Source organism: Oratosquilla oratoria, unplaced genomic scaffold (assembly GCF_046742065.1).
Source record: "Oratosquilla oratoria isolate Oo_2021 unplaced genomic scaffold, ASM4674206v1 SCAFFOLD175, whole genome shotgun sequence".
Classification (NCBI taxonomy): domain Eukaryota; kingdom Metazoa; phylum Arthropoda; class Malacostraca; order Stomatopoda; family Squillidae; genus Oratosquilla; species Oratosquilla oratoria.
This window is the reverse complement of record NW_027467528.1, coordinates 149,786-209,393: the sequence shown is the minus strand read 5'-3', so window position 1 is coordinate 209,393 and position 59,608 is coordinate 149,786. Positions and strand designations below refer to the sequence as shown.

General features: G+C 39.5%; 4 protein-coding genes across 7 annotated transcripts; 3 read left to right on the top strand and 1 right to left on the bottom strand.

Annotated features, from left to right (window-relative positions):
• Positions 1-3,900: 3,900 nt before the first annotated feature.
• LOC143022783 (uncharacterized) lies at positions 3,901-7,369 on the bottom strand. The gene is made up of 4 exons (XM_076181145.1): positions 7,351-7,369; positions 7,070-7,218; positions 5,311-5,343; positions 3,901-4,684 (listed from the first exon to the last, which is right to left on the bottom strand). Exons 1-4 carry the CDS (start codon positions 7,367-7,369, stop codon positions 4,034-4,036), a joined length of 852 nt encoding a protein of 283 aa, XP_076037260.1. The 3' UTR covers positions 3,901-4,033.
• Positions 7,370-7,586: 217 nt separating this feature from the next.
• Positions 7,587-26,397, top strand: LOC143022786 (uncharacterized). 4 transcript variants are annotated; one of them, XM_076181149.1, is made up of 4 exons: positions 7,587-7,703; positions 8,048-8,126; positions 8,252-9,033; positions 24,976-26,397. In XM_076181149.1, exon 4 carries the CDS (start codon positions 25,123-25,125, stop codon positions 26,395-26,397), a length of 1,275 nt encoding a protein of 424 aa, XP_076037264.1. In that variant the 5' UTR covers positions 7,587-7,703; positions 8,048-8,126; positions 8,252-9,033; positions 24,976-25,122. The 4 variants fall into 4 exon arrangements, 3 of the variants coding, with proteins under 3 accessions (XP_076037264.1, XP_076037266.1, XP_076037263.1); XM_076181151.1 differs by having other exon boundaries at positions 8,048-8,135; XR_012966129.1 differs by lacking the exon at positions 24,976-26,397 and adding an exon at positions 21,979-22,143 and having other exon boundaries at positions 8,048-9,033.
• A 2,486-nt stretch (positions 26,398-28,883) lies between these two features.
• On the top strand, positions 28,884-50,779 carry LOC143022789 (uncharacterized). Its single transcript, XM_076181154.1, has 4 exons — positions 28,884-29,214; positions 48,170-48,383; positions 48,561-48,886; positions 49,101-50,779. Exons 2-4 carry the CDS (start codon positions 48,186-48,188, stop codon positions 49,441-49,443), a joined length of 867 nt encoding a protein of 288 aa, XP_076037269.1. The 5' UTR covers positions 28,884-29,214; positions 48,170-48,185; the 3' UTR covers positions 49,444-50,779.
• Positions 29,381-46,782, top strand: LOC143022788 (uncharacterized). Its single transcript, XM_076181153.1, has 2 exons — positions 29,381-29,803; positions 43,936-46,782. Exon 2 carries the CDS (start codon positions 44,071-44,073, stop codon positions 45,034-45,036), a length of 966 nt encoding a protein of 321 aa, XP_076037268.1. The 5' UTR covers positions 29,381-29,803; positions 43,936-44,070; the 3' UTR covers positions 45,037-46,782.
• Positions 50,780-59,608: the final 8,829 nt, after the last annotated feature.

Sequence of the window (59,608 nt, the reverse complement as noted above, 5' to 3'; positions counted from 1 at the left end):
TATTTTTCATGAAAAACTACTCAAATGTCACAAGATGATCCATACATGGTTAAGGCTGTTACACTGTGTCCTGTGGGATGAAGCTTTCTGATATAATAAGAATGATTTGAAATAGCACGTGATCACCCATTCCGCAAAAAGGCCCTTCCAACAGCTTGAAGGAGCAGTATCTAACAACATATGATAATTAATGAGCGCAGGCGAGAAGACTTTCTTGTATTCTTTCTTGTACGATACAGCTTTCTCTCGAGATGCTTTCAAATGCCACAGGTGATAATTCGTTCCCATACCAACGGAATCACCCTGTTAATTCACCCCTACCACATCCTCCAGGTTTTAGCGGGAAAGGATGGCGCGTCCCCAGCTTGGTTATCTACTCTTCAGTGAAGACAAAGTTTTATACTGGTGAGTGACCAAAAATGTCAGCATTTTTAAGGGAGAAACTGGGAGAGTTTGAATAATCCCATAACGCCGGAAATATAATTAGGAATATCCGTCTGGGCTGCACGTTATTGTGATAAAGTAGCATGCAGTTGATACTCTAGGGTCTATGTGGGGTGCCCCTATGGACCAGAGCCACACATCATATTGTCTGTTATAGAGGAGGAATCTTTTCCCAGAGATATGATGACACTTTTATTATACTGTGACTGTCCCTCCGTTATGCTCTCCCCCAACCCCTTGTTACTGTTATGTTCCACTTCTCTGAATGTTCATTTCCTTGTTTTCGCCTACCCTGTGGTGGGGGGACAGAATGCTGCCGCCAAGTATTCCCACTTGGATCGTAAGAGACGGGGATTGGGACAATTAGGATGTGTGACGACATACGAGGGACGGACGAAGCCGTTGTCAAGGTTGAGAAATGGGATGGCGATCAGTTATAGCTTGGAGGAAGCAGTATACAGCTGGAGTAGTATGCATGAAAATATAGATGTAAGTGCTACCACCGTTGCCGCCCTTGTAATCCTCACTTTGTGGATATGGCGACTCACTTCTGTTAGTTATAATCTGTTGTCCAGAAGAATGAAAAATGTAGGAATCCCCCAGGAGGACATATACAAGGCATAGCTCGAGTGTTGTGCCCCCCCCCCCTCCCATTTGGGAGCGAGCGCCGCGGGGGTAGGGCGAGGCGCGACTGACGTGAGCGCTATTTGCAATAGCTTCACAGACTTGTACATCGGTTATCATGCTTTCGCGGCTCTTTTATATGTCGAACTAAGTATTTGTCAGCGAGAAAATCCATCAAGCGACTACCTATATGGCCGTGTAGGGTCATCCAATCAATGTCAGAACAATTGAAATCACCCATTATGAATAAAGTCCCGGTTTGAGAAACAACAGCTTGTCGTCTGCTGATGACAATGTCTTTGGCCTATATATTGCTCCTATATTCATTTTTGTTTATTTGTTTGGATTAGTTCAATCCACAAACTACCATATGCATCCTGTTTCACTTTAGAACAGAAGCATGGACATTGCTCTTAACGTACAACAGAACACCCCACCTTTCTTGTGACTTATTTCTTGATGAAAGTGTTGAAATCCCACAATATTAAATTCAGCTTTAAACTGTCCACCATTTAACCATGTCTCGGCTATTCCTATTATAGCGAGATTTTTGCTTTTGACATATACACATGCATTTCTTGTATGTACTATATAAAATAAAAAAAAGTGTGATGGTTTGTATGTGTTATATAAAAAAGTCATATTAAAACATTTCAAAAATGTGAATTTTTTTGTACTTTTCCATTAAGCTCTTTGGTGAAATTATCGCGGGAAGCATCAGCTGCCTGATGCACAATGATGCATCACCATACTCGCGTTATACAGCAGTATTGCTCGTTCTCTTCCACTCTGAATATTATAACCACAGAAAATATGATCAGCAGGCCAATTCACAGAGTTTTGGAGTCACTCGGCCACAACTACAAAATAAATATGACCATGACGCAGATGCCGGCATCCTCATACAAGTATAGGGACAGTTTCCCCACATTTTCCGCCAAAGTCACTATATCGCATGCAAGAGGACACCTTCCAACGTTTTGTTAATTTCATAATAACTATTAATGTGCGCTAAGGATAGTGTGACTTATTGATATCACAATTTATAATCAGAAATCAACATATTAAAAGAAAAATATTAATGAAATTGAAATGCCCATTATTATTGAGTCATAAATCAATATATGAAAATATAAATATTTCGGTGATTTATGATTATATTCAACAAGGGCTGCAGTCTGATAACAGTTACTCAGTCATGAAGGCGACTGCTAATTACCGTCATACCTTTTCACGCAGCTCCCGACACCAACCACGAAGAATAGTAGAGTTAGACGAAAGCCTTTATTGGCTTCACTATTGTAACTAAGATAGAACTTTGTAAATCACATGAGGCGTTTTTACAAGCGCATCAGAATATCAAACACTGTTTGATGTTCTGGCTGGTTTTTGGTAAACACGACTTACTGTGCTGCCAGACGACCCTCGCTCGCACCGTCTCGGAAAAAGTGTCGTACGGATCATAACATAGACAGCAGCCGTGGTGGGACCATCAAGCCAGACTACGAGAATTGAGCCAAGGGACGAGACAATGGACAGCAGCACCGACTCTGATACTTATATGGAAGATGACGAAAACCAGTCTCTTCTATCAGGACCTATGATGCCTCTATTGGCAGTTGCAAGCGTGGCAGAGATGCAGCCAGAGGCAGATATGGGTGCAATGCAGGAAAGGATGTCTTTTTGTGGCCAATTCCTCCTAAAATTTCTGAAATTGCACATGAATTCCAAGAAATGGGAGGAATTCCCGGTGTGGTAGGGGCTCTGGATGGATGCCACATTAACATCAAAGCTCCATCACCCACGCAGGCCGATTATGTTGATAGAACACAAAAACACAGTGTCATTTTACTTACAGTTTGCTTGCCTAATAAAAGTTTTTCCTACATTCAAGTGGGCTTCCCGGGATCTGCACATGACAGCCGAGTGCTAAAGTCAACTTCACTTTATAAGAAAATCCAAAACGGTGACCTAAATTATTTCCCATCACCACAATATCATATTGTAGGAGACTCTGCCTTTGGAGTCCAAAAGCATGTAATGGTACCATTTAAGAACTCTGGAAACTTATCGCAAGCACAAATTCTCTTCAATACTAAACCCTCCAAAGCAAGAGTTACCATTGAAAATGCTTTTGGTTTCTTAAAAGGTAGGTTTCGACGATTGAAGCATGTAGATGCCGATATTCTTCGGATACCTAAAATAATAAAAGCATGCTGTGTTCTTCACAACATATCAATAACTCAGCCTGATGAAATTAACATCCTCGAGAGGGATGGGCTGGTGGATGACGCTGTTGAGTATTTCAGTTCTTCATTGTTGTCTGCCCTGCCACGAGACCAGGCTGGTGTGCTAAAAAGGCAGGCAGTAGTGGCAATGCTACAGTGAGTGACAGGAAAAAGTAAAAGCAACCTGGAATATGACTGTTTAGGGTTTCAATAATTAGCCAAAATATATTGTTTTTTACATTTCTTTATATGTTACAAAAATATACAAAATTCACATATATGTACATGGTTTTTATTGATTGTGCCTCCCAAAATTTTGTAAAAGTGTTTTGACTCACTCTGAAATCCTCTTCAAGTGTGACGTGGCACATATAATTGGATGTACTTTTGCTTGTGTTCATATGGTAGGTTGGAGGGAATGCAGAGGATAATGGAGGCAGGAAGGGTGTCAGAACCGGTAACTGAAGTCTTTCTGACAAGTCAGAGACCACAAGGGTGACTTCAGTTACCGGTTCTGACACCCTTCCTGCCTCCATTGCCCTCTGCATTCTCTCCAACCTACTATTCTACCATTTCAATGCAAGCACCAGTAAATCCAATTATATGTCCCACATCACACCTGAAGAGGACTTCAGAGAGTCAAAACATTGTGTTATAGTCATTTGTCACCATGTAGTTATTTGGTATTATATTTTATTACAAAATCACTCATTGTTTTGTCTGCGCTCTAATTCAATTCATTTTAATCTTAGGATATTCAACCTCTCCCTCTTTATCTCCATGTCCATTTCGTGGCGTTCTCTATCACGTACCGCAATGCAAGACAAAAGTTCTTTTAGTTCTGCCATACTGTTTTGTTGTTTATCACTAGATGTTTTCAGTGTATTTTTCATATATTTCACGCACAATAACAGTTCCTTTCTGTCTGCAGAGGGTCTTAAGCTTCTGGTTCTTGTTCTTCTTGGGGGTGGGACATTCCCTCGGGCTGCAGGTGGCTCCTCACGTGTGGCTGGAGCAGGCTGTGGGGCTTGTGAGGCATGAGCAGGCTGAGGATCTGGTGGTGATGCTTGAGGAGGAGTTGGGGCACATTGCGAGGCTTCACCATGCTGAGGGTCTAGTAATGAGGCTTGTGTGGCTGGGTCTTCTTCCACAGGGTTGTCAACCTCCATTTCTGCCACACTCCTAGTACCCACTTCTGTGCCCTCCAACACACACAGATCTGGCTGGGACAGGGGATGATTCTTCAGAATTGAAGACAGGAGATTGTAAAATCGTGGCTCAGTCTTCTTTCCCCTCCCACTTGCCTTCTTGTAGTCCTCATAATGATGGAATATTGATTTGAGGTTGCGCCACTTGCCCTCAACTTGTCTCAGTTCCACGCCTGTGATCTAATTTGGGGGAAAAGTCAAAGTGGAATTAATATTTTTCAATATTAATTGATACATGCATCTTTTCATCATAAGGATTCCTAAACACACATTTGACAGAGAGAGGTCATTAATTGGGAAGCACATAAAGTAATGGTCTGGTTAACCATTTTTAAACCAAAAATATGTGAAGAATTTTTTTAGGTTCATAGCATACAAAACACAGACATAGAGCAGGGGCACTACAGTCTTGGAATGCAGATCACACTGTGAATTACAGTGTGATGCTTCATGACGATGGTACCTTAACCTTGAGGAGGAAAATGGAATGAAGTAATGATGAAGCACTAAAATTATAATACAGAATCCAGTTACCATACCCATGCTGTCACTTAAAAAGCTATTAGTATTCATACGTGCATGTACAAAATCATGTACGAATCAAGCAGTTGGCAACCAGCTTCCCAATATCAAAGGCAGGTAACACTGAGAGGCTACCCATTATAACATAAGGACCTGACACATAGCATATGCCACATACAGAAAAGCATCATTGGTGGTAGGCAACATCCAGACAGGAACATATTACGTGCACTGCTTACATAATAGACATGCATACATCATAACAGTTTTCATTTAACTAATACCTCAATGTGATGCAGTTGGATGCCTGCTAGTCCCTGAAGGAAAAAAAAATATATTAAATGTGATACTCCAGGAGAGGAACAGAAGGAGTAATTGGTGAGGAACAGTGTGGATTTAGGACGGGTAGAGGTTGTGTAGATCAGATCTTTGTGGTAAGACAGATATGTGAGAAAGCTATAGGAAAGGGGAAGGATGTTTTTTGGGCTTTTATGGATCTGGAAAAGGCTTATGATAGGGTAGACAGAAAGGCACTGTGGGAGGTTATGCAGATTTATGGGATAGGAGGAAAGCTTTTGGGAGCTGTCAAGAGTTTTTATGTGAGTAGTAGAGCATGTTTTAGGATTGGAAATGGAGAGAGTGAGTGGTTTGAGGTAAAGGTGGGACTTCGTCAAGGATGCGTTATGTCGCCCTGGCTGTTCAACTTATACATGGATGGGGTGGTGCGAGAGGTGAATGCTAGGGTAGTGAGTCAGGGATTGGAGATGGTTAAAGAAAATGGAGAAAAGTGGGAGGTGAGGCAGCTGTTGTTTGCGGACGACACTGCGCTTGTGGCAGGGTCAGAGGAGGGATTGAGGAAGCTGGTGGCAGAGTTTGGGAGAGTATGTGATAGAAGAAAGCTAAAGATAAATGTGGGTAAAAGTAAGGTGATGAGATGTACAAGGGGTGAAAGTGGCAGTAGACTGGAAGTGAACATTAAGGGAGAGCGACTGGAGGAAGTGGATAGTTTTAGATACTTGGGTGCAAGTGTAGCAGGAAAAGGTGGAGTGAAGGTGGAGGTAGAATGTAGATTGAGAGAAGCGAGTAAATGCCTTGGTGGTTTAAAGAGTGTAATGAGAAATAGACATTTGGGAATAGATGCGAAGAGGAGACTGTATGAAGGAGTGATTGTGCCAACAGCACTGTATGGGGCAGAAACGTGGAACATAAGAGAAGAAGAGAGAAGGAGTTTGAATGTGTTTGAGATGAGGTGTCTGAGAAGTATGGTGGGGGTTACTAGGCTAGATAGAGTGAGAAATGAGGAGGTGAGGAGGAGAACAGGGGTGAAAAAGGATTTGGGAGAGAGGGTTGATGAAAGAATATTAGGATGGTTTGGACACATGGAAAGAATGAGTGAAGAAAGACTAGTAAAAGAGGTATGGAAGGCAGATGTGGAGGGAGTGAACATGAGGGGACGTCCTAGGATGAGGTGGATGGATGGGGTGAAGGGGGCTTTGGGGAAGAGGGGAATGTCTGTTTAGGAAGGAAGGGAGAGGACGGAAGACAGAGGTGAGTGGAGAATGGTTGTATATGGATGATGTTGTGACTGCATGAGGAGGAATGGGCGGGGGATGGGGGGTGGGGTAGTATGTGTGAGTAAATTTTGACGCAGTCCGAAGGGATTTCTCCCCGTCCTCTCCTTATATGCAAAGGGGGACGGAGAGGGGGGGTCGCCGATTAAATGAAGCGGCCTTGCTGTGGATGTACTGTGTCTTGCGACACTGCTTCTGACCCAGGGCGGTGGGCAGGGTGCAGGGATGACCCGTCATCCAGGAGGTGCTCAGATGAGAGGAAGGGTGGGAGGGGTGTGGAGTGTATTTAGGGATGAAATGGGTGGGAGTGTTTTTATGCCTTTCCCTTTTTGGCTACCTCCCTTGGAAGGGGGAAAAAGCCTTGGTATATGTATGTATGATACTCCAGTTGTAATGAATTGTGGTTACTAGCAGATTATTATGGCGAATATCAATAAGAAAATGAACTCACATGGCCTACATAATAACTTACCAATTCCTGCAACACTCTGGTGATGTCCTTCCACACAACGGCCTTTGTAGTTTTCTTGTCATTTAGGCGCGTGTAGTTTGCCTTGACAAGTTGCAGGAGTGCTTCTGTAGCCTCATAATTCCACAGTTCTTTCACCTTCCCTCCCTTCCCTGAAAAATTGGGCACTCATTATAGTAAGGAAGTCATATCATTTCAAGTGCAAAATTATACAGGATATAAGAAACAGTGAAGAAAAAATACATGTGTGACCTACATGTATATTAAGAAGCACAACACAATACTAAAGACTGACATAGTCATGCCACAAGGGCCTAAACATACAAAAATTAGAGGCTACCCTGTGGTCAAGCTTTACTGTTTGGAAGAAACAATCTGTGGGACTGTTTACATTGAGTTTCATCCAAAGAATTACAGTACTGATGTATGCCCTGGCATACATGATTATTTTGTATTGTAATATTTCAGTATAAGTGTCCAACTAATACCACTAATTTACTTACCCTGTTTTCGGACACCCTCCTCTGTGAGTGATTCACGTGGTGGGTTGTCCACTTCTTCTTCATCCTCTGAAGGGGAACAAAGTACTTATGTAGGAACAAGAAAAAAAAGGTACAGAAAATTCTCCAATATTCTGGTGAGTATAGTAACATGGCAGAGACAGGAATTGATTTGGTAAGATGAATACTGGTTATGAATGTGATGTTGGTGCTAGCAGGTATGTATAAAAAAAAATCAAAATAGTACCAACAATATAAACTGCATGTGCTTTGAAACATGTATGTATTTTGGGCATTGTCAAGGATAAAATTACTAAGTATATAATAACATAAAATCGTTTATCATAATGTATTTATGATGGTATGTTCAAATAACAATGTACAGCCCTACACTAAAATTAAGGTCCTTGAACAGGCTGAAACTATTTACATTAATAATATAAGAGGAGATAACAAAATACTTTTCATTCATTACTCTCAGTTCTCGCTCCATGTTGGTGGAAATTTTGGGGATAAATGGTTGGAATGAAATCTTAGCAGTTACAGCAGTCGTCCATGATGTACGCAATGTTCGTGTTATCTCAGCAGCATTTCAAAACAAATATCATTTCTCCGATATATTTGCTTTAATACGGATGTCAATAGCATACAGCAATAAGGTAATCCTTTAATTCTTATTTTTCAGCAAGTATTATACGGATATATAGCATAAACTACACCAAGTTCACATAACTGGAAGACGAAGTCACAACCACATGAACTGACACGGACGTCCCTCACTAGACATATGTCTGAACAGTGTTGAGGTATCACAAGACAACACAACCATTTATTTCAAGTCTTATGGACAATTCTTTTGAATTCTAATGCCAGGAATAAGTTACTACTTTGATCTTCTTTTCATATAAAGCAATTATCATAATCCTTAGGGCCTCAGAATTGTAATTATTGATTGTGATAGGAATGGCAATACCTTCCAGCCAGTCAGAGTGCGTGTTAGCTATTCCGAGCATATTCGCTGCCGTATCCTCAAACGCCTGTCCCAGTCGTTTGATAAAACCAAGCAAGAACTTCAAACATGTTTGATAGCGTTTGATATTCTGATGCGTTGATGAAAACGCCTCAAGCAAGAACTTCAAACATGTTTGATAGCGTTTGATATTCTGATGCATTGGTAAAAACGCCTATGGTAGAGCGGTCAGTCCCCGTTCCCTCTCTCGCATCCTATGCAATCGTCAGATTCGCAAGACTCGGGTTGGGGTGCAAGTGCTGAGGGAAAGTAATAGGACGGACGGCAGGAAAGAGACTACTGCGGTATGACCAACCCCTCCCTCCTTCACTACCTCGGTCAGAGTGCAATAACACTATCGCCCTGAGAGGAGGAAAACCAATCGACGACGCAGCCCACGAAGACCGGAGGAGACTGCAAGAGGCCATTACTATGAGTACTGCCCTGCTGTCTAAATGGTAATCTTGACCCGTTTGAATATATATTAGATCACGTCGCCCTCTTCGTCTTTCCAGTGCAAGTCAAGGTGCATACACATCTCTACGTAACAGATTGTTATCCAGTTCTTCAATCAGCAGTGTTAAGTATATTGATATAGGCTAGGAACAATATCCAACAAATCCTACATTAGCAATCAAACCCCACATATCTTCACATCATAACCGATGTTCTTAAACAGCTTTAGTATGCCTGTAAGCAAGACTTCTATTTCACACATGCCCAATCCTGGATGAAAAAAACACCAGTACCGCTCTCATCTCGCCACTACAGTCACTACTTCCTACATTGAGCAGAACTTTTAAGTAAACCACAGCTTGTGAACGGTCAGATCGTAAGGAGGTGGATTTCTGGATTATGAAACCAAAGCAGATTAGTTACCCCTTGATAGAGCTTATGATTACAAATATTTTCGTTAAGTAGGGGTAAACTATGTCAAAACATATCTAAAAGTGCCTTTGTACATTTGCAAGAATGTTTGAAATAGTTAAGACATTTGTGTCACGAAAATTGTAAGCAAAGAAGGAAACCACACAGTTAAGGAAACGATTATTGTAGGCGTTTGCCAGACAGACTACATGATTAGTTTGATGCCTGGAAGTTGCAGGCCATTATTATGGCTGTAGCTGTCTAGGTGTTGGATACTTTAGAATGCTGTTGGTTAGTAATGAGATCAAATTAGGTCATGTTCTGTTGAAAGAGAGCCAGCGTTTCAAAAATTGTAGAGGTGGTTGTCAAATAACAATAGCCCCTTAAGAACTAGGAAGTAGTTAACAGTATATGCTGATGTTTTAGAACAATTCCAAGTACTGAATAAGAGTTTTGACTTGGGTGTAGAATTAGGTATATGTACAGATGCATGCTAGTCTTTTCTAATTACTGCTGATGTTACTATTGATTTGTGGTACTCATATCTAGGGTTGAAAATACTCAGAATGATAAAGCTAGTTGTAATACAGGTAAGAATTGCAGACTTGAGATTTAACATAATGTAACCTGACCTAATTGTTGGTAACTGTAAAGATGCTCGTCTGAGTGTTTTGAAAATCATTGCTGATGTTATTATGAATTTATCGTATTTAAACATGGGCTAGCATATGATATAGAGAAGGGTTGCAGACTGGCAAACATATTTGTGAATACTTAGAATTATGTAGAATCATAACTATACATTATTGTAAAAGATAATGAAAATGTTCTTGTATTAACTTATCTCGTATCGAATACTAGAAACAAAATGAACAAATACCATTGAAAAATCTATTTGCCATGAGGGAGAGAGGGACTGGGTAGCTTATATATGGTCAGAGTAGGCGAATACTGTGCTTGATTTGTCGTTTATTTGAACAGTGTTGTCATTTCTTTCATTAATCACTGGCTTTGCATACTTCTCTAAATTGCAATACTTATTTCCCAATGCAGTCCCCAGATGGGGGTGGGGGTTTAGTACAAACAAGTGATTTCCGGTAAAATTTTACTTTCGACCATTGTTGGAATATAGCAATACAAAATTAAATAGCAATTTTGTAAATTAAAATGTATGAACGTAATATGCAATTTTGTGTGCGGAAATGAAAATAAAAAAAGTTGCTAAAACAGATTTCTTAAGTAACGAAGTCGTGTACTATGAATGGTACGCCATGTTTGTTATGGTAGATTCCGACGGAGAAATGAAAAGACGATGAATATGTCTAAACTAAAGTAAACTAACCTAACCTAACCTAACCTAACCGGTAAAATGTTACTTTCGACCATTGGAGGAATATAGCCATACAAAAGCTGAGAGAGTGGTTGAAAAGCCCGCCAACGTCTCTCACGACGACGACGATGAGGACCAGCCGGATGATATCTAATTTGCAGGTAATGATTTATTAAACACAGGTTAGGTTAGTTTAGTTTAGACAAACTTATCGTCCTTTCATTTCTCCGACGTCGGCATCTACCATAACAAACATGGCGTACCATTCATAGTACACGACTTCGTTACTTAAGAAATCTGTTTTAGCAACTTTTTTATTTTCATTTCCGCACACAAAATTGCATATTTCGTTCATACATTTTAATTTATAAAATTACTATTTAATTTTGTATTGCTATATTCCTACAATGGTCGAAAGTAAAATTTTACCTGATTTCCAATTGAAATGGAACATCCAATCTGGTCAAATCAAAAGGAAAACTGTTAAAAAAAGAAATATATGGATCATGTCAAGAACAGTGACCCCAATGATCCTCATCTAAAGAATGGCTATCCCAACATAACCTAACCCAACCCACAGTATTCCCTAATTCAGATAATGTCAAGATTAGTGAACCCGACATATCTTTATCAAAAACAGCAAACCTCTTTGTACTAATGAAAAGAATAATGAACCCAATAATCTTTTAAAGAATAGTGAACCCTGCTGTGATTGTGTCCTCTAATCTTGGGTATGGTCAGAATTGGAGAAAACTGTGCTTGTTTTATCGTTTATTTGAACAATGTTGTCCTTGTTTCTCTCATTAATCACTGGCTTAACACTCCCCTTAAATCCAAAATACTTATTTCCCAATGCAGTCCCCAGACATGACTGGTATGGGGGTTGGGGTTGGTACAAACAAGTGTTTTCTGATTGAAACAGAACACCCGATTTAATGAAGTCAACAGGAAAACTGTTGTAAAAAAAAATAATAAATCAAATTGAATAGCCTGTTGGGTGTTTTGTGGATATTGATATTTACATCCTTAAGTTACTTTGGATAATGTAATACATTGTTTTTTCACCTAATTTTCCTCAAGTTCATTGAATGAAGCTCTTGTAAACCAGTAAGGTGATATTTTCTAAAGTCAGGTATTATTTACAAAATGCCACAAGACAAAGGTAATCCCTGTATAAAAACACAAACAATTGCATATTTTGCACTTCTATTTTATTTCCTAACACAGAAATAGAAAACTGTACATATGAAATTAAAATAAATTAAGCTGATGACGTTAATTGTTGATTTTCCAAATTGATCAGATGTTGAAACTGATACCTACAAAGAATTCCTCATTTGATCTTGGGAGACTTTTTTGAAAGTTCTTTTACTCCCATCTCTGACGTTTCTATGTAGGTTGGCAGGTTGCATCCTGTGCAATTATTGGCCACATTATTGTCTTCCCTTTTTATGGAATTAATTAAGGTGTCCATACAGAGGAGGTATTATTTTCCAACCAAAATAATAATAATGATAATAATAAAATAATAATGATAAAACGAAAAATAGAATAATAGTTGTTCCACTTTTCATACTGTGCATGATGGCTTTATATTACTTTGGTCATACTCTGATTTAAGACTTCATTTCTAATTGGACAATTCTAATGGTTTAATTTTTTTTATTTATTCTTGTTATCATTCTATATCCACTTAATTTTTGTATGTTTTTAATGTATATGTGAAATAGAAGTGCAAAAATATACTTTTTGTGCAATTTTGATAAATGAAATAGAAGTGCAAAATATAATGGTATGATAATAAGCAAGAAAATGTAGGACTGTGGACATTGTCATGTGGCATTTTGTTGCATATCCTCTCCAGATTGTCAGTTTCTGTATTGATGACCATTTCCCTCATGATTCTATAGATGGTCAGTAGGTCACCTATTTTTCTTCTTTGTTCCAGAGTTGGCATTTCCAACTTTAACAATCTCTTTATATGGCAGTTTTGAAAGTGTTGGGGCCATATTTGTAATTGCTGTTTAGAATCTCTCAATTTTCTTTATATTCTTTTTAGTACTGGGTGTCCATAATGTTGCTGCATACTATACTCCAGTTTTGGCCTTATCAGTGTGATTACTAGTTTCTTTACCACTCCTTTGTCCAAGTAGGTAAAGGCCCCCTTTGTTGGTCATAGCAGTTTTTTCTATCTGTTTATCAGGTGCCATGTCCTTTGTGATAATCACTCCAAGGTCTTTTTCAGAACTCACCACTTTCTTTACTTTGTACCGATTTTATATTGTTATGATATTCTGTGAGTAACCTGGTTTACAAATATCCTTTTTGTAGTGACAATTCTGTATTACAGATATTTTCTTAGCTAGTGGAACTTCACAAAATTATTTCAATGCTTCATGGAGCACACAAAAAAAAAAAAAAAAAAAAAAATCAAATAAATCAAATAAAAATACATACATACATATACCAAGGCTTTTTCCCCTTTTCAAGGGAGGTAGCCAAAAAGAAAAAGGCATAAAATCATTCCCACCCATTCCATCCCTAAATACACTCCACTCCCCTCCTCCCTCCCTCTTATCTTAGGACCTCCTGGATGACGGGTAATCCCTGCTCCCTGTCCACTGCCCTGGGTCAGAGGCAGCGTCGCAAGTCACAGCACATCCACAGCAAGGCTGCTTCATTAAAATAAAAATTAAATAAAACCTTGGCACAAGTAGAGAATATTGTTAGGAATCTTAAAATTTTTAAGGTTATCATTAAAGATTGTACTCTCTGTTAAGTTATCTAGAGAAAGGATGTAATTTAGTGGATCAATTACTGGTGTGTCAAGTTCAAAAATTGAATTATTTACTTTCATTGGGAAGGGCACCAGTTTGTACAGGTTTAATCTAAATTCAGAAGCAAAAGGAACCTTTGTTATTATTGAAGAAACACTTAAGTATGCTGTTTCCAAATTTGCTGGTGATACAAAACTGTACGGAGTGGCAAATGTTCACTCAAACCAATTAGATATTCAAGAAGATTTAGATAAATTACAGCAATGGTCTGAAAAGTGGCTAATGACATTTAACACAAGTAAATGCAAGGTAATGCACATAGGTAAAAATAACAGTAAGTACAATTACAAGTTATTTGGAAATTCATTAACAAAAGTGGATAGTGAAAAATATCTCGGCATAATTATCAGTAACGACCTCAAATCATCCAAGCAGTGTGTTTCAGCCTCTGGGAAAGCAAATAAGATTCTAGGACTGATTGCGCTATCTTTTGATTTCAAAAGTCCATCACTCATTAACAAGCTGTATAAATAGTTAGTTTGTCCACATTTGGAATATGCTGTTTCCGTATGGTCACCGAATCTCATTAAAGACATTGACAGACTGGAAAAAGTACAACGGCGAGCCACAAAACTAATTCCAAATATAAAAAATAAAACATACGAAAATTGACTAAAAGATATGAATCTGTTTTCCCTAAAAAAGCGTAGACTTAGAGATGACTTGATACAGGTCTGATTTTCATTTATTATTAGCTATATGTCAATTTATTATTATTTACTATTTACCTGTGTGTTTATTATTTAACTATACCTATGCATTTATTCATGTATTTTATTTCTTATTTACATTGTTATAGTTTTTATTCATTATTTTATTATATGATTTTTTTTCGCATCCGACCTAGATATGGACCAAAAAGTCTCCTGTTGGCATGCTCCACCTTTGTAATCCTTTGTAATAATAGAGTGATAGCTTTACTTCACCAAAGAAAGGTTGGAAATTACAATCTTTCTTAGGTGAGTTAATTATCCTTACAAGTTGGGGATTGGGAGTAGGGAGGACACAACTTTACCAGAATTTGTGACAACAAAATCTTGCACAAAGGATTCCAGGACACACAGGATTCCAATCCACTACTTTGAGGATAATTGACTTGAATAATAATTTTGTTTACCTTAAATAACTTACATAATTCTTCCAAGATTTTGTTGTTAAATTCAGCAGCATTGTCTGAAACTGAGATCTTGGGAGTTGTGAAATTACAGATTACTTGTTCATATATTACTGAAGCAATTGTTTTGGCTCTCTTATTTGTTATTTGGAATGGGTGTGTTGTTGTCAAATACAAAATCTTGACAGGTAACCAATGGCAAGAAACAGATATATCCCTTTTCAGACAACTCAAGTGTATCTAAGTGAAATTTTCCCGAGGGTTATGTGGTATAGGATATGATAGCACAGGAGCAGACTTGGGTGTATTTCCTTTTACCTCCGTACATCTCAAGCAATTGTCAACATGTAAGTGAATATCTCTCTTCATGCCTAGCCTAAAATATTTAACTGTGATTTCACTAAGATCCCTGGCTCAGCCTGACATATTGTCATGCCCTCCTTTTTTCAATGTTGCAAATCCTATCAATAGATCTGGGAAGAAAGATTCATCTACAACTATCACCAGAATGTACAAGTGCTTTTTTTTTTTTTTTTTTTTTTTTTTTTTTTTTTTTTTTTTTTTTTTTTTTAGGTGTTGTTTTGTTTTATAAAAATTTTTTTTTTTTTTTTTTTTTTTTTTTTTTTTTTTTTTTTTTTTTTTTTTTACAGAATAACATAAAAGTCAGTTTTATCTAATGTTTTAACTGACTTTCTATTAGTCCTTGCAATGAGTAATGGATTGGTTCCAAGATTTTTATTCCTAGTTTCAACCTTTTAAGCATTTTACTGGTTATAACTTGGTTATAACCACCCTCTCCCCTTAGTACATGTGCTAAGGGGAGAGGGTGGGGGAATATCAGATCATTTTTTGGTGGAAGGTAAGTTGAGAGTGGAAGATAGATGGAGAAAGAGGAGAGGGACAAAAGGTAGGGAGGTGCTTAGAGTGAACTCTTTAAATGAAAAGGAAAAGGAGAATGAGTACAAGAAGAAGCTGAAGGAGGAGTGGGAGGGAGTGAAGGATAGAGTAGAGCTAGGTGTAGAGGAGGAATGGGGATGGTTCAAGGAGGGAGTCACAAAGCATGCAAGGATGGTGTGTGGACCAAGAAGGACAGGAAGAAATAGAAGGAAGGGTAGTGAATGGTGGAATGAGGAAACAAAGAAGGTTGTAGAAGAGAAGAAGCGAGCTTTCACAGATTGGTTACAAAATAGGATGAGGGAGTCATATGAGAGGTACAAAGAAAAGAAAAGAGAAGTAAAACAAAAGGTAAAGAGGAGAGCAGATGTGAAGTGGGGTAAGAGTATGACAGAAAATTTTGAAAGTAATAAAAAGATGTTTTGGAAAGAAATTAAGAGAGGAAGAGGAGGCGAATCAAGTAGAGAAGAAAAGGTAAAAGGTGAAGATGGAGAGATGATAATGGAAGAGAAGGCAGTAAGGGGAAGATGGGCAGCATATTTTAGGGAGTTGCTAAATGTGAAGGAGGATAGGAAGGGAAAGATAGATGGAGTGGGAAATGCTAAGAAAATGGCCGTGATGAGTGAGGGAAATGGAGGAGAAATAAGGAAGGATGAAGTGAAGGCAGTTGTTAAGATGATGAAAGCAGGTAAGGCACCTGGTCTGGATGGATGCCATGCAGAATGTCTAAAAAAAAAAGGAGGTACAGTGATGGTGGACTGGCTGGTGAGGTTATTTAAAGTTTGCTGGAGAGAGGGTAGAGTGCCAGAGGAATGGGGGTGCCTGTATAGTTCCACTTTACAAGGGAAAAGGGGACAAGTGTGAATGTAGTAGTTTCAGAGGGATTAGCTTGTTAAGTGTAGTTGGGGAGGCTTATGGGAGGATCTTGATTGAGAGGATTAGAAGATGAACAAAGGGAGTAATTGGTTAGGAACAGTGTGGGTTTAGGACGGGTAGAGGTTGTGTAGATCAGATCTCTGTGGTAAGACAAATATGTGAGAAAGCTATAGGAGAAGTTAAGGATGTTTTTTTGGCTTTTATGGATCTGGAAAAGGCTTATGACAGGGTAGACAGAAAGGCACTGTGGGAGGTTATGAAGATATATGGGATAGGAGGAAAGCTTCTAGGAGTTGTCAAGAGATTTTATGAGAGTAGTAGAGCTTGTGTCAGGATTAGAAATGGAGAGAGTGAATGGTTTGAGGTAAAGATGGGACTTCATCAGGGATTTGTTATGTTGCCCTGGCTGTTCAATCTTTACATGGATGGGGTGGTGCGAGAGGTGAATGCAAGGGTAGTGGGTCAAGGGTTGGATATGAGTAAAGAAAATGGAAAAAAGTGGGAGGTGAGCCAGTTTTTGTTTGCTGACGACACTGTGCTTGTAGCAGGATCAGAGGAGGGATTGAGGAAGTTAGTGACAGAGTATGAGAAGGTGTGTGAAAGAAGGAAGCTGAAGATAAATGTCGGCAAAAGTAAGGTGATGAGATATACAAGGGGAGAAAGTGATATCAGGCTGAAAGTGAGCATCAAGGGTGAAAGACTGGAGGAAGTGGATAGTTTTAGATACTTGGGTGCGAATGTGGCAGGAAAGGGAGGAGTGGGGGGTGGAGGTAGAATGTAGATTGAGAGAAGCGAGTAAATGCCTTGGTGGATTAAAAAGTGTAATGAGAAATAGACATCTGAGAATGAATGCTAAGAGGAGGTTATATGAAGGAGCGATTGTGCCAACAGCACTGTATGGGGCAGAAACATGGAACATGAGAGAGGAAGAGAGAAGGAGTTTGAATGCGTTTGAGATGAAATGTCTGAGAACTATGATAGGGGTTACTAGGCTAGATAGAATGAGAAATGAGGAGGTGAGAAGGAGAACAGGGGTGGAAAGGGAGCTGGGAGATAGGGTTGATGAAAGAGTATTAGGATGGTTTGGACATATGGAAAGATGAGTGAAGAAAGATTAGTAAAAGAAGTGTGGAAGGCAGAGGTGGAAGGAGTGAATATGAGGGGGATAAATAGTGATGATAGTAAGTTTGCGGACGACACTAAAATAGGACGCCTAATTAGGTCAGGAGACGACGCAGAGATTTTGCAGGATGATCTTAACAATTTGTTCACATTGTCGGTGAAATGGCAAATGAACTTCAATATCTCTAAGTGTACCGTGTTAAACGTAGGGCTACACAACCCTGAAAATAGATACAGCTTAGATAACACGCTTTTAGAGAAAACTGAGTGCGAGAGGGACTTGGTAGTTTTAGTGAGTCCGGACCTTAAAACCAGGAAACAGCGCATTAGCGCCAAAATCAAGCTAACAGAGCATCAGGTTTCATTGCTAGGACGGTAACGAATAAAAGTGCAGAGGCAATTTAAACTCTATCTAGTGATAGACCCATCCTTGACAATGCGGTACAGTTTTGGTCTCTGTCCTACAGAATGGACATCAATTCACTAGAATCAGTACAGGGAAGAATGACTAAAATGATACATGGACTCAGAAATTTGCCTTACGAGAGGCTTAGGCACCTTAACTTGCACTCTCTGGAAAGACGCAGAGTGCAGGGTGATCTAATAGAGGTGTTCAAGTGGATCAAATGCTTTAACAAAGGTGATGCAAACTAGCTCGTCCTCGTACCAGGATGGGGATTTACGTGCACTATGTGGTCCCGTCTGTTGCTTGGAGTTCGTGAGTAGTTGCTTGTATTTTCTTTGTAAACAAATGATCTTGTTTGGTTCGTCAAAGACGCTGCGTACGATGAGTGTTTGGCTGCACCAATACTTGAGCAAGCACATGTGTCGCACCAAGTTCTTTAGGTGTAGTCTTTGGTTGCGTGCGTTGAGTGCTTCTCTCTGGAGACGTTTTTGTTGCGTGCGTTCTAGTTGGGTGCGTTAAAGGTCCCTCTTCGGAGATGTTTTAGTAGCGTGCGTTGAGTGTTTCTCTTCGGAGATGTCTTATTTGCGTGCGTTCTTTCCCTCGGTGCCGCTACTCGTTGCCACTGCTGCCGCCCTTGGGGTACTCACTTGTGGAAATGGCGACTCGCTTCTTTTAGTTGTAGTCTTTTGTCAAGGAGAAAGAAAATGTAGTAATCTTCTATATCTTATGGTAAATCGAATTGTACACAACGCTCTCTCCTCGAGGTTCTTCAAATGAATCCCCCCAAAACACGTATGCAAGATTCTACGTGAGCTTTGCGGTTACATAATGATTTCCTTAGTCCAATGACCACTTTATATTCAAGATCCTCCCCAAAGGGTGTGGTTTTACATTCGTGAACCAATTAGATTTTCTCCATCCTTTCACCAAGCACGTCTGCAAGATTCTACGTGAGCTTTGCAGTTACATAAGGATTTCCTTAGTCCAATGATGGGCATGATTTTACATTCGTGGACCAATTGAATTTTCTCCATCCTTTCACCAATCAGATTCTTTGTTTCAAGTCTATACAGCAGTATTGTTTACTTGGAATAATCTCGAGACTGCATAATTCTCACTTAGGTTACAAAGGAATGTCGTATCAGCAGCTCGGTCGGGCTATTGTTGATAAATGATCTACCCGTCTTCTGCCCATCTTTCTATCCTTTTTTTTTTTTTTTTTATCCTCCCAGCCTCTTACAATTTGGTCTAACATAGTATTATAGGCGGGCGAAGGCGAGCACATTTTTTTAATGTGTTCTTATGTTGATTTACGAGTAAGATTGCTACGGGACGCAAATATTTGTAAAGTATATAAAGTCGCTATTTGCACTGAATAGTTGTAAGTCAGCATGGTACTCCCACCTTGCCCCTTGTTTTAGTAATTGATGGAAGGAAGGGAGAATCTAAGCAAATATAGGTGTAGGAAGGAACAGGTCAGGATATATTGACTTGAAGCAATTTACTTCTTAAGAATGTCAGAAATCAACATTTTGTAGTTTCATTTGTAGGCTTGTGGTTGTATTTGTGCGAAATTTTACTCGCCAACCACCAACCCTGAAATTGGGAGGGGTGGGGTCACTGAAAAATGGAAAACGTGTGATTTACTGTAGTAATCAATATTGGATCCTCATAAATCTCTCCAACGTGGTCTTCTGTGAAAGTTTGTCAAAGATTATTGTTTCCAATTATGCCATTGTATCCTACATTGTACACAGACCCCCTTTTTCTTGCCTGCCCTCGATCTCTTTGCAGTGTTTATTCAGCCACTCTTTTGCCTTATTTCCTGATTAATATTTACTGTCCCAGTCTCATTTTTAGTATTTGTTCAGCCATTCATGTCTCCCAATAAGCTTGTTTGATACGAGTTATTTGTTCCCCTCCCCCACTTCGTTTTGGTTGATGCCAAACTGTATTTGTATAAACTCGTGTTGCTCGTACTACATTCTCTTTAAAAGTTAGATGTCAAACATTATATATTTTTCAGGTTGAGGGTAAATATCAAAATTTCCTGGGAAAGGATATACTAAGATCGCATATATTCATCATGTAATTAATAGAGTCTGGCGAAGCGTCTGACACAATATCACGCGATGACACACACTGGAGAGATGCCTTTTAAATGCGAACAGTGTGATGCAGTTTTGCCAGGAAAGTGTGCTCTCACTGTGACCTGTATGATACAAGTTTGTCACGAAAGAATTCTCTTACATATCACGTGATGACACACACACTGGAGAGGAGCCTTTCCAATGTGATCTGTGTGATGCATCTATCTCACGAAAGGGTTTTCTTAAAGAACACATGATGACCCACACTGCAGAGAAGCCTTTCAAATGCAACTTGTGTAAAGCAGTTTTTTCAGGAAAGCGTGCTCTTAAATATCACACAGTGACCCACAGTGGAGAGAAGCCTTTCGAATGTGGCATGTGTGAAGCAGCTTTCTGACAAAAGAGTGCTCTAAAATACCACGCGATGACCCACAGTGGGGAAAAACCTTTCCAATGTGACCTGTGTGATGCAACTTTCTGACGAAAGGAGCACCTCAAACGTCACATGATGAACCACACTAGACAGAAGTCTTTCAAGTGTGATCTGTGTGACGCAGCTTACTCAGAAAGGAGTGCTCTCAAATATCACATAATGACCCACACTTGAGAGAAGCCTTTCAAATGTGACCTGTTTGATGCAACATAATCAGAAAAGAGTGCTCACAGATATCACATAATGACCCACACTGGAGAGAAGATTTTCCACAGTGACATATGTGATGCAGCTTTCTCACGAAAGAGTGATCTCAAACGTGACGTGATGACCCACAGTGGACAGAAAAAATCTTAATGCCATCCATAAAAACTTAACATTCTGTTCTTTTTTGGAACTTTTTTTGAGGTTGGATATAATAAGGCATTTGAACCCTAGGTTAAGTAGTTCCTCTTGGTCAGGGGTGAGAATCTTGGTTGAATTAATGTAACTGTTTAAATGGCATGGATGATATGGCCGCCATTCAGATTAATACATTTCTTTTGATTAGCTCTAGTGATGGAATTTCTTTATTGGTTTAATTTCTATAAAAAGGCTGTCAATATTTCCTTACCGAGTTGTGGTCTCTTCTCTTGTTTTGATGATTTTTTTTTCGTGAAATTTACAAGATCATTTTGCGACGGATGATAGTTTATGATTAATTTGTATACGGGCATTTGATGGAGTGCAATAATTTCCACCTGATGATCTGATTGAGTCGTGAGAACTTTTGTGTTAGATAATTTGAGTTATATGACTCCTCCATGAGCTCTAGTGTCGCTGACAGTTCTGTATAAAATTATTTTTGACCATGTTTTCATGTAGTATCTTTCCTCGAGTGAGTCTCAGGGCAATATACCTTCGGTATTGGTTTGTAATATTGCCAGCGTTATAACTGGTGCACGGAGTTGATCTGGCAACTATGTGTTTGTTTACATTGTAGTGAAAGAATAGAAAAGGGTAGCGGTCAACACCATTATAATGAGCAGTTTTCCAATTTTGGGGAGTTTCCAATATATAAACTTCATATGGTTGTGTATTGATATGACCAACTAAGTAATCAGTGACCAATATTAACAGTAGTCAAGTGGTGGTTGTTGGCGAGTAGCATGGATACATGCATGTGCACCTCCTTAAGGTTAGGCAGTATTTTGCTCTGGGATACAGGTAGTATTTGGAAAAGGGTTTTGATATGGTAGACGGAAAGGCACTGTGGGTGGTTTTACAGATATATGGGATAGGAGGAAAGCTGTTAACAGCAGACAATTTTTTTTTTCTTTTTTTATACAAGAGTACTACAGACTGTGTTAAAGCCATAAAGAGCAATGAGAGGATATCACAGTTGTTCAAGCAACTGGGATACCACTTTCTTGATACTTGGTTTCTCTTTTCTAGGCGTCATGACCTTTATGCTTCTGATATAATCCACCGGATCCGGGACATAATCCCTCCCGGACACAATCCCCCCGGACAAAATACCTCTGGACAATATCCCTCCTGGACAGAATCCCTCCACAAATGCGAGCGGGCCGGAGAAAACCCCTCCACATTATTCAGATTAACAGCTCTCCTATTAATGTACCATCACATGCAAAGCAATTAACATCTTACCTTACCGAAGTACTAATGCATACAGTACAGACATTTATATACTTGTTTGAATAAATCATTTATGAAAAAGTTTTTTCCTTCACTGCTACACCTTACAAACATATATGAAAATATGTATATTACAATACATAAATTAACATATACTCACATATACAGTCAAATATTATATGAGAATATATATTGAATACATTAATATATAAACATATTAATATATTAAAATACGTAAATAAGCATATACTCTACATAAGAACATAAGAAATAAAGGAGACTGCAAAAGACCATAAGGCCTACACTAGGCAGCTCCGTATCCATCACCACCTGTCGTCCCCATCCATAAAGTTGTCTAATCGTTTTTTAAAACAACTGATAGTTTCAGCGCTTACTACGTGGTTACTAAGTTTATTCCATTCATCGACCACCCTATTTGTAAACCAATTCTTGCCTATTTCCTTCTTAAATCTAAATTTGTCCAGTTTATACCCATTACTGCGAGTCCTGCCCTGTTGTTTTATTATGATGACCTTGTTTGCATCACCCTTGTTATAGCCTCTGATCCACTTGAACACTTCTATTAGATCACCCCGCACTCTGCGTCTTTCCAGAGAGTGTAAGTTTAGGTGCCTAAGCCTCTCTTCGTAAGGCAAATTTCCGAGTCCTTGTATCATTTTGGTCATTCTTCTCTGTACTGATTCTAGTGGAGGGATTCTGTCCAGGGGGGCATTGTCTTGGGAGGATTCTGTCCAGAAGGGATTTTGTCCGGGGGGATTGTGTCCAGGAGGGATTATGTCTGGACACCAATCCACCGAACTCGCAGAGGCAAAGATGTTCTTACAAAGTGGAGTTCCTCAGGGTTCCATTCTTTGGGCACTTCTATTCATAGTATATATCAATGATATAGACCACGTACTGAAATCTATCGTGTCCAAATTTGCTGGTGATGCAAAACTGTGCGGAATGACAAATGCTCACTTAAACTAATGGTCTGAAAAGTGGCTAATGGAATTTTACACAAATGCAATGTTATGCACAAAGGTAAAAATAAAAGTAAGTACGATTACAAGTTATAAATTCGTTAACAAAAGTGGATAGTAAAAAGGATCTCTGGTTGATTATCAGTAACGATCTCAAATCATCTAAACAGTATATTTCAGCCTTTGAGAAAGCAAACAAGATTCCAGAACTGATTGTGTGATCTTATGACTTCAACCACAATTGGAATATGCCGTTTTCTTATGGTCACTGACTTTCATTAAAGACATTGACAGATTGGAAAAAGTACAGCGGCAAGCCAGAAAACTGATTATAAATACCAAAACAGAATTATATGAAAATCAATTAAAACATATGAATCTATTTTCCCTAAAAAGAGTAGATTCAGGTGACTTGATACAGGTTTAAGATTCTGAAAAGAATTGACAACATTAAAAGTGACATTTTTTCACACTATTGGTTATCATTTCTCAATTTGTTTATTATTATTTATCTGTCCATTTATTATTTACTATTTACCTGATAGGTTATAATTTAACTTTACCTATTTATTTTATTTGTTATTATTATTATTTTTTTATTTATCGTCATAGTTTTTTTCGCATCCGACCGAGTTGTGGACCAAAAGGTCTCCTGTCGGCACGCTTGTCCTTTGTAATCCTTTGAAGTTGAAATGGTTCGGTGTAGGGGTGGGATATGGAAGCACCCACTCAGCAGGCGGGCGTAGTGTACCGCATTGGATGTTTGGATTGTGATGCAGATTACATAGGAGAAACGCATAAGAAGCTCGCCACTAGCATTGAAGAACATAAACGGGCAGTTAAACGGAAAGATGCAGCCTCAGCACTTGATAAACACATGAATGAACTACAGCACAACACTGACTGGGAAGGAGCGATAGTGGTACACAGAGACAGCTCGAGGAAAAGGAGATTATTCTTAGAAGCGTGGGCGACAAAAGAAGTTAGCGTAAATAGGTGCATAGACTTAAATCCAATATACCTGGGCACTAGGAGCACAATGACACTCAACATAACGTGAGAGAGTACATGGTGAACAAAGGTCACAGTGTGTATTAACGTGATTTTATTTGTTTCCTTTTTCGTGCAAGTGTGTATTTCACTTTTTCACTTGTTGTGCAATTTACATTTTATTGTATTCTTTTGTTAACATGGGAGAAAGCTTGGCGGGACGCTTTGTCTTCCTTTCTGTTTCCCGTTAGCCGAAAAAGCCATCTGCAAAGCACTCCGTATGTGAAGTACGCAAGCAAGATTTTGACATTAAGGTTGCTTCACTTAATCTAGTTTTTCATTGGTTCTGATCGCCGCTGCCAAATTGGTAGATATAAATAAGGTGACGTATCAAACGTGTTCAGTGTTTACATTCTCTCATGCCAGACATGCAATTACTATAGACATAAACCGTTAGTCGATAAGATAATTTTAAAAGTTTGTTTTAGTACTGGTTGATTGAGGAGCAGGGTTGAGTCTACCCTAACACTCTCCCCCTCCCCCTCCATGCAGGTGACATTCCCTCTACGAGGTGCATCGTAGGTAATTAATAATTACTCCCTTGAGTAGGAGAGAAGTATGTAATTTCAACCCAAGACTAGGCTAACAAAGCAAACACCGCTATAATGACCAGCTGACCATTTTGATAATCGATTTTACTATGTGTTTTTAGGCAAATCATTCTTATAATAGAGGATGGCATGTATGAAGTGGTTTGTGTACAAAACACCAACAATCCTACTATTACACATCTCTAAAAGTTCATCTCTTTTTTTTTCAGAAAGGTATCAACAAAGAAAACCCGATGTAGCATTTATAGCTCGGCTATCTCACAACTCATCTTAAAAATCGATTGATGGCCCCCACAGGAGAGAAGCCTTTCTAGTGTGACCTGTATTTTGCAAAAGATTGTCACATATATCACATAATGACCCAGGTAGCAGAGAAGCCTTTCCAGTGTGACTTGTGTGATTCCGCTTTCACACAAAAAGGTAATCTCAAACATCACATGATGAGCCACACAAGAGAGAAGCCATTCCAGTGTGGCATGTGTGATTCCGCTTTCTCACATAAGGGTGATCTCAAACGTCACATGATGATCCACACAGGAGAGAAGCCATTCCAGTGTGACATGTGTGATTCCGCTTTCTCACAAAAAGCTAATCTCAAACATCACATGATGACCCACACAGGAGAGAAGCCGTTCCAGTGTGACATGTGTGATTCCGCTTTCTCACAAAAAGCTATTCTCAAACGTCACATGATGACCCACACAGGAGAGAAGCCATTCCAGTGTGACACGTGTGATTCCGCTTTCTCAGGTAAAGGTCTCCTCAAAAGTCACATGATGACCCACACAGGAGAGAAACCATTCCAGTGTGACATGTGTAATTCCGATTTCTCACAAAAAGGTAATCTCAAATATCACATGATGAGCCACACAGGAGAGAAGCCATTCCAGTGTGGCATGTGTGATTCCGCTTTCTCAAAAAAAGGTATTCTCAAACGTCACATGATGACCCACACAGGCGAGAAGCCATTCCGGTGTGGCATATGTGATAACGCTTTCTCACATAAAGGTGATCTCAAACGTCACATGATGACCCACACAGGAGAGAAGCCATTTCAGTGTGACATGTGTGATTCTGCTTTCTCACAAAAGCGTAATCTCAAAGATCACATGATGACCCACACAGGAGAGAAGCCATTCCAGTGTGGCATGTGTGATTCTGCTTTCTCACATAAGGGTACTCTCAAACATCACATGATGACTCACACAGGAGAGAAGCCATTCCAGTGTGACATGTGTGATTCCGCTTTCTCAAAAAAAGATATTCTCAAACGTCACATTATGACCCACACAGGCGAGAAGCCATTCCGGTGTGGCATATGTGATTCTGCTTTCTCCCAAAAGGGTCACCTCAGACATCACATGATGACCCACGCAGGAGAGAAGCCATTCCAGTGTGACTTGTGTGATTTTGATTTCTCAAAAAAGAGTATTCTCAAACGTCACATGATGACCCACACAGGAAAGAAGCTATTCCAGTGTGACATGTGTGATTCCCCTTTCTCAAAAAAGAGTAATCTCAAACGTCACATGATGACCCACACAGGAGAGAAGCCATTCCAGTGTGACATGTGTGATTCCGCTTTCTCACAAAAAGGTAATCTCAAACATCACATGATGAGGCACACATGAGAGAAGCCATTCCAATGTGACACGTGTGATTCTGATTTCTCACAAAAGCGTGATCTCAAACGTGAAATGATGAGCCACACAGGAGAGAAGCCTTTCCAGTGTGTCATATGTGATTCCGCTTTCTCACAAAAGGGTAATCTCGAAAGTCACATGATGACCCACATAGGAGAAGCCATTCCAGTGTGACATGTGTGATTCCGCTTTCTCACAAAAGCGTGATCTCAAACGTCTCACGATGACCCACACAGGAGAGAAGCCATTCCAGTGTGACATGTGTGATTCTGCTTTCTCACTAAAGGGAGATCTCAAAAATGTCACATGATGATCCACACAGGAGAGAAGCCATTTTAATGTGACCTGTGTGATTCCACTTTTTTACACAAAGAATCACCTCAAATGTTACAAACGTCACGTCACATGATTACCCATACAGGAGAGAACCCATTGCAGTGTGACCGTGATGACACACAAAATAGAGAAGCCATTTCAGTGTGGTATGTGTGTTTCTGCTTTCTCCCAAAAGAGTACTCTCAGACGTCACGTGATGACCCACACAGGAGAGAAGCCATTTCAGTGTTACACGTGTGATTCCGCTTTCTCACGTAAGGGTCTCCTCAAAAGTCATATGACGACCCACACAGGAGAGAAACCATTCCAGTGTGGCATGTGTGATTCTGCTTTCTCACGAAAGCGTAATCTCAAAGATCACATGATGGTCCACACAGGTGAGAAGCCATTCCAGTGTGATTCTGTTTTCTCACATAAGGGTGATCTCAAACGTCACATGATGAACCACACAGGAGAGAAGCCATTTCAGTGTGGCATGTGTGATTCTGCTTTCTCCCAAAAGACCTCAGACATCACATGATGACCCGCACAGGAGACAAGCCATTCCAGTGTGACATGTGTGATTCCGCTTTCTCACAAAAGCGTGATCTCAAACGTCACATGATGACCCACACAGGAGAGAAGCCATTCCAGTGTGACATGTGTGATTCCGCTTTCTCACAAAAGGATAGTCTCAAATGTCACATGATGACCCACACAGGAGAGAATCCATTGTAGTGTGACATGTGTGATTCCGCTTTCTCACAAAAGGGTGTTCTCAAACATCACATGACTACCCGCGCTGAAGAGAAGATATTTCCGTGTGGCCCGTGCAATAAAGCTTTTTTTCACGTAAGGGTCTTCTCAAACGTCACGTCACATGATTACCCATACAGGAGAGAACCCATTGCAGTGTGACCAGTGCAATAAATATTTTTCAGGAAAAACTGTTCTCAAATGTCAAGATGATCCATACATGGTTGAGGCTTTTACACTGTGTCCTGTGGGATGAAGCTTTCCGAAATAAGGATGATTTGAAATAGCACGTGATGACCCATTCCGAAAAAGGGCCTTTCCAACAGCTTGAAGGAGCAGTATCTAACAGCATATGATAATGAGCGCAGGCGAGAAGACTTGTATTCTTGGGCGATGCAGCTTTCTCTCGAGATGCTTTCAAATGCCACATGTGACAATTCGTTCCCCTACCAACGGAATTACCCTGTTATTTCATCTCTACCACATCCTCCAGGTGAAGACGAAGTTTTATACTGGGGAGTGACTAAAGATTTCAGCATTAAGGGAGAAACTGGGAGAGTTTGAATAATCCCAAAACACCGGAAATGTAATTAGGAATACCCGTCTGGGGTTATTGGCTGCACGTTATTCCTATTATATCGAGATTTTCGCTTTTGTCATATACACCTGTAATTCTTGTATGTACTATAATAAATAAAAAATGTGATGGTTTGTATGGAGCTCTCTTGTGTAGGCCTTATGGTCTCTTGCAGTCTCCTTTATTCTTATGTTGTATGTGTGATATAAAAAGTCATATTAAGATGTTTAAGAAATTTGAACTGTTGTGGTATTTTTCCATTAACCTCTTTGGTACGAGTCAAATGATCGCGGGAAGCATCAGCTGCCTGATGCATCACCATACTCGAGTTATACAGCAGTATTGCTCGTTCTCCTCCACTCTGAATATTATAAGCACAGAAAATATTATCAGCAGGCCAATTCACAGAGTTTTGGAGTCACTCGGCCACAACTACAAAATAAATATGACCATGACGCAGATGCCGGCATCCTCATACAAGTATAGGGACAGTTTCCCACATTTTCCGCAATTGTCATTTTATCGCATGCAACAGTACACCTTCCAACATTTTGTTGATTTCATAATAATTATTAATATGCGCTAGGGATAATGTGACTTATGGATATCACAATTCAAAATCAGAAATCAATATATTAAAAGAAAAGTATGAATGAAATTGAAATGCCCATTATTATCGAGTCCTATATCAACATATAAAATTATAAATATTTCAATGATTTAGGATTATATACAAAAAGGGGATGCAGTCTGACAACAGTTACTCAGTCATGAAGGCGACTGCCAATTACCGTCATACCTTTACACGCAGCTCCCGACACCAACCACGAAGAATAGTGGAGTTAGACGAAAGCTTTTATTGGCTTCACTGTTGTAACTAAGGTAGAACTTTGCAAATCACATGGTAGAGCGGTCAGTCCCCGTTCCCTCGCTTGCATCCTATGCAATCGTCAGATTCACAAGAGTCGGGTTGGGTTACAAGTGCTGAGGGAACGTAGTAGGACGGACGGCAGGAAAGAGACTACTGCGGTATGACCAACCCCTCCCTCCTTCACTACCTCGGTCAGAGTGCAACGACACCATCGCTCTGACAGGAGGAAAACCAATCGACGACACGGCCCCCGGAAGGCCAGAGGAGACTACAAGAGGCCATTACTGTGAGTACTGCCCTGCTTTCCCGTCTTGACCCGTTTGAATATATATTAGATCACGTCGCCCTCTTCGTCTTTCCAGTGCAAGTCAAGGTGCATACACATCTCTACGTAACAGATTGTTATCCAGTTCCTCAATCAGCAGTGTTAAAGTATATTGATATAGGCTAGGAACAATATGCAACAAATCCTACATTAGCAATCAAACCCCACATATCTTCACATCATAACCGATGTTCTTAAACAGCTTTAGTATGCCTGTAAGCAAGACTTCTATTTCACACATGCCCGATCTTGGATGAAAAAAAACACCAGTACCGCTATCATCTCGCCACTACTTCCAACATTGAGCAGAACTTTTAAGTAAACCACAGCTTGTGAACGGTCAGATCGTAAGGAGGTGGATTTCTGGATTATGAAACCAAAGCAGATTAGTTACCCCTTGATAGAGCTTATGATTACAAATATTTTCGTTAAGTAGGGGTAAACCATGTCAAAACATATCTAAAAGTGCCTTTGTACATTTGCAAGAATGTTTGAAATAGTTTAGACATTTGTGTCACGAAAATTGTAAGCAAAGAAGGAAACCACACAGGTAAGGAAAAGATTATTGTAGGCGTTTGCCAGACAGACTACATGATTAGTTTGATGCCTGGAAGTTGCAGGCCATTATGGCTGTAGCTGTCTAGGTGTTGGATACTTTAGAATGCTGTAGGTTAGTAATGAGATCAAATTAGGTCTTGTTCTGTTGAAAGAAAGCCAGCGTTTCAAAAATTGTAGAGGGGGCTGTCAAATAACAATAGCCCCTTAAGAACTAGGAAGTAGTTAACAGTAGATGCTGATGTTTTAGAACAATTCCAAGTACTGAATAAGAATTTTGACTTGGGTGTAGAATTAGGTATATGTAAGGATGTTCGCTAGTCTTTTTTTCTAATCACCAATAATGTTGCTATTGATTTGTGGTACTCATATCTGGGCTTGAAAATACTCAGAATGATAAAAGGTAGTTGATGATACAAGTAAGAATTGCAGCCTTGAGATTTAACATAATGTAACCTAACCTAATTGTTGGTAACTGTAAAGGTGCTTGTCATAGTGTTTTGGAAATGATTGCTGACGTTACTATGAATTTACTGTATCTAAACATGGGCTGGCAGATGATATAGGGAAGGGTTGCAGACTGGCAAACATATTTATGAATACTTAAAATTATGTAGAATAATAACAACATTATTGTAAAAGATATATATGTATGGAAGAGAATGAAAATGATGTTGTATTAACTTATCTCGTATCGAATACAAGAAACAAAATTAACAAATACCATTGAAAATCTATTTGCCATGAAGGAGAGAGGGACTGGGTAGGTTAGATATGGTCAGAGTAGGAGAATACTGTGCTTGATTTGTCATTTATTTGAACAGTGTTGTAATTTCTTTCATTAATCACTGGCTTTGCATGCTTCTCTAAATTGCAATACTTATTTCCCAATGCAGTCCCCAGATGGGTGGGGGGGTTCATACAAACAAGTGATTTCCAATTGAAATGGAAGACCCAATTTGGTCAAATCAACAGGAAAACTGTTGGGAAAAAAATATATGGATCATGTCAAGAACAGTGACCCCAATGATCCTCATCTAAAGAATGGCTATCCCAACATAACCTAACCCAACCCACGGTATTCCCTAATTCAAATAATGTCAAGAATAGCAAACCCAACATATCTATATCAAAAACAGCAAACCTGATTATAGTAATGTAAAGAATAACGAACCCAATAATCTTTTAAAGAATAGCGAACCCTCCTGTGATTGTGTTCTCTAATCTTAGGTATGGTCAGAATTGGAGAAAACTGCTTGTTTTATTGTTTTTTTGAACAATGTTGTCCTTGTTTCTCTCATTAATCACTGGCTTTGCACTCCTCTTTAATTCTAAATACTTATTTCCCAATGCAGTCCCCAGACATGACTGGTATGTGGGTTGGGGTTGGTACAAACAAGTGTTTTCTGATTGAAACAGAAGACCCGATTTAATGAAGTCAACAGGAAAACTGTTGTAAAAAAGAAATCAAATCTAGTAGCCTGTTGGGTGTTTTGTGGGTATTGGGATTTACATCCTTAAGTGTAGTGTAACTTTGGATAATGTAATACATTATTTTTTCACCTAATTTACATCAAGTTCATGATGTGAAGCTCTTGTAAACCAGTAAGGTAATATTTTCTAAAGTCAGGTATTATGTACAAAATGCCACAAGACAAAGGTAATCCCTGTATAAAAACACAATTGCATATTTTACACTTCTATTTTATTTCCTAACACAGAAATAGAAAACTGTACATATGAAATTAAAATAAATCAAGTTGATGACATTAAATTGTTGATGTTTCAAATTGATCAGATGTTGAAACTGGTACCTGCAAAGAATTCCTCATTTGATCTTGGGAGGCTTTTTTGAAAGTTCTTTTACTCCCATCTCCGATGTTTCTATGTAGGTTGGCAGGTTGCATCCTGTGCAATTATTGGCCACATTATTGTCTTCCCTTTTTATGGAATTAATGGGTGTCCATACAGAGGAGGTAGTATTTTCCAACCAAGAAAATAATAATGATAATAATAAATTAATAATAAAATGAAAAATAGAATAATAGTTGTTCCACTTTTCATACTGTGCATGATGGCTTTATATTACTTTGGTCATACTCTGATTTAAGACTTCATTTCTAATCAGACAATTCTAATGGTTTAAAAGAAATTTATCTATTCTTGTTATCATACTATATATCCATTTAATTTTTGTATGGTTTTAATGAATACATGAAACAGAAGTGCAAAAATATACTTTTTGTGCAATTTTGATCAATGAAATAGAAGTGCAAAATATAATGGTGATTTTATCCTTGATGCATAATATGAATTGTTTATTCTACATCTATAAAAATTGTTTTATGATGATAAGCAAGAAAATGTAGGATAGTAGACATCATGTGGCATTTTGTTGCATATCCTTGGCATTTTGTTGCATATCCTTGGCATTTCCAACTTTAACAATCTCTTCATATGACAGTTTTGAATTTGTTGGGGCCATATTTGTAATTGCTGTTCATATTCTTTCAATTTTCTTTATATTCTTTTTAGTACTGGGTGTCCATAATGTTGCTGCATACTGTACTCCAGTTTTGGCCTTATCAGTGTGATTACTAGTTTCTTTACCATTCCTTCGTCCAAGTAGGTAAAGGCCCCCTTTGTTGGTCACAGTAGTTTCTTCTATCTGTTTATCAGGTGCAATATCCTTTACGATAATCACTCCAAGGTCTTTTTCAGAACTCACTACTTTCTTTACTTCCTTTATACCAATTTTATTTTGTCATGATATTCTGTGAGTAACCTGGTTTACAAATATCCTTTTTGTAGTGACAATTCTGTATTACAGACATTTTCTTAGCTAGTGAAACTTCACAAAATTATTTCAATGCCTCATGGAGCACAAAAAAATAAATAAATAAAATAAAAATACATATACATACATGCATATACCAAGGCTTTTTCCCCCTTTCAAGGGAGGTAGCCAAAAAGAAAAAGACATAAAATCATTCCCACCCATTCCATCCCTAAATACACTCCATTCCCCTCCACCCTCCCTCTTATCTTAGCACCTCCCGGATGATGGGTCATCCCTACACCCTGTCCACTGCCCTGGGTCAGAGGCAGCATCGCAAGTCACAGCACATCCACAGCAGGGCCGCTTCATTTAAATAAAAATAAAATAAATGCATGGCACAAGTAGAGAATATTGTTTGGGATCTTACAATTTTTAAGGTTATCATTAAAGATTACTCTATTAAGTTATCTAGAGAAAGCATGTAATTTAGTGGATCTATTACTGGTGTGTCAAGTTCAAAAATTTAATTATTTACTTGCATTGGGAAGGCTTCAGTTTGTACAGGTTGAATCTAAATTCAGAAGCAAAAGGAACCTCTGTTATTATTGAAGAAACACTTAAGTATGCAGTTTACAAGGGATAATAGAATGATACTTTACTTCACCAAAGAAAGGTTGGAAATTACAAACTTTCTTAGGTGAGTTAATTATTCTTACAAGTTGGGGCATTGGAAGAAGGGAGGACATGACTTGACCAGAATTTGCGACAACTAAATCTTGCACAAAGGATTCCAGGACACACAGGATTCCAATCCATTACTTTGAGGATAATTGACTTGCATATTAATTTTGTTTACCTTAAATAACTTACATAATTCTTCCAAGATTTTGTTGTTAAATTCAGCAGCATTGTCTGAAACTGAGATCTTGGGAGTTGTGGAATTACAGATTACTTGTTCATATATTACTGAAGCAATTGTTTTGGCTCTCTTATTTGGAATGGGTTTTGTCAAATGCAAAATCTTGACAGATAATCAATGGCAAGAAATACATATATCCCTTTTCAGACATAGGTAACTCAAGTGTGTCTAAGTGGATTTTTCCCGAGGTTTATGTGGTAAAGGATATGATAGCACAGGAGCAGACTTGGGTGTATTTCCTTTTACCTCCGTACATCTCAAGCAATTGTCAATATGTAAGTGAATATCTCTCTTCATGCCTAGCCTAAAGTATTTAACTGTGATTTCACTAAGATCCCTTACTCAGCCTGACATATTGTCATGCCCTCCTTTTTTCAATGTTGCAAATCCTATCAATAGATCTGGGAAGACCGATTCTTCTATCACCAGAATGTACAAGTGCTCGTTTTTTTTTCTTTTTTTTTTTATACAAAATAACATAAAAGTCAGTCTTATCTAATGTTTTAACTGACTTTGTATTAGTCCTTGCAATGAGTAATGGATTGGTTCCAAGATTTTCATTCCTAGTTTCAACCTTTTAAGCATTTTACTGGTTGTAACCTGGTTATAACCACCCTCTCCCCTTACTACATGTGCTAAGGGGAGAGGGTGGGGGAATATCAGATCATTTTTTGGTGGAAGGTAAGTTGAGAGTGGAGGATAGATGGAGAAAGAGGAGAGGGACAAAAGGTAGGGAGGTGCTTAGAGTGAACTCTTTAAATGAAAAGGAAAAGGAGAAGGAGTACAAGAAGAAGCTGAAGGAGAAGTGGGAGGGAGTGAAGGATAGAGTAGAGCTAGGTGTGGAGGAGGAATGGGGATGGTTCAAGGAGGGAGTCACAAAGTGTGCAAGGATGGTGTGTGGAACAAGAAGGACAGGAGGAAATAGAAGGAAGGGTAGTGAATGGTGGGATGAGGAAACAAAGAAGGTTGTAGAAGAGAAGAAGCGAGCTTTCACAGAATGGTTACAAAATAGGACGAAGGAGTCATATGAGAGGTACAAAGAAAAGAAAAGAGAAGTAAAGTAAAAGGTAAAGGAGGTAAAGAGGAGAGCAGATGTGAAGTGGGGTAAGAGTATGACAGAAAATTTTGAAAGTAATAAAAAGATGTTTTGGAAAGAAATTAAGAGAGGAAGAGGAGGCGAATGAAGTAGAGAAGAAAAGGTAAAAGGTGCAGATGGAGAGATGATAATGGAAGAGAAGGCAGTAAGGGGAAGATGGGCAGAATATTTTAGGGAGTTGCTAAATGTGAAGGAGAATAGGAAGGGAAAGATAGTTGCAGTGGGAAATGCTAAGAAAATTATCGTGATGAGCGAGGAAAATGGAGGAGAAATAAGGAAGGATGAAGTGAAGGCAGTTGTTAAGATGATGAAAGCAGGTAAGGCACCTGGTCTGGATGGATGCCATGCAGAATGTCTAAAAAAAGGGAGGTACAGTGATGGTGGACTGGCTGGTGAGGTTATTTAATGTTTGCTAAAGAGAGGGTAGAGTGCCGGAGGACTGGAGGAGTGCCTGCATAGTTCCACTTTACAAGGGAAAAGGGAACAAGTGTAAATGTAGTAGTTTCAGAGGTATTAGCTTGCCATCTGTAGTTGGGAAGGCTTATGGGAGGATCTTGATTGAGAGGATTAGGAGAGGAACAGAGGGAGTAGTTGGTGAGGAACAGTGTGGATTTAGGATGGGTAGAGATGTGTAGATCAGATCTTTGTGGTAAGACAGATATGTGAAAAAGTTTTAGGAAAAGTTAAGGATGTTTTTTTTTTGGCTTATATGGATCTGGAAATGGCTTATGACAGGGTAGACAGAAAGGCACTGTAAGGTGATGAGATGTACAAGGGGTGAAAGTGGCAGTAGACTGGAAGTGAGCATTAAGGGAGAGCTACTGGAGGAAGTGGATGGTTTTAGATACTTGGGTGCATATGTGGCAGGAAAGGGAGGAGTGAGGGTGGAGGTAGAATGTAGATTGAGAGAAGTGAGTAAATGCCTTGGTTCATTAAAAAGTGTAATGAGAAATAGACATCTGAGAATGAATGCTAAGAGGAGATTATATGAAGGAGCGATTGTGCCAACAGCACTGTACGGGGCAGAAATATGGAACATGAGAGAGGAAGAGAGAAGGAGTTTGAATGTGTTTGAGATGAGGTGCCTGAGAAGTATGATAGGGGTTACTAGGCTAGATAGAGTGAGAAATGAGGAGGTGAGAAGGAGAACAGGGGTGGAAAGGGAGCTGGGAGATAGGTTTGATGAAAGAGTATTAGGATGGTTTGGACACATGGAAAGAATGAGTGAAGAAAGATTAGTAAAAGAAGTGTGGAAGGCAGAGGTGTAAGGAGTGAATATGAGGGGGATAAATAGTGATGATAGTAAGTTTGCGGACGACACTAAAATAGGACGCCTAATTAGGTCAGGAGACGACGCAGAGATTGTGCAGGATGATCTTAACAGTTTTTTCACATTGTCGGTGAAATGGCAAATGAACTTCAATATCTCTAAGTGTACCGTGTTAAACATAGGGCTACACAACCCCGAAAATAGATACAGCTTAGAAAACACGCTTTTAGAGAAAACTGAGTGCGAGAGGGACTTGGGAGTTTTAGTGAGTCCGGACCTTAAAACCAGGAAACAGTGCATTAGCGCCAAAATAAAACTAAGAGAGCATTAGGTTTCATTGCTAGGACGGTAACGAATAAAAGTGCAGAGGTAATTATTAAACTCTACCTAGTGATAGACCCATCCTTGACTATGCGGTACAGTTTTGGTCTCCGTCCTACAGAATGGACATCAATTCACTAGAATCAGTACAGGGAAGAATGACCAAAATGATACATGGACTCAGAAATTTGCCTTACGAGAGGCTTAGGCACCTTAACTTGCACTCTCTAGAAAGACGCAGAGTGCAGAGTGATCTAATAGAGGTGTTCAAGTGGATCAAAGGCTTTAACAAAGGTGATGCAAACTAGCTCGTCCTCGTACCAGGATGGGAATTTACGTGCACTATGTGGTCCCGTCTGTTGCTTGGAGTTCGTGAGTAGTTGCTTGTATTTTCTTTGTAAACAAATGATCTTGTTTGGTTCGTCAAAGACGCTGCGTACAATGAGTGTTTGGCTGCACCAATACTTGAGCAAGCACGTATGTCGCACCAAGTTCTTTAGGTGTAATCTTTGGTTGCGTGCGTTGAGTGTTTCTCTCTGGAGACGTTTTTGTTGCGTGCGTTCTAGTTGGGTGCGTTAAAGGTCCCTCTTCGGAGATGTTTTAGTAGCGTCCGTTGAGTGCATCTCTTCGGAGATGTTTTATTTGCGTGCGTTCTTTCCCTCGGTGCCGCTACTCGTTGCCACTGTTGCCGCTCTTGGGGTACTCACTTATGGAAATGGCGACTCGCTTCTTTTAGTTGTAGTCTTTTTTCAAGGAGAAAGAAAATATAATCTTCTATATCTTATGGTAAATCGAATTGTACACAACGCTCTCTCCTCGAGGTTCTTCAAATGAATCCCCCCAAAACACGTACGCAAGATTCTACGTGAGCTTTGCTGTTACATAATGATTTCCTTGCTCCAATGACCACTTTATATTCAAGGTCCTCCCCAAAGGGTGTGGTTTTGCATTCGTGAAGCAATTAGATTTTCTCCATCCTTTCACCAAGCACGTTTGCAAGATTCTACATGAGCTTTGCAGTTACATAAGGATTTCCTTAGTCCAGTGATGGGCATCATTTTACATTCGTGGACCAATTGAATTTTCTCCATCCTTTCACCAATCAGATTCTTTGTTTCAAGTTTATACGGCAGTATTGTTTACTTGGAATAATCTCGAGACTGCATAATTCTCACTTAGGTTACAAAGGAATGTCGTATCAGCAGCTCGGTCGGGCTATTGTTGATAAATGATCTACCCGTCTTCTGCCCATCTTTCTATCCTTTTTTTTTTTATCCTCCCAGCCTCTTACAATTTGGTCTAACATAGTATTATAGGCGGGCGAAGACGAGCACATTTTTTTTAATGCGTTCTTATGTCGATTTACGAGTAAGATTGCTACGGGACGCAAATATTTGTAACGTATACGAAGTCGCTATTTGCACTGAATAGTTGTAAGTCGGCAAGGTACTCCCACCGTGCCCCTTGTTTTAGTAATTGATGGAAGGGAAGGGAGAATCTAAGCTAATGTAGGTGTAGGAAGGAACAGGTTGGGATATTGAATTGCAGCAATTTACTTCTTAAGAATGTCAGAAATCAACATTTTGTAGTTTCATTTGTAGGCTTCTGGTGGGATTTGTGCGAAGTTTTACTCGTCAACCACCAACCCTGAGATTGGGAGGGGTGGGGTCACTGAAAAATGGAAAACGTGTGATTTCCTGTAGAAATCAATATCGGATCCTCATAAATCTCTCCAACGTGGTCCTCTGTGAAAATTTGTCAAAGATTATTGTTTCCAATTATGCCATTGTATCCTACATTATACACAGACCCCCTTTTTCTTGCCTGCCCTCGATCTCTTTGCAGTGTTTATTCAGCCTTTCATTTCTCCCATTAAGCTCGTTTGATACGAGTTATTTGTTCCCCTCCCCCACTTCGTTTTGGTTGAAGCCAAACTGTATTTGTATACACTCGTGTTCCTCGTATTACATGCTCTTTAAAAGTTAGATGTCAAGCATTACACATTTTTCAGGTCGAGGGTAAATATAAAATTTTTCCTGTGGAAGGGTATACTAAGATCTCGTATATTCATCATATGATAGAGTGTGGTGAGGCGTCTGACACAATATCACGCGATGACACACACTGGAGAGATTCCTTTTAAATGCGAACAGTGTCATGCAGTTTTGCCAGGAAAGTGTGCTCTGAAAGACCACGTGACGACCCACACGGGAGAGAAGCCTTTCCAATGTGACCTGTGTGATGCATCTTTTTCACGAAGTGATCGTCTCAAATATCACATGATGACCGACACTGGAGAGAAGCCTTTGATGCTTGACCTGTGTGATACAACTTTGTCACGAAAGACAAGTGCTCCTAGATATCACGTGATGACACCCACTGTAGAGGATCCTTTCCAATGTGGTCTGTGTGATGCATCTTTCTCACGAAAGGGTTTTCTTAAAGAACACATGATGACCCACACTGCAGAGAAGCCTTTCAAATGCAACTTGTGTAAAGCAGGTTTTTTTCAGGAAAGCGTGCCCTTAAATATCACACAGTGACCCACAGTGGAGAGAAGCCTTTCGAATGTGGCATGTGTGAAGCAGCTTTCTGACAAAAGAGTGCCCTAAAATACCACGCGATGACCCACAGTGGGGAAAAACCTTTCCAATGTGACCTGTGTGATGCAACTCCCTCCCGAAAGGAGCACCTCAAACGTCACATGATGAACCACACTAGACAGAAGCCTTTCAAGTGTGACCTGTGTGACGCAGCTCACTTAGAAAGGAGTGCTCTCAAATATCACATAATTCTAGTGTCGCTGACAGTTCTGTATACAATTTTTGACTATGAATTTATGTAATATCTTTCCTCGAGTGAGTCTCGGGGCAATATACCTTCGGTATTGGTTTGTAATATTGCCAGCAGTTATAACTGGTACACGTATTGGACAGTGGTTCATGTCAAAGTTGATCTGGCAACTATTTGTTTACATTGTAGTGAAAGAATATAAAAGGGTAGTAGCCAACACCATTATAATGAGCAGTTTTCCAATTTTGGGGAGTTTCCAATATATGAAATTCATATGGTTGTGTATTGATATGACCAACTAAGTAATCAGTGACCAATATTAACAGTAGTCAAGTGGTGGTTGTTGACGAGTAGCATGGATACATGCGTGTGCACCTCCTCAGGGTTAAGCGTGTTCAGCAGTATTTTGCTCTGGGATACAGGGCTGGGACACTGCAAACGGTGTGGGTATGATGTGCATACATGTTTATGAGGGTAAACATTTCTATTTACAAAGGATTAAAAAGGAGGAGTATGCCGACAGGGGACCTTTTGGTCCATAACTAGGTCGGGTGCGAGAAAACTTAACTATAAATGAACAAATGAATAGAAATAATAGTAACATAAACAATGAATAGGTAAAGTTAAACAATAAACAAATGTGCGGTTAAGCACAAGTTCAATTCACCCGGGGAGCATCTTTGGTTATTAGGAATCAAAATCTCAGAAGGAACCAGCAACTGGGGTTCAAATCGATGACTTAGCGTCTGCTCATTGAGAGCGTTTTCGAGTTGTGCAAAGTCTGATTTTCGTGGTAAGATAGACATGTGAGGAAGCTTTAGCAAAAGGTTAAGATGATTTTGGGCCTTTTAGTATTTGGAAAAGGGTTTTGACAGGGTTGACGGAAAAGTACTGTGGGAGGTTTTACAGATATGTGGGATAGGAGGAAAGCTGTTAACAGCAGTCAAGATTTTTTTTTACAAGAGTAGTGAGTGGGAGTTTATTATGCCTTTTCCTTTTTGGCTACCTCCCTTGTAAGGGGGAAAAGCCTTGGTATATGTATGTTTGTATGTATGTATATAGTACAGCCTGTGTTAAAACCATAAGGATCAGTGAGAGGATATCACAGTTCAAGCAACTGGGATACCACTTTCTTGATACTTGGTTTCTCTTTTCTAGGCGTTATGACCATTATGCTTCTAATATAATCCACCGAACTCGCAGAGACAAAGATGTTCTTACAAAGTGGAGTTCGTCAGGGTTCCATTCTTTGTCCACTTCTATTCATAGTAAATATCAGTGATATAGACCACGTACTGAAATCTATCGTGTCCAAATTTGCTGGTGATACAAAGCTGTGTGGAATGGCAAATGATCACTTAAACTAATGGTCTGAAAAGTGGCTAATGGAATTTTACACATGTGCAAGGTTATGCACATAGGTAAAAATAACAGTAAGTACGATTACAATTTTTTTTTTAATTCGTTAACAAAAGGGGATAGTGAAAATGATCTCTGGTTAATTATCAGCAACGATCTCAAATCATCTAAACAGTATATTTCAGCCTCTGAGAAAGCAAACAAGATTCCAGAACTGATTGCGTAATCTTATGACTTCAACCACTATTGGAATATGCCGTTTCCTTATAGTCACCGACTTTAATAAAACGCATTGGCAGATTGGAAAAAGTACAGCGGCAAGCCACAAAACTGATTTCAAATATCATAAAAGAAACATACGAAAATCAATTAAAATATATGAATCTATTTTCCCTAAAAAACGTAGACTCAGGTGACTTGATGCAGGTCTAAGATTCTGAAGGGAATTGACAACTTTAAAAGTGAAATTTTTTCACACTATTGGTTATTATTTCTCAATTTGTTTATCATTATTTATCTGTCCATTTATTATTTACTATTTACCTTATAGGTTATAATTTAACTGTACCTATTTATCTATTTATATTTTTTTCGCATCCGACCGAGTTATGGACCAAAAGGTCTCCTGTCGGCATGCTTCTCCTTTGTAGTCCTTTAAACTTGAAGTGGTTTGGTGTAGGGGTGGGACATGGAAGCACCCTCTGAGCAGGCGGGCGTAGTGTACCGCATTGGATGTTTGGATTGTGATGCAGATTACATAGGAGAAACGCATAAGAAGCTCGCCACTAGAATTGAAGAACATAAACGGGCAGTTAAACGGAAAGATGCAGCCTCAGCACTTTATAAACACATAAACGAACTACAGCACAACATTGATTAGGAAGAAGCGACAGTGGTACACAGAGGCAACTCAAAGAAAAGGAGATTATTCTTAGAAGTGTGGACGACAAAAGAATAGGTGCATAGACTTAAATCCAATGTACTTGGGCACTAGGAACACAATGACAGAAAAAGATAAAGTGAGAGAGTACAGGGTGAACGAAGGTCACAGTGTGTATGAACGTGATTTAATTTATTTCCCTTTTTCGTGCAAGTGTGTATTTCACTTGTACAAGTTGCATTTTATTGGATTTATTATTTTGTTAACATAGGAGAAAGCTTGGCGGGACGCTTTGTCTTCCTTTTTGTTTGCCGTTAGCCCAAAAAGTCATCTGCAAAACACTCCCTATGTGACGTGCGCAAGATTTTGACAGTAAAGCAAGTAGTGTGCCTCTGCGTTAAAGGTTGCTTCAATTGGTGTAGTTTTTCATTGGTTCTGATCGCCGCTGCCAAATTGGTAGATATAGATAAGGTGACGTATCAAACGTGTTCAGTGTTTACATTCTCTCATGCCAGACATGCAGTTACTATAGACATAAACCGTTAGTCGATAAGGTAATCTCAAAAGTTTGTTTTAGTACTGGTTGATTGAAGGGCAGGGTTGAGTCTACCCTAACACACACACACACACACACACACACACACACACACACACACACACCCTCCATGCAGGTGACATTCCCTGTACGAGGTGCATCGTAGGTAATTAATAATTACTCCTTTGAGTTAGAGAGAAGTATGGAATTTCAACCCACAACTGGGCTAACAAAGCAAACACCACTGTAAGGGCCCATCCCCCGGCTACAAGTCAATTCATCGCGGCTGCACTGATAGTCGTTTGGCTCCCCATCTCGGCGAATCGGCTTGTTTGCGAGCCAGTTCAACGAACAAGTCAGCTTCGAACTTTTGAAGCCCCAGAAGACTGCGCCTGCGCGGAGCGGCCACGTAGGTAGTTTTGGGGGTATATTACAAAGGATTACAAAGGCGGACCATGCCGACAGGAGAACTTTTGATCCATATCTAGGTCGGATGCAAAAAAAAAAAAAAAAAAAAAAAAAAAATCATATGAATAATAAATAAAAACTATAATAATGTAAATAACAAATAAAATACATAAATAAATGCATAGGTATAGTTAAAAATAATAAACAGGTAAATAGTAAATTATAATAAATTGACATATAACTAATGATAAATGAAAATCAGACAGACAAATTATAACAAAACAAAAACAAATAATATAACATAAATCATAATCGTTACAGCATCTTACTTAGGTATTTATCTAAATGATTCTTAAAGCTTCGAACTGAACTACATTGCACTACCTGTGAAGGAAGTTTATTCCATTCATTAACTACACGGTTGGCAAAGTTGTTTCTACCCACTTCCAAATTGAATCTATTTCCGGACAGTTTGAGACCATTGTTTCTTGTCTGATTCTCATTCAATGTGAAAATTTGGTCACTTTTGATGTCAATTCCCTTTAAAATCTTAAAGACCTGTATCAAGTCACCTCTGAGTCTACGCTTTTTTAAGGAAAACAGATTCATGTGCTTAAGTCGATTTTCGTATGATTTATTTTTGATATTTGGAATCAGTTTTGTGGCTCGCCGTTGTACTTTTTCCAGTCTGTCAATGTCTTTAATGAGATTCGGTGACCATACGGAAACAGCATATTCCAAATGTGGACGAACTAACGATTTATATAGCTTGTTAATGAGTGATGGACTTTTGAACTCAAAAGATCGCGCAATCAATCCCAGAATCTTATTTGCTTTCTCAGAGGCTGAAATACACTGCTTGGATGATTTGAGGTCGTTACTGATAATTACGCCGAGATCTTTTTCACTATCCACTTTTGTTAACGAATTTCTAAATAACTTGTAATCGTACCTACTGTTATTTTTACCTATGTGTATTACCTTGCATTTACTTGTGTTAAATTTCATTAATCACTTTTCAGACCATTGCTGTAATTTATTTAAATCTTCTTGAATATCTAATTGGTTTGAGTGATCATTTGCCACTCCGCACAGTTTTGTATCATCAGCAAATTTGGAAACAGTAGATTTTAGTCCATGGTCTATATCATTTATATATACTATGAATAGAAGTGGCCCAAGAACGGAACCCTGAGGAACTCCACTTGCAACACTTGATCAGAAGACGTCCTGCGAAGACTACCCACTGCCACTCCAATCCCAAGTCTTCATTACTCCAGTCGCAGGCTACTCGACGTCGGGTCTTCTCATCTTTGCTGTTCTCAAGTTCCACCGCATCCGATTGGGCCGGAACGGTTCGTCCATACGCACCCGAACATCGTTACTGTTGTTACGATACGGAGGTGCTGAGCATCTCGTATCAGATGTTCCCCTTCTACAACATTATATTATACACTTTTGATGGTTTATTGTATTCGCTAACTCTTTTAAAATCCATTAATTCTTTTCGATGTTTGATTCAAGCCCCAGCAGATCTAGTAGCACCCGAACTGGTATTACTTTTCAGGGCCGAGAGAACATAGTTCCTCGTTCGCCCTCACAACCACTGTAATGATCAGTTGACCATTTTGATAATCGATTTTACTATGTGATTTTAGGCAAATCATTCTTATAATAGAGGATGGCATGTATGAAATGGTTTGTGTGCAAAACACCAACAATCCTACTATTACATATCTCTAAAAGTTAATCTCGTTTTTTTTTCAGAAAGGTATCAACAAAGAAAACCCGATGTAGCATCGATAGCTCGGCTATCTCACAACTCATCTTAAACATCGATTGATGGCCCACACAGGAGAGAAGCTTTTCTAGTGTGACCTGTATTTTGCAAAAGAGTGTCACATGTATCACATGATGACCCACATAATAGAGAAGCCTTTCCAGTGTGACTTGTGTGATTCCCCTTTCTCACAAAAGGGTGATCTCAAACGTCACATGATGAGCCACACAGGAGAGAAGCCATTCCAATGTGGAATGTGTGATTCCGCTTTCTCACGAAAGGGTGATCTCAAACGTCACATGATGGCCCACACAGGAGAGAAGCCATTTCAGTGCGACATGTGTGATTCTGCTTTCTCACAAAAGCATAATCTCAAACATCATATGATGACCCACACAGGAGAGAAGCCTTTCCAGTGCGACATGTGTGATTCCGCTTTCTCAGGTAAGGGTGATCTCAAACTTCACATGAGGACCCACACAGGAGAGAAGCCATTCCAGTGTGACACGTGCGATTCCGCTTTCTCACAAAAGGGTAGTCTCAAACTTCACATGATGACCCACACAGGAGAGAAGCCATTCCAGTGTGACATGTGTGATTCCGCTTTCTCACAAAAGTGTGATCTCAAACGTCACATGATGACCCACTCAGGAGAGAAGCCATTCCAATGTGGAATGTGTGATTCCGCTTTCTCACGAAAGGGTGATCTCAAACTTCACATGATGACCCACACAGGAGAGAAGCCATTTCAGTGCGACATGTGTGATTCTGCTTTCTCACAAAAGGGTGATCTCAAACTTCACATGATGACCCACACAGGAGAGAAGCCATTCCAGTGTGACATTTGTGATTCCGCTTTCTCACAAAAGGGTAGTCTCAAACTTCACATGATGACCCACACAGGAGAGAAGCCATTCCAGTGTGACATTTGTGATTCCGCTTTCTCACAAAAGGGTAGTCTCAAACTTCACATGATGACCCACACAGGAGAGAAGCCATTCCAGTGCGACATGTGTGATTCCGCTTTCTCACAAAAGGGTTACCTCAAACGTCATATGATGACCCACACAGGAGAGAAGCCATTGTAGTGTGACATGTGTGATTCCGCTTTCTCACATAAGGGTAGTCTCAAACTTCACATGATGACCCACACAGGAGAGAAGCCATTCCAGTGTGACATATGTGATTCCGCTTTCTCACAAAAGGGTTACCTCAAACGTCACATTATGACCCACACAGGAGAGAATCCATTGTAGTTGTGACATGTGTGATTCCGCTTTCTCACAAAAGGGTTACCTCAAACGTCATATGATGACCCACACAGGAGAGAAGCCTTGCCAGTGCGACATGTGTGATTCCGCTTTCTCACGAAAGGGTAATGTCAAACTTCACATGATGACCCACACAGGAGATAAGCCATTCCAGTGTGATACGCGTGATTCAGTTTTCTCACAAAAGTGTTACCTCAAACGTCACATGATGACCCACACAGGAGAGAATCCATTGTAGTGTGACATGTGTGATTCCGCTTTCTCACAAAAGGGTGTTCTCAAACATTACATGACTACCCACGCTGAAGAGAAGACATTCCAATGTGGCCTGTGCAATAAACCTTTTTTTCACGTAAGGATCTTCTCAAACGTCACGTCACATGATTACCCATACAGGAGAACCCATTCTAGTGTGACCAGTGCAATAGATATTTTTCAGGAAAAACTGTTCTCAAATGTCACAAGATGATCCATACATGGTTAAGGGTTTTACACTGTGTCCTGTGGGATGAAGCTTTCTGATATAAGGATGATTTGAAAAAGCACGTGATGACCCATTCCGAAAAAAGGCCTTTCCAACAGCTTGAAGGAACAGTATCTAACAGCATATGATATGATGATGCTGTATCACCATACAGCAGTATTACTCGTTCTCTTCCACTATGACAGTTATAACAACCACAGAAAATATGATCAGCCTGGTTCGCAGAATTTTGGAGTCACTCGGCCACAACTACTAAATAAATATAACCATGATGCAGATGCTGGCATCCTCATGTAGGTATAAGGACAGTTTCCCACATTTTCCGCCATTGTCACTTTATCACATGCAAGAGGACAGCTTCCAACATTCTGTTAATTTCATAATAATTATTAATGTGCGCTAAGGATGATGTGACATATGGATATCACAATTAAAAATCAGAAATCAATGTATTAAAAGAAAATTATGAATGAAATTGAAATGCCCTTTATTGAGTCCTATATCAATATATAAAATCATAAATATTTCAGTGATTTATGATTATATACAAAAATGGGGTTGGAGTCTGATAACAGTTACTCAGTAGTGAAGGCGACTGTCATATCTTTTCACGCAGCTCCCGACCCCACCCGCGAAGAATATTAGAGTTAGACGAAAGCCTTTATTGGCTTCACTGTTGTAACTAAGATAGAACTTTGTAAATCACATGGTAGAGCGGTCAGTCCCCGTTCCCTCGCTTGCTTCCTATGCAATCGTCAGATTCACAAGACTCGGGTTGGGGTGCAAGTGCTGAGGGGAAGTAGGACGGACGGCAGGAAAGAGACTACTGCGGTATGACCAACCCCTCCCTCCTTCACTACCTCCTCGGTCAGAGTGCAACAACGCTATTGCCCTGAGAGGAGGAAAACCAATCGACGACACGGCCCCCCGCAGATCGGAGGAGTCTGCAAGAGGCCATTACTATGGCATGGGTACGCTCTCGTAGCCCACTTTCCTGATACTCTCTTGCCAGGAGGAGAAAAGATTAGGCAGAACAATACAGACAAACACAGAGATATAGACACAAGAATATACTTAAACAAGAGGATGATTACATATGAGGAATATGTGTACAAAACGTTTAAAGGTCAGATATCAAGACTTCCATAACTTTTTGTATTTACAGTTTAATGTACATAAAAAACATATTGACAGTATTCTATATAATTCCACCATCTACATCTTATCAAATTTGGCAAAAAACATTTGTCTTCATTTCAATGCGTGCGCTTCGGGAACGTTCGGGGAATTCCGCGTTCGTGACGTCACAGTTGCCAAACAATATTGTTATTCTGAGAGTGCATCGTATCGCTTTTGCATTATGCCATTGTCAGTCGTGTGTCGTCTCTTGAGTGTCTCAATTTAATTTTTTATTTTATTGTCACAAAATTGTGATAATAATGGTGTACTGCGTAGCCGCAGGCTGCAACGGTGGTATTAGAAGTGGGAGGAGTTTCTTTCAATTTCCTACGGAGCCAGGCCGACGATCGGAATGGATAAGAAAGGTGAACAGAGCAGGCAAAAGACCGGGCAAACTGTGGGAGCCTTCGAAGTTTTCAAAACTTTGCTCTGACCACTTCGAAGAGGAATGTTTCGAAATGAATCTAGCGTTATCGATTGGATTTATGGAGAAAACTAGGAGACATCTAAAACCTGATGCCATGCCCTCAATTTTTGCAGCCACTACAAAGCATTCCACGCCGAAACCAAAAAAGAAAAGTAGGAGGTCAGCGTTTGATAAACGCCGGAGGCTTGAGGTACCGTAGGCAGTTTACTTTTTCTGGCTCCATGCATCATGTGCATGCGTTAGGCTTAGGCCTATGCCTATGTCAGAGAGGGCTTGTTATAAATTCCATGGACATGCAGGATGGCCTATATAGGCCTAGTGAATTAAACTCTGGCCCTGAAACCATGGACCGGAGCAGTGGCGGCGCCAGGGGGGGCTTTAGCCCCCCCCCATTAAAGTGGCCAGCCCCCCCCCCCATTAGCCCCCCAACTGAAATGAGCAAATTGAAAATTTAAAACACTCATTGAAATAATTTTATTAAGTGGAATTTTTAATTGCCAGGGCTAAAAATTTGTCAGCCATCAGTGCTAGCCCTACCATTAACCACCCCCCTTCTGAAATGAGGATAATATATGTGTATTATCATATTACTATTAGCCCCCCAAAAAATTTGCTCAGCCCCCCCTTAGCCTCCCCAACTAAAAATTCCTGGCGCCGCCGCTGGACCGGAGGTACAAAATAAGAGTTGAAGCCGCGAGTCGAGAGGATCGAGGGCTACCCACCCCCCTGGCCCGAGGGCTAGGCCTACCTGAAGCCAGGCTATGCATGTGCATCGTGGTAGTAGCCTATGGCTATGCCAGTGAGTGAGGGCCTATTATCATAATTATGTAGTAATTGTCCTACCAATATTTTTTTTCCAGACTATATCAAGAGTTGATGGACGAACATGATGAAAACCAAGAGGAGGGTGCCGGTAGTATGCCAGTTCATAGTGTCTCTGACATTTCCGAGCTTGAAATCTCAACAATTGCAGCTGACACGACAGAGCCTGACCTAACTGAAAGCATATCGACCAGCATCTCTGTGCAAACAGACAGTCTTATAACCAAGCCAGTTGGTTCCCAGACATCATGGGTATGTGTATTTTTTTATCTTGAACATGTTGAAAGTGAAAATCATGCTACCACTAAGGTACCGGTACACGGGTACAGGTCACACTGAAAGATCTGATACATGGAGTACCTCCATGGTGCAAGGGATTGGGCTCCATTTTATTGGATCATTTGTGATTTTTTTTTCTGTCATTTTTAGTATCGCAGACATTATGGGGTGCAGGTCAAGTACACAACACCCATGAAGAACAGGAGTACCCAGTGTGAAATCAAGGCTTCGTCAACACGATTTTCTAAAAGCACCCAGACACAAATGGCAGACATTCAGCCACAATCTGATCTGAAGAACAATGTTGACATTGGTACCCAGTGCAGTTTGTGTGCATGCAAGGAAGAAGGTGATACGGAAGAAGATATGGATGTTGATGATTTAGATTTTGAGGATGACCCTGCTGATGAAGATTATTCTCCATACACTGAGGACATGGACGAGGTTGAAGATGATGACGACGAGGAAGATAAATGGTAATTTGATCAACAATATTTACAAATGCATTAAATCAAACATGTCAAAGTATCGAAGTCCAGTGTGGTACCGGTACTCTTTGAAACTAATGTCAAGGCTCAGCATACATAAACAGACCATTTCGCAGTTTATGCTATTAGAATTGTTAAAATAATTTGAAATGCGTGATATTTTCACCAGTGCAATTTTTTTTTTTTTTCACTGTCTTTGCAGGGATTCTCATGAGGACTTCTCTTTCAATGAACATCCAGTTCAGATGAGAAAATTTATTGTTTTTGAGAGCTGTTTGCGGGCCCTTTTGGCTGTCTGCATGCTTTGTCTTGCACCATGCACGACTGTCATTAAACATCATTCCTCGTCTTCTTCCACCATACATACTATCCTTCCGAATTGGAATGCACAATGGGCCATTTTTGCGAACAAATTTGGATTAAAAACGAACATGAAGATGAATAACTCGATTGTAATGACTGAGCTGAACTACAGCGTGTGTTTCTTTGTCCGATTGTTTGACAACTGTGACGTCACCGCCGGTTCACCTAGCGGCGATTACTGATACTAATTACTAATTGACTAGAACATCTAGACTTCGGAAAAGTGGTATGCGAGGCGCAATTAAAGTGAATTTTCTGAATAAATTCTTCTGTAACAGGTAAAAACTTTATTTGCATGATTTTAAAAAGAACTTTTTCGAGCAATACGATGATTTTTAGTGAATGGTATATCTGTTGATATCTGACCTTTAAGGGTAACGTTATACTAAATACCTTAAAACTATGACACGTAAAATTAGCAACAGCGCATATGCTACGGGCGTATGCCTAATGGCGTATATATAATCGGTTATATAATTGTATATAGGGCACTTATATTGTGCGATAAGTACATAGGCTTACTTATACAAAACATTTGCACTAAATATATATTCAGATTACGTACTACATGTATGATAAATGGGTATTACATATACAATAAAGGAGAGTTAAGTATACAATAAATATATACAATAATTAAGTAAAGAAAGGCATCACTACAGAAGAGAATGAAAATTATTTTGTAATAAATTATCTCGTATCAAATGGAAGAAACAAATTAAACAAATACAATTGAAAAATCTATTTGCCGTGAGGGAGAGATGGTCAGAATAGGAGAATACTGTGCTTGATTTATCGTTTATTTGAACAGTGTTGTCATTTCTTTCATTAATCATTGGCTTTGCATGCTCCTCTAAATTGCAATACTTATTTCCCAATGCAGTCCCCAGATGGGGGTGGGGGTTTAGTACAGACAAGTGATTTCCAATTTAAATGGAACACCCACTTTGGTCAAATCAACAAGAAAACTGTTGGGAAAATTTTTACTGTTGGGTGTTTTGCAAATGTTAAGATTTATATCACTGAATGCAATGTAACTTTGGATGATACAATTTTTTTTCTACCTAATTTACCTCAAGTTCATTGAGGGAAGCTCTTGTAGACCAGTAAAATAACATTATCTGAAGTCACGTATTACATGAGTGTAAATGTTCATTGTGATTTTATTCGTGGTTAGAACCTAATTGGATTGTGGATCCTATTTACCATGTGTTTTTATATACAATTTCTATGGTATCAAAGAAATGTGTAATTGAGTTTAATTCATATAGTGTGCTTTGTCTTTCATTAGATAATTAGGTTGCAACATGTGAACTAAAATCATACCTACCAAATTTATAACCATTAATTAATGGTAGATCACAAGGAATAAACACTTTATCAGATCATAGAGATATAATCAGATAGCATAGTAAGATCAAAGAAATATTAGTATTTTTATATTAAAAACAAAATATTTTCAAAACATTATCTGATAGATTTTGACCGAATCCGGGCCACATTCCCATATAGAATTCTTATCACTGAATTAGTTTATTTAAATGACTGCTGATTAATAAGTGAGAAGAAAGACAACCAATCTGATAAATGATAGCAGCACGGATTCAGACGGAGACGTTCTTGCGTGACTTACTCAAATTCTACAACACCGTCATCTCGAATTATGACAAAAGAAATAAGTACAGGCCTATAAGCTTGACTTCAGTTGTAAAAAAAAAAAAAAATTATGGACACTATCATCAGAGATGCTATCGAACACCATTTAGAAAGTAATTGTTTGATAAATATGAATAGCTACATGAATGGGTTGAGACGGAAACGTTCTTGCGTGACTAACTCGAATTCTACAACACAGTCATCTCGATTTATGACAAAAACAATATATACTTAATATATATAGACTTTACAAAAACTTCTGATACCTTCCCCCATGGAAATCTACTTACTAAATCAGCTTCACACTGAGTATGTGGTAGCCTAGTTGGACTAGAAATTGGTTGAATGATCGAAAATAGAGAGTTGTTTTAAATGGCAAAACTTCGAGATGGAAAAATGTTACGAGTGGAGTTCCTCAAGGTTCCGTTCTTGGGCCACTTCTATTCATAGTATATATTAATGACGACGGACTAAAATCTATTGTCTCCAAATTTATTGATGATACAAAATTGTGCGGAAGGCAAATGGTCACTTAAATCAATTAGATATTCAAGAAGATTTAGATAAATTACAGCAATGGTTTCAAAAGTGACTAATGAAATTTAACACAAATAAATGCAAGGTAAAAATAACGGTAAGTACGATTATTATTTTGAAATTCGTTAATAAAAGTGGATAGTGACAGGGATCTCGGAGGTAATTATCAGTAATGATCTCAAATCATCTAAGCAGTGTATTTCAGCCTCTGAATAAGCAAATAAGATTTTAGGACTGATTGCGCGATCTTCTGACTTCAAAAGTTCAACTCTCATTAACAAGCTATATAAATTGTTAGTTCATCCACCTTTGGAGTATGCTGTTTCCGCATGGTCACCGAATCTCATTAAAGACTGATAGATTGGGTCAGAAACATGAACATTGACAGAAAGGCTGAAAAGTAAGGTACAAGCAGCAGAGATGAGAGTACTGCGAATAATAAAAGGTGTGACAGAATAAGAAATGAAGAAATAAGAAGAGAGCTGGAAATAGAGCCAATATTAGAATATGCAGAGAAAAGCCAATTAAGATGGTTGGCCACGTCATGAGGATGAATGAGCATCAGTACCCATTAAAATACTACCAGTAGCAGCCACAAGGAAAGCGTCCAACAGGAAGACCCAGGAAGAGATGGAGAGACGGTATCAGACAAGCCACAGAGTCAAGAGGAAGAACTATGGAGGAGGTGGAGAGAGTGCAGCTGAATGCTGATAGGGCCTTGTGGAAGGACTTCGTGAGGCATCATCGCTGACAGGGCATCGCCCTACCTGGTGTATGGTGAGGTGAGAAGATTGGAAAAAGTACAACGGCGAGCCACAAAACTGGTTCCAAATATAAAAAATAAATCATACAAATATCGACTAAAACAAATGAATCTGTTTTCCCTAAAAAAAAAAAAAAAAAAAAAAAAAAAAAAAATAGACTCAGAGGTGACTTGATACAGGCCTTTAAGACTCTAAAGGTAATTGACAATATCAAAAGTGACACAATTTTTACACTGAATGAGAATCCGACAAGAAATAATGGTCTCAAACTGTCAGGTGTTATGACTCAGGCTGGAAAGATACTTGTTAAACATAAGGGCATACCAACTGCCCAAGCCACAACAAAGTTAGAATAGGGATATAGAATCGCATCAGACTATTGGTATGCCAAAAGACAGAGGACAATGTTAACCATTTGATATTTCAGTATGAAATATAATCAAATAGAGACAACATAAATTAACAAAACAATATTGATAACATTAATCCTAACACACAATAAGAATAAATGGGGAATGATATATGTAGAAAATATAGAACGGGTAATGCCGCGTCCACACGGTCGAGCTGTGCCTGGCAGACTTTGCCCTTACCGGGCAAAGTCCGTAGACTCTGCGCACGAAGGTATCCATACGGCTGACGATGGTGGTTGGAGGTTAGTTGGCCGCAAGCAGAGGTTGGGAGGGAGTGGTTCAGTGCGGTACGATAACCATGATTCCCGCCATACTTGGAAAGAAGGTAGCAGCACTTTACAGCATTATAATTGCTGCCTACATTAAAAAGAAAAACAAGAAATCACGGAGGCATGTCTGGTGCCGTGAGTGGTTACATGAGAATGAACATGAACAGCTTTTCTGTTCTCCTTTCGAAAGTGGAGCAATATATACAAAGCAAGAGACAAATATGAGGAAAAGCATAGCACCAACAGCAGGTCTAGAGGCTACTCTGTATAAATCAATCAATGTTACGGTGTTTTGTCGAGACCAGTATACACTAGTACTAGATACGGACATGGTGGTAAGGTAACTTCGGTCTGTACTGAGCGGATTTGCTAACTTTGGTCGCACCTCATCTCGTGCGTTTGGCAGCGATATCAGCCCTCCATCCACTGCCCGCAAATGGCGCCGGGAACGGACAGTTTGATGGTTTGCCCGATGAAATTGCCCGTTGTCGAGCAAAGCCCTCGTGCCCGGCGGACAGTGCTCGACCGTGTGGACGTGGCATAAGACTGAAACCTGGCACGTCGAGTTGTCGGTTGTCCAAGCAATGATTATTTCAATCCAGAGGGGCGAAGCTGGCAGCTAGCTAGCTAGAGGCGAGTCTGTCGAGTCTTAGGAATGCCTAGCTTGTATAGGGGAACTAGGCTGATGTCGTGGCCAGTGATTGGCTGAGGACAGTTATTCAGGCCGAATTGCCGAACTACCGCTTGGCTGCGGAGCGACCGAAGTGGAGGTCGGGGAGAAGGATGACTGTTTGTTTCTTCGAAGTAGGATGGTAGTGGTAGTAGGAAGGGTGTCATTCAGGTGACATCCGGATGGGGTATCGTGTCACCTGGCTAGGGGTAATATCGTGACGCAGGAAATAGATTCAATTTGGAAGTGGGTAGATACAACTTTGTCAACCGTGTATTTAATGAATGGAATAAACTTCCTGCAGAGGCAGTACAATGTAGTTCATTTCGAGGCTTTATTTTATATTTCATTCTTTGATATTATTTGTCTATTCATTATTTGCTTGTTTTTCATTTGTTATTATTTATCTGTCAATTTATTATTATTTACTATTTACCTTTTTGTTTATTATTTAACTACACCTATGCATTTATTTATTTCATTATTATTTACATTATTACCATTTTTATTCTATTTCATTTGACCACTATATTTTTTCGCCTCCCACCTAGTTATGGACCAAAAGGTCTCTTGTCGGCATGGTCCGCCTTTGTAATCCTTTTTCCTGGTGATAGACTTAGAGATGAATCAGCCAAGAGAAAGTGGAGAAGACAACCATGTATCAGATGATTCAGCAGTGAAAGTAGACAAGGCTAAAACAGAAGTGAAGACACTGAGTATAACCCTGTGTAGATAATCTCTAGGATTGTATCAAACGTTCATGCTGAAAATGTCAAAACACGCGATAATGCGATCAGGAGTGTATTCGACGATAATGTGAATGTGAGAGGATGTTTCTTCCACCTAACGCAATCTACGTGGCGATGGATTTGTAGAACACTACCGTAATGATGTTGATTTTCGGTTATATGTCGGAATGATGGACAGCCTCACGTTTCTTCCAGTGGAAGATGTGCCAGAAGGACTTGCCTGTCTATTAGATAATGCTCCAGATGAGGCTACAAATTTGTTGTAGTATTTTAATAGTGTATATATCAGTGGTTCCTGGCGATCAGTTAAAGCTCGGAATGGACGTATGCGATTTAAGCGCTTAATCGTGCCACTCTATCTTCCAGTTGTTTGGAATGTAGGCTACACACTGCAACTCTGAATAACGATGCGCACAACAGTAACATTTGTGAATCTTGAAACAATACTTTCATAATATAGTTGGACACCGACATCCAGTATGGAGCGCAATCTAGGGTTTCAGCAAGATTATGCAACTGTGTCCACATAGATCCAGTTGGACAATGTTGGTAACCGTGTAGTGAAACGTGTGCAACAGAGATTAGTGGACTCACATCAATCAAAAAACCTTTGTGGTTTGTTTATATAGGTGGATGTATAAATGTTCCTCAATCCTTACGTGGAGTTGGACACAATATGAGAATTATGTCACCGTGGAATCGACTGGACCTTGTCAGTGTCTGGTTTTGTGTTTGTCACAGTTATTGATGAGCTGGTCGAAGAATCGGGTCGACAATACAACACTTTCTCTGGTAATATTCTAAACAAACCCCTTTGCGATGCCACCAAGGAACTACGTAAGAAGATTATATCATTATAAGAAAAGGTGACAAGTGTGTCGTCTACGTCCATATGACAATGATGAGTATGTAGATAGAATGTGAAATACCATAAGTGACCCTACAAAGTTAAAAAAAAAAAAAAGTCCAATGAATGCATTGAAAAAAATCAACAGCATAGTAATGAGAGACAATAAGCTTCAGCGAAATACTAAGTTTCCTGAAATCGTCGGAGACTATAAGCCTAGGTATTGTTATGGGACTGCTAAGACCCACAAATTTAGTAATCCCCCTAGGCCCATAATATCACAGATGACATCACCCACCTAAATTATGGCTAAATTCTTAAGCGACACATTAAAGGTCAACTGAAAAGGATTTGGATTTGTTGTCGTTTAATGTATGAAAATATAGCTTGGAGGAAGTTAGAACAGTAAAATGCACGCTTCTAGTGTTTTATAATCTTGTTTTTTTTTCAAAATAGCGTGATCTTTAAAGTGCCTAATAGACAAGGAACTTTTCATTGTCGCAGTTACATTTTCCACCGCTAGGGCATAGTGATGACGTAAAAGTTGCTGTTTACATTGTTCAACATGGCTGGCACGTAATACGAAAGTGACTTCATATTTAATTAAGAAGATTTATGGGATTAGGATGCCGTTTCGTGTTCTAATGTGGGTACGGTACAAAGATACATGGACGAACCAATTCGGATATCGAAACAAAACTCAACTGACGAAGAACATGTCGAGACCGAGGCCTCAGTGGATGAACGCTCAGAATGTGGGGAAAATAAGGACTGGCGAGTTGGTCGGAATACATTACTACATGCGCGCTTTACATACATAAATGTACACCTCCAACCACATACTAGACCAGACACATTATTTCGTGGGTTTGTCATCAGGCATGCGGATGAAGGTCTGAAGGAATGAAATGGTAGGCCTAATACGTAACAAATGTTGATGGGCCTGGCCCTACCTGCCAGGCCCCAGCATGTTCAGCAGGGCTGATTTTGATTTTATTTTGTTGGAAAAACATCGACACGACCACCAAGATGACAACGTCCACAGGGCATGGATAGTTTATCTATCCATGCAAGGAGGAATTAATGTGCTTTACTAACCATCCTTAGGGTACTGGGTTCTCATTAGGGGTGAAATTCAGCTCCTAGGGGGAATTTTGGGTTTTCTGGGGGCGAATTGTGACCACAGTAAATTTACGGGGTGAGGAAAGCATTTATAGGTTTTGGCCTGTCTGGCCTGTCACTCACCTGGGCTGGAATTGTACCTGCGCTGATCCAAGTTAATCTTAGGATTGGAAAAGTGTTACTCTGTGCGATAATATCGCACGGCGTAAGAATATTATCGCCTATGGTGATGTTATATGTGTCCACAGAAACATGTCTTTCTTTTGCATTTTTCTTTGAATTGATGCCTTTTGTTGTTGGCTGCTGAAATCTATATTGTTGGGAGGAGCTAAAGATGTCAGAAGTAAAGGAAATGTATGTTACGTGAATTACGTTAAGTCGTAATACGTAACAAGGAGCTTTTTTTTTAATAGCATTAGCTTCAGTTTGGCCTGTTAAGTAGTTCATTATGATTTTTTTTTTTTTTGTTAACCCAGATGTATAAATACAAGAAGTTTATGCAAAACATGCTTTTTTTTTAGTCACACATGTAATATTACGTTTCTTAGCCGTAGGAGGGTTGCATTCTTCGTCGTCTGTCCCGTCAGCGTATATATCCACGCTTATTCATTTACGTTTTACTGTCTTCTGCCCGCCATCCGTATCTCCATCACTCATACGTTTGATCTCTGTCAGTATTTGTAACCGACAAAGGGTTGTTCGTTACGGGTTTGAATAACTCTTCCACGTCACTAATCATCCGTTCGTCCTCTTCTTTACACTCTGTTAGCAGATCCTCAGGGTGCATGCCTTCTCGTAACATCCCATGAGACTTTAGTGTGCCCACCTTGTGGTACACCATACCCTTAATCTTGTAACACATACTCTTCTCTGCTGCATTCTTCAGCTTATCAGAGGTTGAGAACGACGTTAATGAGAACATCAAATTGAACCCGGCGATGTTGTCGAGGAACCTTTTAGATAGTTCATACGACCCGTCGAACAGTGACTTTAGCTCACCGTTCTTTATAGTTGACAGTTCTTTCACGTCAACTTGCCCGTCAGAGCAACAAATGTAAGGGTTCTCTTTCTTCCACAGAAGAGCCTGGCACATCTTGTATCTGTGTTCTCCTATTGTCTTTAGCCGATGAGCCGTCACCTTGCCATCTGTTTCTCTTAGACCCCCAACTAAGTAAAAAACGGAGGTGTTCTTCTCGCTTTTACTACGATGTTTAACGTCCCTAACCCCTCAAATCTCAGCTAACGTTCGTGTGTCACCCTCGCCCAATTCTGACTCCTTTCCTAGCTTGATTGCGGCTGCTACCCTTCTCTCACTTTGCACACGACGCCTGTACTATTTGTTTCAGTCTCTCCTTATCTGCCCTTTTCTCTGTCTTCTGTTTTTTTTTTTTTTTTTTTTTTTTTCTTCAGCCAGCCGTTTCTTCTCCTCATGGAAAGCGCGTTTTAGAAGCCTTTTCTCTTCCGCTGCCTGTTTATTTGTCTCCACGGTGCTCCGGCCTTTCTCTGCTGGTCCGAGAGCGGCACGCGAAACGGCGCCTCCTTTTTTCACCTCACTCTTACGCTTAGTGGTAGTCTTTACACTTCTAACAGTGTATTTGTTGCGGACAGCGGTTCTTTTTGACGCCCTGCATAGCCTGTCTAGGAAATGCATCTGAAAGTTCCTGTGATCGGATTTTGCGCCATGTTTAACGAAACTCTTGTACCCTGAGAAGTATTGGCGTATGAACGGCTCTGAGTCGCTGTCGGATATGGCTTCATCGAAACACCCCAACCCGTCAAAAATGGCGTCGTTATATTCGAATTCTTTATCGTTCTCTAGGGTTGCCTTGGAAGCAATGACCTTCCTTTGGAACTCCTGTATAGACGCTTTCACTTTAAACATTTTGACGTCTGTATACAAACCAGGGGATTTTTTTACTGTGCTCGTCTCTAAGTCTGACTGCTAACGCTTTTTCCTCTTTAAAATCCTTCTTGGACACACCCTTGGTGGTTGTTAATCACTTCCACATGTGCTTCCATCTTCGCTGCTTAGCAGTGTTCTTTCCTGCCATCGCAATAGCAGACAGTTCACAATATGTCTTACTTACATCATCCTGGTACATCATAAAAATCCCCTTACGGGGTATTACCAAAACACCACCGTGACCGAGGCAATTTAGAGACTTTTTTTTTTCTTTTTTTTTTTTTTTCTTTTTTTTAGATTCAAGTTTTATATACCCACCAATATTTTCAATTTGCATTTGATTTGTAAAACTTCATTATAAACATAATCCATGCAAAATTGTAAATGTATATATACTATCAAATAATTCCGACTGTCGTCCCAGGATTCGAACCAAGACTCGTGAATTCTCAAGTTTAGGTTCGAATCCCGTGACGACAGTCGGAATTATTTGATCGACATCACCGTCACTGGTGATTCTATTCAGGTATATATACTCATTTGGAAAAAATAGAGGGATTTTTAGTCATGTTTGTATATTATTTAGAATGCACCATTTGAAACAGACAATCTTGGAAAGGAGGGGGGAATGATATTCTGACTAATGGTGAAAGCTGACCTCCCCTCCCCCTCCCTTTTTTGTCCCTCAGAAGTTTAGTTTAATATAACAATGTTTGATGTTACAAATTGGTTTCCACTTTTGTTTTGCTAGTCATAGTAGGATATATGTCTCAGATAGGGTCCGAGAACAGTTATGATCTGACCATAATACAAGCCTGGTGAATCAGGGCACCAGGCAACAAGGTAATTGGACTTTTTCCTCGTTCTCCTTGTTGTTTTACTCATATGAGTACTGGTCCCCTGTACCCTATTTCTGGTGCTTCAGGTTATAATATACTACTTCCTAGTGCTCATACTTATTACCCACTCCGTCCTGAGGTGCAGGTAAAATTCTAGAATTAATTAATAGGTGACCCTAGCTGCAATGTAGCATTCACTATAGCTGAAGAATAATGTAGTATATCATTAATGGTACTACTCCGATATGGTACTCACTCATACTGTTTTGTTACCATTTAACATTATTTTGTTGTTCCTTTGCTTAATGCAATGTTCCTTATTGTGATAGTGCTCAATTTTTGGTCTCAATATCGTATGTGTTGCGAACATTTTAGTAATATTAGCAAAACTATAACAATGTTTATGTCATATGTGTAATGACTGGTATTACTCATGGACCCCTACACCCCCTACGTATGTTGTCTGTGTAACTTAGTGTAGAATAACAATCTAATGAGGACCACAATGGAAATAAGCGTACATGTTTTTTTTTTTTTTGTGTTATCCTCGGCAATTTGTAATTACTATTTCGAACTAT

Excerpts from the sequence above, each read along its gene's own strand:
- LOC143022783 (XM_076181145.1), bottom strand. Across the intron at positions 5,344-7,069 it reads CCAGAGTGTTGCAGGAATTG|GGACTAGCAGGCATCCAACT; the intron begins GTAAGTTATTAT and ends TTTTTCCTTCAG. Across the intron at positions 4,685-5,310 it reads TCCAACTGCATCACATTGAG|ATCACAGGCGTGGAACTGAG; the intron begins GTATTAGTTAAA and ends CCCCCAAATTAG.
- LOC143022786 (XM_076181149.1), top strand. The coding sequence starts at position 25,123 with ATGACCCAGGTAGCAGAGAAGCCTTTCCAGTGTGACTTGTGTGATTCC.
- LOC143022788 (XM_076181153.1), top strand. The coding sequence starts at position 44,071 with ATGTATCACATGATGACCCACATAATAGAGAAGCCTTTCCAGTGTGAC.
- LOC143022789 (XM_076181154.1), top strand. The coding sequence starts at position 48,186 with ATGGACGAACATGATGAAAACCAAGAGGAGGGTGCCGGTAGTATGCCA. Across the intron at positions 48,384-48,560 it reads TTGGTTCCCAGACATCATGG|TATCGCAGACATTATGGGGT; the intron begins GTATGTGTATTT and ends TGTCATTTTTAG. Across the intron at positions 48,887-49,100 it reads GACGACGAGGAAGATAAATG|GGATTCTCATGAGGACTTCT; the intron begins GTAATTTGATCA and ends CTGTCTTTGCAG.